At 43.0% G+C, this 60,948-nt stretch overlaps 3 protein-coding genes across 14 annotated transcripts in view; 1 reads left to right on the plus strand and 2 right to left on the minus strand.

The window, feature by feature from the left end:
- The window catches only part of garre1 (granule associated Rac and RHOG effector 1), a 45,846-nt gene extending 39,577 nt beyond the window's left edge, over nucleotides 1–6,269 (minus strand). The window contains exon 1 of one of the 3 annotated variants that reach the window (XM_076286690.1): nucleotides 6,222–6,269. The gene's annotated coding sequence lies outside the window, so the exon portion shown is untranslated. Of the gene's footprint in view, nucleotides 1–4,051; nucleotides 5,860–5,892; nucleotides 6,118–6,221 lie in introns of those variants that run through there. The other 2 variants (XM_076286689.1, XM_076286687.1) reach the window with 2 other exon arrangements.
- Nucleotides 6,270–10,887: 4,618 nt separating this feature from the next.
- celf1 (cugbp, Elav-like family member 1) lies at nucleotides 10,888–52,799 on the minus strand. 10 transcript variants are annotated; one of them, XM_076286693.1, is made up of 16 exons: nucleotides 52,609–52,799; nucleotides 49,837–49,881; nucleotides 40,662–40,784; nucleotides 33,024–33,211; nucleotides 32,540–32,622; nucleotides 29,991–30,039; nucleotides 29,348–29,482; nucleotides 29,142–29,221; nucleotides 26,690–26,851; nucleotides 24,780–24,849; nucleotides 22,210–22,332; nucleotides 21,270–21,386; nucleotides 19,134–19,337; nucleotides 18,109–18,252; nucleotides 17,435–17,604; nucleotides 10,888–13,374 (listed from the first exon to the last, which is right to left on the minus strand). In XM_076286693.1, exons 3-15 carry the CDS (start codon nucleotides 40,763–40,765, stop codon nucleotides 17,477–17,479), a joined length of 1,587 nt encoding a protein of 528 aa, XP_076142808.1. In that variant the 5' UTR covers nucleotides 40,766–40,784; nucleotides 49,837–49,881; nucleotides 52,609–52,799; the 3' UTR covers nucleotides 10,888–13,374; nucleotides 17,435–17,476. The 10 variants fall into 10 exon arrangements, with proteins under 10 accessions (XP_076142808.1, XP_076142810.1, XP_076142806.1 ...); XM_076286695.1 differs by having other exon boundaries at nucleotides 24,780–24,837; nucleotides 52,609–52,798; XM_076286691.1 differs by having other exon boundaries at nucleotides 19,134–19,340; nucleotides 52,609–52,798.
- A 1,156-nt stretch (nucleotides 52,800–53,955) lies between these two features.
- On the plus strand, nucleotides 53,956–59,271 carry ptpmt1 (protein tyrosine phosphatase mitochondrial 1). The gene is made up of 4 exons (XM_076286702.1): nucleotides 53,956–54,212; nucleotides 54,314–54,394; nucleotides 55,797–55,988; nucleotides 58,835–59,271. The coding sequence occupies exons 1-4, from the start codon at nucleotides 54,066–54,068 to the stop codon at nucleotides 58,964–58,966; spliced, it is 552 nt and encodes a 183-aa protein (XP_076142817.1). The 5' UTR covers nucleotides 53,956–54,065; the 3' UTR covers nucleotides 58,967–59,271.
- The last annotated feature ends 1,677 nt before the right edge of the window (nucleotides 59,272–60,948 follow it).

Here is a 60,948-nt window from a genome sequence, read left to right on the forward strand (position 1 = left end):
CCTCAGGGAGACGGTGTGGTGAAATCCAAGCAACAGTGCAGGGCCACAGAGCCCTAGCATGAGAACACCCCTGTCACAGGAACACCCCTGCCTTCTGTGAAGTGAAAAGATAACTTAAGACAAAAGGGGCATACATTCTCCTAAATCCCCCCCTGTGACATCAATCAAGACCTTTCCTCAGGAATTACCGCTCCCTTCAGATCTAATATTTCAAATGTGATGTGTGCTTGCTTGTGGGTCATTCCACGTCAATTCAACCAGGGCCCACGCACTTAGGTCTCAAAAAATTCTGAAAAAATTACCAGGTGTACCTATGTTACCCAGGAGACACACTGTAAAATTACTCTTATGTAAGATCAATACTTTCCAAGATACAGCCAGTTTTACAGGGGGAGGGGGGTGTCGATTTTGATTTTTTTTTCTTTTTTTTGTCAAAGTTCACAAGCCCACAGCGCAAGAACTAAACCATGTAGGAGGCTCAACTTTTGCATGGTGGTACATAAATAGGAATAGTATGTAGCAAAATCGTCACGTTTGGTCTGGATAATCCTGCATGATCATAGCTGTCCCTCAAAGTTGAAACAAATTTTATTGGAGTTTTTGGCTGTTTAAACCTTCAGAAGACATATTTGTACTCAACATAGTAAGGAAAATAAATCAAAAGCCTGAGATAAGTAGAAACACGCTCACAAAAAACAATGAACAGAAAATAAATTCCTTCAGGGTCTGAACAGCAGACCTTAGAAGTCTAAAAAATCATTTTGGTTCTCATTTTCAGAGCACCTAAACACCTTGTGGGAATATACAAAGATTTTTTTAATATTTTTTTCTTTATTCTCCATGATCTTTTCTTTTTAAAAACACCAATTTGATTTGTCTTATGCAAATCTTTCTTTTTCACTTTCCACCCTGAACATGGGCAAAATGCACCATTGACATCAATATGTTTTGTATAGAGCTACCACAGGTTACTCTATACAGCCACAGGTGGCAGTGTGGTGACTCTATATAAAACATATTGATGTCAATGGGGCATTTTGCCCATGTTCAGGGTGGAAAATAAAAAAGAAAGATTTGCATAAGACAAGTCAAATTGGTGTTTTCAAAAAAAAGGGATCATGGAGAATAAGGAAAACATATTTAAAAAATCTTTGTATATTCCCACAAGGTGTTTGGGTGCTCTGAAAATGATAACCAAAATGATTTTTCAGACTTGTGAGGTCTGCTGTTCAGACCCTGAAGGGATTTATTTTCTGTTCATTGCTTTTTGTGAGAGTGTTTCTACTTATCTCAGTAAGGAAAATAAATCAAGAGCCTATGTTGAGAACAAATATGTCTTCTGAAGGCTTAAACAGAGCCCAGCCAAAAAATCCAATAAAATTTGTATCAACTTTGAGGGACAGCTATGACCATGCAGGATTATCCAGACCAAACGTGACGATTCTGCTACATACTATTCCTATTTATGTACCACCATGCAAAATTTGAGCCTCCTACATGGTTTAGTTCTTGCGCTGTGGGCTTGTGAACTTTGACAAAAAAAAGAGCCCGAACAAAATCGACACCCCCCTCCCCCTGTAAAACTGGCTGTATCTTGGAAAGTATTGATCTTACATAAGAGTAATTTTACAGTGTGTCTCCTGGGTAACATAGGTACACCTGGTAATTTCAGAATTTTTTGAGACCTAAGTGCGTGGGCCCTGGTTGAACTGACGTGGAATGACCCTTGTGCGTACTGTTATTCAGAATTAACAACACCCTTCCAAACACCTCTTTCCCGTGGTCTGTCAAAGTTAAAGTCTCGTCTGCAGAATTCAGAATAAGAAGAGGAATAACCTTAAAGCAGTGGGTGGCTCACACCGTCTCCCACAATGCATCACGCTGCAGCTGCACGCTACACGACTACAGCGCGAGGGCAGTTCCATTTCAGATTCCAGATGAGAAACCCCCATATGCCTCCTCTCAGTCAACCACGCAGTGCTGAACTGGGCTGAAGAAATCAAAGCTGAGAGTGAGATAGGATCTGAGAGGCATGACGGCATGGGCCAGTGAGGTCAGCTATCTCCTGGGGTGGGGGGGGGGGGCTTTACCTGACAAACAGCTATAGGCTGAATGCATGAAACGTGAAAAAAAATGAGGTAACATGTGGCAGACAGAGACACCTCATGAGAGGGGAATGTGGAGACTGTGCAACGTTGCTCAAGTATAACATATATTTTGCTGAGAGCCAAGGCCCCATTTCCTATGCTTGCAAAACAATGTGCTCCAGCCTGCATTCTCTGTACATAGAAGACTCTATGAAACACCTGTTTTTCCTATGACATTATACCATGGTGAGTGACAAATTTGGAACCTGAGGGGTCTATAACAGACAGACCCCCCCTACCCCCAATCCACCTATCAGGTACCCAACTGACCCACAACAGGACAAAGAGAGCACCCCCCACTCGACCCCAAATCCACTCCAGACAGTGTGCAGAAGGAGAACACACACCCATGAAACACTAGAGTTAGAACTCCTAATCTGGCCTTTGTTACGGCACCCCCCCATCCACATCATGAAAGATTCCATTGTGACATTCTAAACTGTGCTGGGAGGCAGAGAGAGTGGCGCATACTCACAACAACACACCATCAGCAACACTGGAGGGCTTTGTTAGAGCGTACAGCCAACCCCCAACACACACACACACACACACACACACACACACACACACACACACACACACACACACACACACACACACACACACACACACACACACACACACACACACACACACACACACACACACACACACACACACACACACACACACACACACACACACACACACACACACACACACACACACACACACACACACACACACACACCACCCTCCCGCCTCCCCATCCAGTCCAGTAGCCCAGGATCCAGCAGTGTAGCGCTTACCAACACAACTGGCACAAAAACCAAACACATGACCAGTGACAAATGGGCAGGAAATAGGAAAGGCAGAGAGATATTGGAAACCAGCTGAGCTTCAGAGATGCCACACAGAGAGAGTGCATAAAACACACTCTCACTTGTGCTGGTTCATGAGTGAATGAAGATATAACTGCACGCCTAACAAATGGAACAAGACGAGATCCCAACTGCTGCTACAGACACTGTCTGGGACATGAGTATTCAAAATCTCATTATGTAACCTTCAGGCAAACAATCGGACCACACAAACACACAAAACAGAGCGATTTCATTCTAGTAGCCTATTTTTGCGCCTCGTCTCAGATCACCTCAGGTGAAACCCGTCCCACGCTGTAGCAGTGTAGCCAACGTCACGGATGCCTTCAGCTAGGCCAGGGAGAGCGCACTGCACGCCACGGCAGATTTTTGCAGAGCGACGCATTTATTTCCATAGCAACAGTGCTGAGTAGCGAAATCAGTGACTCATCAGTCAGTGAAAGGACTCTTCTGGAGAGGCTGATGTGCAAAGAAAATATAATAAAATAAAAACAGGCTGAGCTGCTGGAGGAGCAGTCCCAAGCACTGCTGCAGCTCACACAAAGTAGCCTGCATTAAGGCCTTCCCAGACATGAGGGAAGTTGATGATCCATCTAAAGACCAATTCAAATGAAACCATCTTAGTTCAGTTGTGCTTAATGCACTTAATTGTGTCAGAAAATATATTTATATTTAAATCAAATATTTATATTATTAATGTGCTACATTGAAAATTCAGATATCAGCCTATAATTGTGAGCCATAGAGGAAAATAAAATAGCTATCCCACCATTTGATTTCTTTCACTAATACAAAAATAATTGAAAAATCTGCCATTCAGAACTTGACTGCAAAGGATACACATGTACAGTTACATGCTGACTGTCCACTAACAAGATGAAAACACAAGTGGATTATGAACCCACTGGCCCATCTCTCTGCATGCACTTCTGACAGCCACAATCAATGCGACCAGAATGGGTTATACCAACGAGACCGCCTCTCCCTGATGTTTTTGCCACAGCAATGTTCAGGGTCAACCATTTGAAACAATACGCTACATACCACACAAAGACCGAGTCCGCCTCACTGCCCCAGAATCAAAATACTGCAGTGAGCATCTTCAGGGGAGAAAGAAAACGTCCCAACTTCACACAGACAAATGAGTGCGCGAGAGAAGTGCTGTGAGACCCAGTCCTGTTTTTCTGTCGTTCCCAAACGTGACCAGACCCAAACAGGAAATACATTCCACATGACCTCTGAGAGGCAGGTCCTAGCTGCAGAAAAGTCTTCACACACACAGTTCTGGTGCTCCAGAAACTTTTGCTTGGCAGAGGGATAGTTATATATAAATATCTGTTTTTTGTGATGTAGTCATTAGTCATTAGGCAAACGTCCATGTACTAGCAACTGCAGTAACAAACCAGAATAAAAGTTAGGTTGTACCTAATGAATGAGACCATTTGAGAGATCTCATTATTGATGTTTCTATATCAATGGGACTCCATTTACTACACGCCTGAACAGCAGAGGAGAACCCTTTCACGCAGCCTCATACTAACCCAGAGCAGTGCCATGGCTATGTTTATAAACTCAGGCCAATAAAGGAAATAACTGATGAGAGACACGTTATCACGCAGTGGCAAACAAAGACTTTATAAACGCTTAGGTGTTCAACATGAAAAACAGCCATCAAGTGAATGTCCGGAAGGTGTAGGCTGACGCTACTATGCAAATAAACAATAGAGGTTACATTAAAGCATTGTTTGTTAAGTTAACACATATCTGGCAAACAAAAAACAAACATTACTGTGTCGAAACGGAGCCAAAAATCCCGACATAGCCAGGAGTCTGGAATTTCAAGATGGTTTTGTCAGCTAGCTGGGTAGCTGTAACTGTCAAAATCACAATTTGTTCTTAGAAAGACTAAATACTTAAATACTTAAGAAGACTAAAGAAAGAGAAACACTGACCGTTAAATACTTTCGTTGTATATACGTTATGTTTAATTAGATTTAGCATGCAAATTCGTGCAGAGAAATCGCAAAACCTCTGACAGTCGTAACAAGGTGTATGAAACTGCTACTGTTACCCTTGTGGATGCGAGGCAACATAAGCCACGTACCGCTTTTCTCTATCCTATCCATTCCATCAGGCTTGCCGACGGTATAGTTAAAGGACATGAAACAACCAACGGGTGTATAAAATCAACGTTACAAATCCACAGAAACTAGGAATTTGTAAATAGGCTAAATAGCGCTGGAAGGTGCATCGGAATTCTCGCAAGCGCAGTCAGCCAGTTTCATCGAAACTCACGCGCAGGCGACACCAAGGGACACTTTGTTGCAAGCTATTAATACGGCCTTTTAACGCCCTAAGTACAAATCTGCTTCCAGCTAAAGCTCAACTTGAGCGACGCAACAGTTCTGATATGTCCCTGGAGACTGATCCTCCTTCTACTGTAACATTAATATAAAATCGGCTAAATACACAACAGGTTGACAGATCCTTCGCATAATGTCAACCACATAACGTTATCTAATGAGAAAATTAATTGCCAGCTACAAACCACACTGTGCTGCAGCAAGCTTGCCGTCAGGGCTAGCTTGGTGGTTATCGTGGTTAACCTCCGATGTTCGCCAGTTTGCGAGCTAATATTACAAATTCCTAGAAATTTCCTAAAGGCGTCGAATTTCAGTCACAGCCAGACAGTTGGATTACAACCTAGCTTTAGATAGCTAGATTTGCTAGCTTGCTCGTCCTACCGCTAGCTCCCTCACATAACGTTAAAAGTGTGACATTGTAAAAATGCAACAGAGCATATATCAAATAAACCACTCGAGGGAAAGTGTCAATGATGTGTCTCATCACGACCTGAAAGACAGAAATCTGATGGATGTACTCACGCTGTCGAGCTGTGTTCAGAGCGTTATCCACTAACGTTAGCAAGCAAGCGAATGCAATGGAATGAACTGCACCAGTTGAAAAACTAGCCAATCGATAGGTGCAGAGCTAGCTAGCTAGTTTGCTAAAATAACCAATATTAGCTTGCTAGCATTTAGCTAGTTTTCTTGCGACACGGTTTTAAATAATGCACCGTTCACTCACAGGGTTAAGCAATCACAATATCGTTCTGAAATACATTGCTTTGTACAAAATGTAAGATGTAAACATGTTAAGCGATATTTGTATGCACAATGCACCTTTAAATGCAGTTGATAATCGCATATCTTACCAGCTATGTATCCACCCCTCTGGCACAAGCAACAATAACAAAGTTTCTCCGGGTCATAATATTCTCAAAGGACGTCAAAATAAAAGTCTCAATTAGGTTTACAAGGCTTGCATACAAAGACACTGACAATAATTATCCCTGTGTATGTGTGAAAAAACTAATAATGTTTTCTCAAAATATGAACAGTTGCCTTCATATATGGAATATTCAATAGAAGCATTCATACAATCACCGTTAATTCTTTAGTTCAGAGTTTATAAATTGTTGCTGCTGCAAAACTCTACTGGTGCATGTAGGATAGTGAATTTGCACTATGGTTTAATCGGACAATTTTGCAGAGAGGCTAGTGATCATATAGAGTTGCCAAGTTAAAATAACAGTGCAAGGTCTGGTAATAGATAGATGTTAAATTCAAATAAATAAAAAAAAAATCAGTCTTTGTAGGGAAAAACACTTCACCAACAGAGCAGCATTTCACTGACACATTATTTATTACATGGAAAGCAAACTCTGCCATGCTAAGGTCAGGTTCACAGGTCATCACCAAGACAACAAGGCTTTGGGGGTACTCTCCATTAGGAAAGGTGTGGCAGTAGTGGTCTAAATATAGGGAGAAACAATAATCTTGTTCTGGGGACTCAAGGCACATATTGTATGTATGTATAAAGGTGCTGAGAATTTTAATGATGGTCATGGTGTGGGATGGTGGTGACTAGCTCACATGCACAACAAACCAATTCCATTCAGGGTTGTGCTGCATGAAATATCAGTGTCATTATCCCCTGCAAATGGCTCAGCACAGCATACCCACAATGCAGCTGTGCTTTGATCCTGCTGTAGAAACCAGTAAAACATATTCCACTAAGCATCAGGAATCTTCACTACACTTGAGTATGTGTAGATTCTATGTTATGAAGGATAAGGTCTGAGCAGCAGCATTCTGAGAAAGGCATACTTTTCTTGTATGTGCATTATCCATGAACATAATAAATTGAGTATAAGTATAAGTATATATAATCTTTCGATCCTGTGAGGGAAATTTGGTCTCTGCATTTATCCCAATCTGTGAATTAGTGAAACACATTCAGCACACAGTGAGGTGAAGCACACACTAATCCCGGCACAGTGAGCTGCCTGCAACAGCAGCGGTGCTCGGGAGCAGTGAGGGGTTAGGTGCCTTGCTCAAGGGCACTTTAGCCGTTCCTACTGGTTGGGGTTCGAACCGGCAACCCTCCGGTTACAAGTTCAAGTGCTAACCAGTAGGCCACAGCTGCCCCAGAGACCAAATTGATATGATTCTGACCATAAGTGATTGTGGAAGGTGTGGAAGGTCGGAAGGTGGGCCTTTACCGGTTGATACGGTAAGTCTGTGCCTACTCCGATAAACATACAACCTGTCACCCAATAATTGATCATCATAATTTTGTAACATTCCCTCAGGCACGTTCTTGAGGATATTATCAGGTCAGGTAAGTCCCACTCAAGATAAGGTGGGTGATTGGTTTCCAAATGTGAGAAAGTGTTCCTCAGGAGTACAACCTTAAACAGGGAAAGCAGTTAGGGATCTTGGTTACTTGTGTAGATACTGAGTTTATATTTGGGATTCATATGTGTTTTAGCCTACATTACATTTATTTGATATTTTTATTTGTAATAAGAGAAATTTCCTCAACACTTGTTTAGTAGCATGCATGCAGGGATAATCTGCCGGATTTAATCAAAGTCTGGTTCTGTTATTGGGTTGGATCTGGTATCTTTGACTAATGCTGTAGATCCATGAATAACCGTGGAAGACAGGGCAGAAGGTCAATGGGAGTTTGACAAAAGGAGGCCTACAGGAGAGAAACTGACCAGTCTACCTTTGTAAATCAATCTTGAAATCTTAGTGGGGCAGCCGTGGCCTACTGGTTAGCGCTTCGGACTTGTAACTGAGAGGGTTGCCGGTTCGAACCCCGACCAGTAGGCACGGCTGAAGTGCCCTTGAGCAAGGCACCTAACCCCTCACTGCTCCTCTTGAGCAAGGCACCTAACCCCTCACTGCTCCTCTTGAGCAAGGCACCTAACCCCTCACTGCTCCCTGAGCAAGGCACCTAACCCCTCACTGCTCCCCGAGCAAGGCACCTAACCCCTCACTGCTCCCTGAGCGCTGCTGTTGATGCAGGCAGCTCACTGCGCTGTGGAGTGTGATTCACTAATTCACAGATAGGGATAAATGCAGAGACCAAATTTCCCTCACGAGATCAAAAGAGTATATATACTTATACTTGAAACCATTTGCATGGGAGAGATCACTGTGTTAAGACATAACTAGATGTACCGCAGAGCGGTACAAAATATGACCGCCGCCCAGTCCAGCACATTTTTTCCACAAAAAGAAATCACGCTGAAAGGCCTATATGATTCTAACTGTCTCACTAAATTGCATTATCCACACTCAATTCTCACTGGTATCTGCTAGACAACAAGTACCAAAACATGATTAGTTCATAGAATTCATATGTAAAATTAATTTTATACAACCCCACCTCCATCTTGCCTGTACATAATTCTGAGAAATTATTGATTGTTTGTGTTATGTTTATGTTATGTGTGTGGGTGTGTGTGTGTGCCTGCGTATGTGCCTGTGCATGCAAGCGTACATATGTCTACTGTGTGAGTATGTGTCATACGTATGATTACTGTGAATGTATGTGTGTGTGTGTGTGTATCTGTTTGTGCACATGTGTGCAAATGAAATGGGTTAACATGACCCCCGGAGGCAAACATACGGAAAAAAATGGTCATCCTAGGCCCTACAGTTCTCAAGATATTCACAGAGAACTGTGTCTGCCCTACCCTCCTTTCGGGGGGTCCAGTCCAGCGGGGGGGCTACAGATCAAAACGAAAAATGACGGTTCCATGCTATCCATGTGGGGGTATGCCCACCAAGTTTTGTGTACCCCGGTCTTTCAGTGTCCCGGGAATCCTTGTTGGTGTACGTCACTAAATGTACACATAAATTATTTTATTGTAAGGCCCCCCATGAACGAAAGTACACAAAACTTGGCATGCATTCGGAGGGTGTCATAATGATCCTACACTTTTAATTTCGCAGTTTTGACCTTGTCAGCCAGAGATATTGTGATGAAAACAGCTCATTTTTTGCTTTTTAATTTTTAACTAGGTGGCGCTATACATGAAATAAGTGGTAATGGGATGGGTTGACATGCCCCCTTAAGACCAACATACATAAAAAAGGTGGACCTCCTAGGCCCTACGGTTCTCGAGATATTCACAGAAAACTGTCTCCGGCCACCTACAGGCCAGTTGGTGTATAGTAACATAAATTAATTTATTGTGTGGCCCCCAATGAACGGAATTCCACAAAACTTGGCGTGCATACAGAGGGTGTCATAATGATCCTACACTTCCAATTTCGTGCAGTTTTGACTATGTTAGGTCACAGATACCTTCAATTACAACACCTCATTTTTACTTTTTTGTGTTTAACTAGGTGGCGCTATACATGAAATGAGTGGTTATGGAATGGGTTGACATGGCCCCTTGAGATCAACATAAAAAAAAAATGGTCCTCCTAAACCCTACGGTTTTCGAGATATTCACAGAAAACTGTGTCTGCCCTACCCTCCTTTCGGGGGGTCCAGTCCAGCGGGGGGGCTACAGATCAAAACGAAAAACAATGGTTCCATGCTATCCATGTGGGGTTACATGCCCACCAAGTTTCGTGTACCCTGGTCTTTCAGTGTCCCGGGAATCATTGACGGAAATTTGGGCATGCGAAAAAGAAAAAAAAAAAAAAAATCTGACTAAACCTATATGACCGCCGCTTCGCTGCGCGGCGGTCAGAATAATAATAATGACTACAGTACATACTGGTCCTCTGTGTACTCAACTTTATATTATAGAACATAGTTATCTCTGTATTTTGGAATTATGTTAACAGACTATTTATAGTATACATTAGTGTATGGCCACCTTACAAAAAGAGAAACAAAACACTAGGTGGCAGCCTTGCTGCAAGACCTTTCAGAGAATTCAGAGATTACAGAACCCATATTAGTGCAGTCTTGCACCAACTTGCATATGAAGCTGTTAAAAAGTTAATGTTAACATTTGAACCTAATGATCACCAAATAATCCAACTCTGATATCAGAAAAACGACTGACTCCACTACTTGTTGAGGATCTCTTTTAGCAAACACCTAACCTAAGGTGAGGACATCCCCCCCCCCCCCAGAAAACCAGATGGAGGGAGTTTCAGCATACTTTGCCCGGGTCCTCTCTGAACCGAGTTTCTCTGCCTAAGGCCCTAGTGTGTCATTTATTCACCATGTCTTTCTTTTTCTTTTTTTCCTTCCTTCATAGACTTTCCCAGTTCCTTTTCAAAATCCCAGTAATGACTCATAAAAGGGTCAAATGTTTTTGCTTTTTGGTCTAAAATTACACACAGCAGAGGGCGCTATGCTAAATCTCTGCAAGCAAAGGCATTATGCCAGCTGGCATGATGTAATGGCCTCTATCATACTTCCACATTGTGTAACACCTCTAAAATCACATTTGGCCCCACGGTTTCAAATAAACTAAATATGGGCTAGATTTTGCATCACGGAATTGATCACAGAATGATTTTGTGTGAATCAGGAGGAAAAATTCTGAGTGACAGCCATTGTGGATTTTCTCAAACAGTTTAATAGTACATAAACAAACTGACCAAAAAGGAATCACACACTTGGTTTACAAAAGTACTGCTTTGTTGGGTGTGCACTCAGCTGTATTCCTGTGGAGACATCCATGTGAAATCTTGATAACTGTCTCATCCCATTCAAAATAAAAAAGTCTCAACAGAAAACATTAAAAAGCAAATGGTTTTGTTGGCCAACTAATGAATTCATTCTTCTCTATTCGTCACATCAAAATCACACAACTTAAAAACAACAAAGACACTAGATTGTAATTGAATTTAACAGAATTTGATATTTCTTTTTAAGTAAAGCTTTTTGCTCATCTATGGTACAGACGTAAGTTTGGTCATGGTGGCAAGATCTACATGGCTTCACTAAACTGAATTTAAATTTCACATTTTGAAACATTGTCCTAGTAGAAAAGGCAAAAACTGTACAAATTCTAGCGTTAAATACAATCACTTTGTACCAGTAATAGTAATGATAAAAAAATCCCACAGGTTATTTATAGTCAGAAAAAGTATCAGGAAAACCTGAAAATAAACTGAAAAGATCTAAAATCCAATTATCAGTACAACAAATGCTTGCCATCACTGTTACACACGTGCAACTCTAGTCTTACACATCTATCCCAAATGAGAAGGTTTGTTGAGCTGTGGGATGTCCAAAAGAAAAAGGAGAAAGAGAAAGAAACAAAATATGCCAGTTTCAGAACACAACAGTCATGAAATGACATGGATAGAAGCAAACAAAAAATAATAATAAAAAAGAGTGGCTGTGGAATTGTCAATGAGCGGTGATGTGATGCTGTGAATGCTCGTGTTGAGATGACAACTGCATCAGTGTCAACTCTGGATACAGACACTAGACCACTGACTACTAACAGGGACATGGGAATGTGTTTATGCTACTGGGAGGTTGGAGACTTGCGTGATTGGCTGATTTTTGCAAATAGCATGACTTTAAAAAAAGGTGGCAGTTAAACCAGTTATGACATGATTTTAGTCTCAATTGAAAAGAAACTGATACATACATCTGATCTGAACTGAAATCTCATATCGGTAATATAGAAGGCAATCAAGTGAATCCTGGGAAAGTAAATTGTAAACTGGTTGCAGACGTGATATAAGGACGTGCGTTGGTGAAATGGTTCTATTATTAGTAGTGTGTTTTGGTCGAGAGACTCCACAGGCACATCTTTTAGAGAAAAGAAAAAAAAATATGAACACACCTTAATAAGGATACAAATACTTCACTTCAATAGTCACAGCACAAAACAAAACTAAAAACACACTCCTCTCTATGGGGTTGGTGGTGGTTTTGGGTGAGAGTTGGACAAGAGTCTAAACACACACTCACACACACCCAGGCACACGTGCGCACGCAGGGTGGAATTGCCTGCCTGTTTAGATCGGTCACATCACATCAGTAAAACTCACTGTAATCTCTTGCCCAGTGGAACTTCTCAGGTGACGACAGAGGAAAAATGTGACCAACAGGAACATGCAAAACTTTTGGCACTAGTTTATTTGTTTTTCGATTTTGGAAAGAAATAAAAAGATAATAAACTAAAATCACATTATACTGAGGTTTTCAGTGCAGTTACAGAAAAAAAAAACATGCAGGCTAGATATACCGTATATACTCCGCTAACAGTGACGAAGAACTCAAAACTCTGCTGTGTTCTGTGCTTTCAACCTAATGCTGAGCCTCACACGGCAGGAAATGAAGAACATTATGTGCCTGTGATGGCTCGACACACGAAAGGAAAGAAGAAGAAAGGCAAATTCATGTGTGTAGTGTAGATCCCACTCTTGTTAATAGGAAACTCCCAAAGTACACCATGCCAACTAACCTAGCACAAAATTACAACATCACCCTCAGAATCAGCAAAATGTGACCAAAAGACATCCTAAAAACTTTTTTTCTTTGAGAACAAACGAGAGATAGAGGAAAAAACACCCATACAAAACTCACGCACACAAAGGTGATTCTATAAATTGATTGGCTGCTTTTAGACACCACAGAAACTAAAAAAACAGGGCACTGGAAAGACTGCTTGGAAATGAGGACTAAAAGGAAAGAAAATGGAAGCAAAAAAGGCAATTCAAAGTGACAAAATGAAAATAAAACGCTTTTGCAAAATTTAGTGGTTATGTTCGGAAGTTCTAGAAAAATAGATTCTTTTTTTTTTTGCTCGTAACAATACTCATGTAACTTTATACATTTTTTAATAGAGTTAGCAGTCTTTCTAATGCACCTTGGCAGCACAAACAACAACATAGATGAACACACAAAATCCACAAACAAAAAACTATTATAATTAATAAGCGTCAAAAGTTAAACAAAAAAGGGGTCAAAGGTGAAATTTCAAGCGTCAGAGAAGCGCAGAGGACAACGGACTGGACGATGAACTTTTGACGTCACATCGACATGCTAGGCAAGCGATGAACAGACGGGCACGGAGAGATCTAGAATAAAAACAAAAAGAAACACAGGGAGAACAAACTGAGGTTAAGGCCACAACAGAAAAGAGGAAAGAGGGAGACAGAGGAAAAAAGAAAATCAGAAACGATTATCTTTGCAGAATGGGGGTAAGGAGGGGAAGGGGAGAAACACATACACACATCACCTAAAACACTTAACATTGAATGCAACATGGGGCAAAGGAGAAGAGAGGGGGTGGGGGTAGGGGTGGGGAAGAAGAGAGGGGGTGGGGGTAGGGGTGGGGGGAGTTCACAGGGGTGGGGGGTGGGGGTGGGGATGACGACACGAACGACATGCCGACGAACAGTTAAGATGAGAATGTACAGCACACGACACCACGGAGACAAAACACAAGACTGTGCCCACAGTGAACACCACACAGAGCTGTACACCACACAGAACAAGGCTGCGCTAAAAACATACCCGATTTGGGCCACAGGTACAACTACAGCTAGTAAAACAAAATCCCCGAAAAACAAATTACTAATAATAATCATCAAAATAATAATCACAATAATTCATACTTCTCAACTTCACTGATTGCTAAAAATATCAAACTGAGGATTCAGGATATCAGCCAGCAGGACAGTGACCCACAGACCAGCAGCAGCAGCAGCAGCAGCAGCAGCAGCAGCAAGAGGAACATGTTGTGCTTCGATAGTCTGCCAGAAGGCTGTCGTCATAACGACAACCGTTTTCAGTTGCAGCTGAAATATCCTTAGCTTTGGGGTTTTTTTGTGCTTGAAATTTTGAATTGTATGGGACTTCTCCATGAGGATATATCAATACACAAACACATACACGCCACAAAGATTACAATTGTAGGAAACTGGGGTAGTCTTATTTCCTCCCCAATACTACCCTTACAGGTAGCGTCACAAAAAACACTGGGGCACTGTTTCTTCTTAGCAAAGCACGTTGCCTTTCAATCTCGGAACCACAAAACAGACGAGAAAGAGAAAAACAAAACACACACTCCAGTGTAATAAATAAATAAATAAATAAGCTCTAAACCTGACGTAAATCTCAAATGTTCACAAGTACATCTCAAGTTACACGACTTTTAATTAAGACTATATATTTATATATGTATAAGTCTATATGAATAGCCCCTATCATGTGGTAAACAGAAGAGCGTTTTTGACCGAGTTTGGCACTGTGCCCTCGACTGTTTTTGGCTGTAGGACCGCTCTTTATAAATTCCAGCTCTGCGTATTCGACATGACTCTGTACTTTGTTGAAAAAAAGGTTTAACTTTAGAATCAGGATAAAAACAAAGGGTGGCGGATATTATTACTAGTAGTCATTCCTTGAAGAAAAGACAGAAACATGTCCATCAGTTCTCCCACAAAATTCAAATCTTTGAATTGTGCCACAATTCAGGCCATTACCCTGAACTGGGACATGTTTGGTTTTCCTGATTCTCCTTCTGTCTCTCGCAGTGGACCTTATTAAGGTGCTTTCACACAGGCACAGGTGGGCTTGGGAGGCAGCTTGGGCTCTTGACCTCCCAAGCACTGACAGCTTGGAGGAGGTAGTGTTGGGGTGGGGGAGGGGTGGGAGGTGAAGGGATGTAGGGGGCAAGGGTACGAAGAGAGCTCAGGTCTGAACTGGGGAGGGGTGGGAGGGGTAGTTCTGTTCACTCACTGAACCAAAATAAAAATGAATACAGTATACGCACCACTCTGCGAAATGAAAAGGCTCAAACAAGTCTGAACATAATCTGTGAATGTCATCACAAAATGTCACATTAGAATTCTACAAAATACTGTTGAAGTTTTAATGACTTTTCAAACAACTGCGTTCTGAATGCAGATAAATAATTTAGGCAATAAATAACCCTGGTAATCAGGAGAAGTATAAAACCTCTATAAAAATAGAAAAGGCATAATAGTTTAATATACATCATCTGGACAACTGTTTCTAGACCAGTTTTATAAAAAAGACTCCTCTCCTGACTGTGACAGTCTAAGAGCTCTGGTGATTACTGCTGTTTATGAGAACATTTAATTGACAGAATTGACCAATGAAAATATACTTCAGACCATTCTGAACCAATCAGAAATGCCAAACTGAGATTAGCAATATATGAGTGGACGTGTTGGCAGATGTGATTTTTCTGGTGATGCCAGGCAGATGCAGAGCCAACTGCTCTTGCTGTGAATGACCTATTACTGAAGCACCAAAGGCCTCAAAACAAACAAATAAACAAACAAAACCCTCAAAATGGGAGGAGCACAAAGAGGGGTCAATGAGCTAACTAAGGGGTCGATTTTGCAGCAAGGCGATTTGTTCATTCTGTATGTCCTGTCCTATTCTCCACCCTTTCAGGGGCAGACTCGTAAGCATCCTTTCCTAGGTGTCTTTATTGCTAGGAGCGCGGACAGCAACATGGCTAGGAACGCTTGATCTGGTGCTACTGGTGAAGGTTAACACAAATGGACAGCAAGAGGACCATAGTCTTAAAAGAGGGTGGGTGAAGGTTTTTTTTGTTGGTGTTTTTTTTTTTTTACAGGGTGAGGAATGTTCGAGCGAGTGTTTTGAATGTAAAAGTAAAAATGTTAGAGTTCAGTCTATACAGCCAACACCAGAGATCTGCCTGGCTTCTTTCTAGAATCTTCTTTTTTGTCCAAAGCAGCATCAGACATGGGCAACGGTACACAGCAGCAATGAAAGAGCTCGCTACTGCCAGTGCATAAGGACAGGGTAGTACTTTAAAAGAGTCAATAACAATAACCAATAATGATCATAATTAGAATAGTAATAGTTTATATACATTATCTGTTCTCTCCGTCCCAATGGGGTCCCAATGTTTTGAACAGTAAGTGATGATGTGTGTGTGTGTGTGTGTGTGAGTTGGTACCTATGTACATTTTGAAATACTCATTTACTTTAAAATTAGCCATGATTGCAGTTGTGGTGTTAAGACCAGCTAGGTTTACGCTATGCTGCATACTGCATCTTGACCGCAAGCAATACTGTCAGTGTTCACATAAAAAGGTTTCATAACAAGTGATAACCAAAACTTGGATCTGAATTTGTAAATGACTTCAAGTTTTCTTGTTATAAAAAAGGCAGAAAAAAAAACCAAATAAATAAATAAATAAATAAATAAACATATTTTCTTAAATGTCTTAAAAACAATACTAACAGACCTTGCATTATTCTACCCCGCCCCCCCCCCCAAAAAAAAACAACAAAAACAAAATGAAAAGTGAAAGAAAAGGCTTCAGTGAGACTGGATACTGAACAGTGATCAACATGTGACATAACCTCAGTGATGACGCAGGACTCCCTGGTCTCACTACAAGAGCAGCTTTGGCTGGCAGACAGAGAGGGCTTGGGGGGGGGGGGGGGGGTTGCGTATAATAGTTCAGAGACTGGGGTGGGGAAGATATTAGGATTCACATCGGGTTTGGATGGGTGAAGGGGGGGAGGGCAATTTCAGCAGGGAAAATTTGTTTTGGCCACTGGCATTTCATCGTGCAACATCCTTTTCTTCGGACTCCAAACGGTTACACAGCAAACTTGTAATATGGCACCAAAGCTTAGATAGAAAAAAAAAAAAAAAAACACAAAATAAAATACAGCCATGTTAAAAATACAATACAGAAAACTGAAAGGCGCAATAAAGAATGTAAGGAAGAAGCCATTTCTCAGAATTCTTTTAGTTTGTTGGTTTGTTATTTGTGTGTCGGAGTGTGCTGTGCTCCGTCTGCTTGGGTTAAAGAATGGGGGGGGAGGTGGGAGAGAAGAGTTCCCCACGAGCTGGAGATCCAGTGCCGTGCGTAACAAGGGAGTGGGGAGGAGGAGGGGGTGGGGAGGAGGAGGAGAAGGAGGTGAGGAGGAGGAGGAGGAGGAGGGGAGGAGGAGGAGGAGGGGGTGGGGAGGAGGAGGGGGGTGGGGAGGAGGAGGAGGGGGTGGGGAGGAGGAGGAGGAGGAGGAGGGGGTGGGGAGGAGGAGGAGAAGCAGGGAGTGGTTGGGTTGGGTGAGGGAGAATAGGAAGGGGGGGGGGGGGGTCTTTTTTTTCCACACTCCACTTACCAGAAAACAACATTCCTAACCAAGTCCATTAGAGGGCAAAGCTCAGTATGGCTTGCTGTCGTTTTTGGATCGCTTGAGCTGGACCTTAAGCCGCTTCATGCCAATCTGAAAGCCGTTCATGGACTGGATGGCCGCCTGTGACGACACAGGATTGTCATAACTCACGAAGCCTGCAGTGGAAACGAGCGGAAGCACGTTAATAACTGGCGTAGGTGCTCACACAAGGGGACACACAGATACACACACACACACACACACCTGTCAAACATAAATCATACAACCCACATACTACCATCACACTGGAGAACCTCACCACATAATATGCACACATCCAGTACTACGAACACACACACACAACCATCACACTGGAGAACCTCACCACATAATATGCACACATCCAGTACTACGAACACACACACACAACCATCACACTGGAGTACCTCACCACATAACATGGGAGGGAACATGCACACATCCAGTACTACACACACACACACACACACGCGCCTACTTAATCAAAGCACTACAGGAGACTGGCAGTGCAGTGCTCTGCAGAGTGCTCTCTGGATCCACACAGCAGGATTGTGGGTAATCTCAGATACAGCTGAAGGACCATCTGGGCAGAGCAGAGCCAAGCTGAAAGGCATTTCTGTACCTGTGCTGGCTCGACTCACCGAAACACTTGCTGAGGTTGGTCTGTTTGTCGATGAAGACCTTGGCCGAGATGACGTTTCCAAAGGGCATGAACATCTGCAGGAGATCCTGGTCGCCAAATTCCTGGGGCAGGTGGTATATGAACAGGTTGGCTCCTTCAGGACCTTCAGCAAGATGAAGGAAGAGGAGGGAGAGAAAAGTTTATGCATCTGGATGCACTGTCACTGGTGTTAGCTTATACCCACATAATTGGTACTAAACGCTAAGAAAACATCTAGAACATCTAGAACGCTAACAATGCAATCTAGAACACTTAAGAGTTCCACCTAGACCCCCGTAAGGAAGGGTTGGTTCTGAAGTGTTATGGGCAGGAAAAACAAGAACCTTCTTAACGGATCTCCTTTTTGGAAAACAGTGCTATAGAAATGAACATTTCAGGAAGCCAGGATGGGTCTCTTACCGGTGCTCTGACTGCCGCTTGCTGTTGCAGCAGATTTAAAACAAGACAGAATCCTTAACAAACAGTCATAATGCATTGGCTAATATGCTATCCTAGTCCTATCCTACAGTTCACATTTCACAAAATGCCTGAATCTGTTGACATTCTTTACCTTTAATATTTCACTATTATCCTTCATTTGACAGTATAACCAATTGCTGTGTAACAAACAACCCTAAGAGGGGTGTTAAGAGGAGCATGCACAACTGCTAACTTGACATGCTGCACAAGATCTAACTACTACCACTCCTCTGACAAACACCACTTCCTAACACAATGAAGTCAAAAACATTTTACATTCTTTTTCGTTCCCCTCCAAATTACCATACAAACTGAAATGCTAACAGTATGTTAACTTTCCTACAAAACATGACTCACACTTGACCCTCCCCTCCTGCCCACCTCCAGGTAGGCCCTGACCCTTACAACCACCACCATAGACACACAGATGCACACAGACACACACATACACTTGACCCATGCAAGTCTCCTACCCGCCCTCCCCCCTCCATCCCACCCCCCTAGTGAGCCCCAGGTGGGACTTGCCTTCCTTCTGGCTGCCTGCAGCACCCATGCTCTGCTGGGAGAGCAGGCTCTGGTTGTAGAGGCTGGGCAGGGCGGCAGCCGCGTACTGCTGGATGCCCGAGTACGCTGCCTGGGTCAGGGCCTCCATGGTGCTGGCTGAGCCGTTGGACAGACCTCCGCTGCCCAGACCTCCACTGCCCAGACCTCCGTTCAGCGCTGCCATGCCTGCTGAGGGGGGGGGGGGGGTGTATGTCAGTCATGTGGGGGTGTCTATATCCCATTCAAGCACCTCATACACAGGGGTATATGTATTCCCTCCCTAACCATTTCTACTCTTTGAAATGCTAAATATTGATACATATAGAGAATATGCGTTCACTTTTCCTAAACACATCCAGATACACATGCACAAACACCCAATTTCTCCCAAATTAAGTATTAGCAGAGCAAAACTGCATTAGTTGACAATGCTGAATATACAAGATCCGATTCCAACCCAAGACCAAAATGACGTTAAAGGCCGTTCACACCAAGAGCGATAACTATACCGATAACAAGTATCGCTCTAGCGATAATATGAATAATTGACGACTTCCACACATATACTATCATAACAACTACAGAGAGAACAATATCACGGCATCACTTTCAGATCTATTTTGAGAACGATAGAAAGCTGATAGCCAATTAGAATCCATCAAATTTTAGACATCACATTCATCCACACAAGGAGAGAACATCCTTATCGTTGGTCAGTGTGGACACTCACAGTTACGGTTATCTTTATAGTTATCGTTCCTGATGTGAACAGGCCTCACAGTTACGGTTATCTTTATAGTTATCGTTCCTGATGTGAACAGGCCTCACAGTTACGGTTATCTTTATAGTTATCGTTCCTGATGTGAACAGGCCTCACAGTTACGGTTATCTTTATAGTTATCGTTCCTGATGTGAACAGGCCTCACAGTTACGGTTATCTTTATAGTTATCGTTCCTGATGTGAACAGGCCTCACAGTTACGGTTATCTTTATAGTTATCGTTCCTGATGTGAACAGGCCTCACAGTTACGGTTATCTTTATAGTTATCGTTCCTGATGTGAACAGGCCTCACAGTTACGGTTATCTTTATAGTTATCGTTCCTGATGTGAACAGGCCTCACAGTTACGGTTATCTTTATAGTTATCGTTCCTGATGTGAACAGGCCTCACAGTTACGGTTATCTTTATAGTTATCGTTCCTGATGTGAACAGGCCTCACAGTTACGGTTATCTTTATAGTTATCGTTCCTGATGTGAACAGGCCTCACAGTTACGGTTATCTTTATAGTTATCGTTCCTGATGTGAACAGGTCTTGAGAGAGAAGAGGAGGATAAAAAAAAAAGATAGACCATTCCCATATTGAGCAATCCTCAGCGAAATTAAACAGCAACACCACAGCTCCTAATCCAGCTCCTTATCCCCCTCCTCCCACTCGCCCCTCTACATCAACTATGCTCACTACAGACCACACACAACAAGACATCAGCACCCTCTACATCAACTATGCTCACTACAGACCACACACAACAAGCCATCAGCACCTTCTACCAAGACACCACGCCCTTCACCCCCCCTACACAGACACCACGCCCTTCTACCCACTACCCAGACACCACGCCCTTCTACCCACTACCCAGACACCACGCCCTTCTACCCAGACACTACCCAGACACCACGCCCTTCTGCCCAGACACCACGCCCTTCTGCCCAGACACCACGCCCTTCTGCCGTTTTCAAATAAAACTCGCACCTGTTTGGCTGCGTCTACACCTGTTTGGCTGCGTCTACCCGCCCCGACCCAACTCTCTCGTGCATACTGTTGAAAATCATATGCACTGATGTTACAGATGTCACTGTTTATGTCAGCATGTCTGCGTGCGTGCGTGTGTGTGTGTGTGCATGTGTATCTATGTATGTATGTATGTGTGTGTGTGTGGTGTGTGTGTGTGTGTGTGCGTGTATGTGTGTGTATGTGTGTGTATGTGTGTGTGTGCGTGTGTGCGTGTGTGTGTGTGTGTGCGCATGTGTGTGTGTGCGTGTGTGTGTGTGTGTGCGCGTGTGTGCGTGTGTATGTGTGTGTGTGTGTATGTGTGCGTGTGTGTGTGTGTGCGCTCACCTGCAAGAGAGCCCATGTTAAGGCCAGCGCCAGCACCTGCGGCCAGAGACTGCAGGGCTCCAAGAGAAGCCATGGGATTCATAGAGGAGTTAGTGCTGGAGGTGGGGGAGGAACCCGCTGGGGGGATAGAGAGGGGGGAGGGGAGAGAGAGAGAGATGGGAGAGAGAGAAAGAGAGATGGGGAGAGAGAAAGAGAGAGATGGGAGAGAGAGAGAAAGAGAGATGGGAGAGAGAGAGAAAGAGAGAGATTGGGAGAGAGAAAGAGAGAGATGGGGAGAGAGAGATGGGGGAGAGAGAGAGAGAGATGGTGGGTCATAGTCTTGTGCATCTCATCATGTTGCATGCCTCAGAAATATTCAGTCCACAGTGACATCCATGCCAGAGGAGGAGGGGTGGTAGCATGCAGACATAAGCAGGTGAAACAGTTGCAGGGGTAACAGATAGTGAGGTGAACTCACTTAAGAATTGGTATCAAGAATACCAGAGCAGGTGAGCAAAATGAAGCTATTCTGTCCTACAGCAGTATTCTGTCCTCAGCAGTTGATACACTAAAGCATTGCTATGCAGCACACCTGGCCTGGAGGAGGGTTGGCACCTAGCACACCTAAGCAGCTACAGACAGTGGGAGCTGGACTAAGGTAGGAGGGGATTACCTGAACAGGTGAGGATGAAGGCAGGTGGATAACTAACACACCTGTGTAGGTACGGGCAGTGAGAGCAGGGCTAGAGTAGGATGGCGTGACTGAAGGAGATGTAGCAGGTACCAGTGGGGAGTGAGGCTGCTAGGGTTGCCAGAGCAGATAGAGCGGTATGAGGAATTTGGGGGGGGTGGGGTTGGGGGGGGGAGTGAGGCTGCTAGGGTTGCCAGAGCAGATAGAGCGGTATGAGGAATTTGGGGGGGTGGGGTTGGGGGTGGGGGGGTGAGGCTGCTAGGGTTGTACCTGAGCTGGTGAGCACACTGAGGGGACTGCTGGACGTGGTCAGCGCACTGCTTCCTGTGGGCGTGGCCTGTGTGCCACTCGCTGCTGCTGCCAGCGCTGCCAGATTCTGCATGGCACTCAGACCTGAGCAGAGACATGTGGCGGGGGAGGGGGAGGGGGAGGGGGGGGCGCAGGGAAGGAGGGAATGACCGAGACGGAACACAAGGGGAAAACAGGGTGAGAGAGAGAGAGGACAGGCAAAGAGGCAGAGGAAGGGAGAGTGCTCAAACAGGGTGAGAGAGAGAGGACACAAATGGGCACAGACAGTGGGGTGAGGGACACGGTGAGGGAGAGACAAAAAAATAAAATAAAATGTGAGCGGGGTTAAATACAGGACGACTGAAGGACTGGGGCATCGGAAAGCGTACATAATTTAACAATAAGTGCCTCAGACTAGACTGGAATTTCAATCTGGTGATTTTTACCTCCAAATGCTTGTTCCCTGATTAAAATTCCGACCAAACCACCAAGTCTGCCGTGTCCCAATCTGAATCCCTTGTACAGTGCTTTAGAGTTTTATCAGACTGAAACTCAAAAGAATATGCATCCTAGGATATAACTTGCATCCATCACCAGCTGAATGGCATGCCATTGTGGAAAGAACATGACAATTCAGTTCTGCAGTTGGACAAATAAGACATCTCCTGCCAACAGGCCATGAGTATGTTCTTGTTTTGGTACTAGTGTAGTAGCACTCATTAATGATATACCAAAGAACCCTGGACTTTAAGGTGGACAAACTGGGTGCCAAACAGAACACTCTCAGTCAAGGAAAAGGGATGCTGGACACTGGACTGACAGAGGCTATAAATTGCAAAGAGGGATGTCGAGCCACAAACTCCTGGACGGACAAAACCAACGAAATCCTTCAGGGCCTTCAGGGCAAGTAATCACGAATGTTCCACCCCAAGGCATATTATGGTGTCATTTGCCGTTAAATTGTAGCGTACTGAATTTACATTTTATCGACCGTATAAAGGGGGGTGATTCATCGCATCAGCCAAGATCAATATTCCTCACTTAATTTACTTCATTTGGAGCGTGACTGGGGTGGGTATGGAAGAAAAATGAAGATTTTAAAAGAACAATCCAGCCCCACTAGTTAAAAGGTTGAGCTATGGACCTTCAATATTTCAATGGTGCATTCTGCACTTTCTCTTGTCAAAGAAAATTAAAATACACCCCGAAGCTTCATTAACTAAGGATATCAAGGCCCAGTTTACAACTGCTCTTTAACACCTGAATGAATGATACCATTTCACATTATTATTGGGAGAATATTACATGTTAACAAGTTTATGATAAAGATACACTATGCAGGTTTAGGTATTTTTGGCTACTGTAAAGCTCCATCTAGAGTCGCGATAATATATATATATATATATATTTATTATTATGTTTTGTATATATATATATATATATATATATATATATATATATATATATATATATATATATATATTTTTTTTTTTTTTTTTTTTTTTTTTTTTTTACTGCTATTGTAAATTGCAAACTTCTTGTGACTTGTCCCCTCTGTACAGAATGAAAATGATTTTGTTGTGGAGGTGAAGGATTAACAACAGGCAAAAACTATCTGCAAAAAGCTATGTCTACTGACAAGGTAATGTTTCACGATTTTTGCAAGATTAGTCAGGCCACCGCCGTTCTTGAAGTTGCATGGCTGGTTTTCTCGGTAGCGACTTGATACGTCTATGCTGTATAGCTGTGCTAGGTGAACCATTTGCCTATTACAAGTTCATTTACCATCAAATTGGCTTATAAAGGTTATACTGAGGTGAAAATCTTACTGGGCATTTGTAAAATGCACACCTGAAACGGTGCAAGCCTAACTCCCTGACAAAAAGCAGTTACTTTGAGGAGGGGTTCACAGGGGGCAGGGAGGATATATGGTGAACACTTGACCAAGACAACTGAGCAGCAACACAGCCAGTACAGCTGAGCGAACAGCTGACATAGCTCACTAAGAGCAGACAAGCACATGCGTGAGAGTCACCACACACACACACACACACACACACACACACACACACACACACACACACACACGCCAAATGAATGAGTTCAACATTGGCATGGGTCTCTCAGAGGCAACCCTGAATTAATCAGACATTCCATTGTTTGACTAACTGGCTGGCTAAAGCCAGGAAGAGAGACAGACACTCAGAGAGGCAAAAACAGAGAGGGGAGTGTGGGGAGGGGTGTAGATAAAAAGATCTAAAAGAAAAACAGATCTGGAAAGAGATAGATAGAGAGATCAAGACAGCAGCAGAGAGAAAAAAAGAATAGAACAGGGAACAAAACAGAAAGAAAAGAGCAAAAGATAAAGCGAACAAAAGCAATATAAAGAAATGAGAGACTGGCAGAGCAAAAGAGAGCATGGGGGGGGGTGGCATGGTCTACGCTCCGACACACTGAAGGTTAGGGGGGGGGGGGGGTGGGGGGGGGTGGTGTACGCTCCGACACACTGAAGGTTAACTAGCGGTGTTGGGGGGGGCAGGAGCAGGCCTTACCTGACATGGGGTGCAGGTTGTTGAGTGCATTCCCAGAGGAGGCAGACTGTTGCAGGAGCTGCAAATAAAGCTAGACATTACACCAACACAGAGAACACAGAGGTCAGAACTGCTGCCAGGACTGTGATAACTGGAAAGAAACAAAGAAAGAAACAAAGAAAGAAACAGAGAGAAAGAAAAAAAAAAAAAAAGAGAGAAAGAAAGAAAGAAAGAAAGAAAGAAAGACAGAGCAGGAGGAAAGAAAGAAAGAAAGAAAGAAAGAAAAAATGAATGAAAGACAGAGCAGGAGAGAGGGAGACAAAGTTGGAACAGAGGTACAGTAGAATCACACACAGAACTAAGAGGGTGGGGGGGGAAAAAGACACACTCAGTGGGAATTATGTAAGGAAAACAAGATGGTGGAGTAAGTGGAGCCTCGTTGCGGTGAGATTTTATTGGTGTTGGAGAGCACTCGGGGGGCGAGTATGAGGGCTACTCAAGACGAGAGGTGGACTGAGGGAAAGCGAAAGACTCAAAGAAAAGAACAGTTTCCACAGCACACCCATGGAGCAGCACTAACACTTTAAACCGGGCCCAGCATCAAGGCTGCACGTTGACAGCTTCTCACTGGCTGCAGAGAGTCGTCACTCACATCAGCACCAGAACGAGCCAATCAGAATTGCATCTCAGGAGGTAGATTTTGCTTATTTTGTTGTGAGAGCTGGGATGGGGCAGCAGAGATATGAAGGCCCTCATGCAGAAAACACTTCAAAAACACAGCAAAGTGAGTAATGCAGCACCACACACACACACACACACAGGCCAGATGGGAAGGGGGGCAACGGGTATCAGGCATATGGGCTTCAATAGTTCTGACTTTGTGTAGCATCAAATGATAGATGTCAAGACAAACTGTGCCTTCTGTTGCAAACATGCTTAGATCCTGATGCCATCACTGAGCGTTTGAACTGGCCACAAACACATGCAAGCTCTATCAGATGTCAAACAACAATTGTAACCCTGGCAACTGTCTTCGACCACTTGTCCAGAAGCAAACAATCACAGTTTGTATTACGTTACACATGCTGGGACCAAATGTCATAAGCACACTATTTTCTCATTGTGGCATTTCAGTGGTCTGAGTTCAAACCCTCTGTGCCAAGCTAACACATCCTGACCGTGCATATCAGGCAAGCGCTCACAAACTATCCTCACATGCTTATGTTAGCAACCAGGGGCCAATTGGCAAAAAAAAAAAAAACTGAAGTTGGTTACTGGCCATGTGTTTTTTGTGTGCCTTTTTATGAAGCATAAAACACTGCATCTGAGCCTCCATGATCCAGTTTTGCACAACTGATGTCTCTCACTAGAGGGACACCCTGTAAAAGCACTAAAGTAACCGATTTCAGATGCCATGCTGTGCAAATCGTGATGCACAAGCGAGGAGGAAACATTCTAATGCCTGGCAGAGATTCCTGTTTAGGGCCTAATTCCATTTCAAATAGGTCACTTTAACAGGTAAACATCAGCAAAGAAAACAATAAGATGCTTTCATGTATTTATTTATTTATTGATAGATCCATAGATAGATGGATAGATAGATAAATAGACATCAGTCACTAAGCAAAATATGATTTACGCATCAGGAAGCTGTCAACTACCTTTTCATGGAGTGTAGTTAGATAATTGCTAAGAATGATGTCTTTACAACTGAAGCATTATACTCACTGAAGAAGGAACCCTTGAATACAGTAAGTGGGAGTGGAGGGTCTACTTCCAGGCAATCAGTCCTTAGACTCAAGAATGGTGTACACGAGTAAAGTGTAATGTGTGTGATTTGGGGGGTGGGGGTCAGGGATTACTCACGGTGAGGTGCATCTGGCCTGGTGTACGGGTGAGCGATTGAGCCGAGCGGGCTGAGGGGGACTTACTGCGAGGTACTGGGGGCCCAGCGAGTTGAGTCCAGCCAGGTTGCCCCACATGGAGGCGGCGTTGAGCTGCTGCATCTGTTGCTGGAGCTGCTGCGCCATGCGCTTCTGCTCCTTATCCTTCTGTGTGTCGGCAAACTTCACCACTATCGGGGAGGAGCAGCCCTGCGCATGCACAAAGCTTGTGTAAACACACTGACCATCTGACCAGCTCTAGACACACACACACACACAAAGCTTGTGTAAACACACTGACCATCTGACCAGCTCTAGACACACACACACACACACACACACACACACACACAAAGCTTGTGTAAACACACTGACCATCTGACCAGCTCTAGACACACACACACACACAAAGCTTGTGTAAACACACTGACCATCTGACCAGCTCTAGACACACACACACACACACACACACACACACACACAAAGCTTGTGTAAACACACTGACCATCTGACCAGCTCTAGACACACACACACACACAGCTTGTGTAAACACACTGACCATCTGACCAGCTCTAGACACACACACACACACACACACACACACACACACACACACACACACAAAGCTTGTGTAAACACACTGACCATCTGACCAGCTCTAGACACACACACACACACACACAGCTTGTGTAAACACACTGACCATCTGACCAGCTCTAGACACACACACAGACACACACACACACAAAGCTTGTGTAAACACACTGACCATCTGACCAGCTCTAGACACACACACACACACACACAAAGCTTGTGTAAACACACTGACCATCTGACCAGCTCTAGACACACACACACAAAGCTTGTGTAAACACACTGAATACCATCTGACCAGCTCTAGACACACACACACAAAGCTTGTGTAAACACACTGAATACGATCTGACCAGCTCTAGACACACACACAAAGCTTGTGTAAAAACACTGAATACCATCTGACCAGCTCTAGACACACACACACACACACAAAGCTTGTGTAAACACACTGAATACCATCTGACCAGCTCTAGACACACACACACACACACAAAGCTTGTGTAAACACACTGAATACCATCTGACCAGCTCTAGACACACACACACACACACAGACACACACACACACACAAAGCTTGTGTAAACACACTGAATACCATCTGACCAGCTCTAGACACACACACACACAAAGCTTGTGTAAACACACTGAATACCATCTGACCAGCTCTAGACACACACACACACACACACACACACACACACACACACACACACACACACACACACACACACACACACACACACACAAAGCTTGTGTAAACACACTGAATACCATCTGACCAGATCTAGACACACACACACACACAAAGCTTGTGTAAACACACTGAATACCATCTGACCAGCTCTAGACACACACACACACACACACACACAAAGCTTGTGTAAACACACTGAATACCATCTGACCAGCTCTAGACACACACACACACACTAGGGCTGTCACTTTTTTTGAAAAAATCCTGTTCGATTTTTGAGATTGTAAAATCGATTTTTTATGTCTACAGACGTTTCCATTTTCAACGCCAAATATAGGCCAATCCACAAACAACTAACAGGCATTAGGACGAACGTTAAGAGGGCGCTTGTAGACGCAAGCCAGCAATATTTCTGATGATTTATTGGCGTGAAGTTTCATGCACAATGACAAACAGAAGTGCAACATTCTCGAAAACCAGTAAGCCGAGTGGATTGCCATTACATCAGTGACATGACTGCAGGCTTCAACGTAGCTGTGTCTGTGTTTACGATTAGAAATGTCAAACAAATTTCGCCTAAGTAGAACTCGATTGCACAGTTTGCGTAGCCTACCGCTTTGTTCTTCTCCATAGTTTGATATGCCAAAAATCCCAAGTACTTCCACATCTCCTCAAGTTATTAGGGCCTATCACTCGTCTCTCTACATGTCGCACAGGTTGATTGTGTTGTCCTCCATTTTTCGGCAAAACAAGAGCAGCACAGCAGCTGATTGAAACAGCTGTTCCCGATGCATAAAATTGGTCGGAATTTTCTTTTTAGCTTTCGCAATGCTTACTGCACTTCGGAATTCTTTTATATTCTTGTTTGTGAATTTTGTTACATCTATCTTTTTTATTTGTTTATTTCGTTTAAAATTAATAGTGTAAATATTTGGTTAAAATTCCCTATTTTAGTTTTCGAAACTTGTGTTGTTTGGTCCAATCGATTGTGCAATCGATTTTCGAACGTAAAGTGACAGCCCTAACACACACACACACAAAGCTTGTGTAAACACACTGAATACCATCTGACCAGCTCTAGACACACACACACACAGTGGCCCTTTTGCAGGACTTCATAAAACATACTTGTTATGCAAGCAGACATATCAGGGGTGCAGACAGCAACAACAAGAGAGAGAGTAGAGTGACAGAGGCGAGGTCTTTACCTCCATGGTTTGGGACTGGTGCATTGATTTGATGGCTGACTGGGCCATCTGTCTTGCTGTGAAGGTGACGAAGGCACAGCCTGTGACAGGTGAGTGATGTGTCAGTGTGTGTGTGGAGAGAGCCTCTACATGTTACCCCCTTCACACCCCTCACAGTGTTATATTTACTAAACAAAAACTGGAGTGTCTATAGAGGGAAGCAGTACCGCGGCTCAAGCCATCAGGTCCTCGCAGTATCCGACACTCTTCGATCTGTCCGTAGGGCGAGAACATGAGCCGGATATCGTTTTCGTTGCACTTCTTTGAGATCATGCCGATGAATAACTTCCTGTCCTCTACGGCTGGGGAGACATGGGCACAGAGGGCAGAAGAACTCAGACCATGTGCTCGCAGCATTACAACCAGCACAAATTACACTAAATACAGCTGCAAAATGCAGGTTCATCACAAAAAGTGGTGGTTGCCCTCTGCAGAAAGCTGTGCCTTCCAGAAGCTACGAGGTGGCTGAAATCATAATAAATGGCCCTCAAAAGGTCCTGCAGAGACCATATGATTAAATGTCCAAATTACCCACCTAATGGAGCATTTGTGAACCATGCCTCGTGCAAATGGAAACCACTTTGTATAGAAAAGAATCATTTTGTGTTTCAACACTACAAGTCATGACTATTATGCTAATGCTTTATAGAAAAGATATATCAATGAATTACGGTTGACTGCGTACCAGTTTTCAATGATTGAGGGTAAGAGAACTTACTGCTTCTGTCCTGACCTCCCACCTGACTTCCCCAGTGTGTGTGTGTCTGGGGTCCCCACTAAGGGGCTTTTGCAGACTTCCATTGCACTCACCGTTGTTCTTCTCGCTGTCAGCGGGCTTCATCTGGATGGGGTGATGCATCTGGGAGGAGAGGGAGAAGGAGGGAGGGTAGAAACCAAGAGAGAGTGAGTGAGTGGGGGTTTGAGGGAAAAAAAGGAGAGAGAGAGAGAGAGAGAATCAGAGTGAAAGAGAAAGGGGTAACAGAGGGTAGGAGGGAGCGAATCAGAGCGAGCGAGGCAGAGAGCAGTAATGGAGGAAAGGATGTGATCATGAGAACATGACAGGAAAGGATGTGATCATGAGAACATGACAGGAAAGGATGTGATCATGAGAACATGACAGGAAAGGATGTGATCATGGGAACATGACAGGAAAGGATGTGATCATGGGAACATGACAGGAAAGCGATAGAGAGACAGGAGGAGAAGGAGAAACGAGGGGGTGGAGAGAACAGTTAGAGGAGAAGTCAAAGGTGCTGCTCTAGGGGTCTCAAAGGACCACACGACTGCACCCTGACACCCTGATTATCAACCTGTCAGGGTGGCAGATGATTTAATCTTTCCCTCAGTGTGTGTGTGTGTGTGTGTGTGTGTGAGTGACTATGCATGTGGGAGTGCATACGTGTGCCAGCCAGTGTGTATGTGTATGAGAAAATGAGTGTGTGTGTGTGGGTGTGTGTATATATATATATATATATATATGAGAGAATGAGTGTGTGTGTGTGTATGAGAGAATGAGTGTGTGTGTGTGTATGAGAGAATGAGTGTGTGTGTGTGTATGAGAGAATGAGTGTGTGTGTGTGTATGAGAGAATGTGTGTGTGTGTGTGTGTGTGTGTGTATGAGAGAATGAGAGTGTGTGTGTGTCTCTCTCTGTGTGTGTGTGTGTGTGTGACTATGCATGTGGGAGTGCATACGTGTGCCAGCCAGTGTGTATGTGTATGAGAAAATTAGTGTGTGTGTGTGTGTGTGCGTGTGTGTGTATATATGAGAGAATGAGTGTGTGTGTGTATGAGAGAATGAGTGTGTGTGTGTGTGTGTGTGTGTATCAGGGATGGAAATTAAATATTTTTTCTACCTGCCACTGTGGCTGGTGCATTCCAAAATCTACCAGCCACTCAACTTTTTTACCAGCCACTAGAGAAACGGCATGAAAATGTGATATCATGATTATAGTAGGCTACCCAAAATGATTACGGTAATCGGCATTATTGCAATATGACTAAAATGTGCTGAGTTTTGCCCTAAACCTGTCCTCCAAAAAGGTCAACAGAACCACATTCATATGCCATAGTGTCTTGTCATAAAAGTGGTGTGGCTCCTTTAAGACTCCGTTTGTGTGAGTTCTGGAGCATCCTATAACCCAACTCTCCAACTTGATGTAACTATAGTGTACATCATCTGATTTAAATATTTACAGGTATCAAGGCTATATTTAACATTTAGCATTTATTTTCTATTTGGCCCGTAATGAAATCATGCACTGAACAATTTAAGCACAGCTCAGCTTTAAGAAACGTAATATGCATGCTTAGCATTTTGTGAAACTACATTGGAAAAACTCTGGTTGTACAGTTATCTAGGCGATATTATTAAAAAAAAAATTGTATTTGGCCTTATCATATATGACAAAAGCCCAACGTTGGAGACCGTGTAGACATTTGCTTCAATTTCAAAACCGGATTACTCGGGAACGGCTATAACTTGTATAAGGGAATGCTTTACACCTTTGCGTTCGGTAAGTTCTGCTGTTTATTCTGATACGGTTTGTATCAATAGATGTCCGTCTGTCTGCCTCATAGGTCTAAATAGCAGCGTGTCGCGGGCCGGATTAAAATGCCTACGGGCCAATTCAAAAGAGAACTATTTAGGTGAGAATATTAGCCTGTGAAGATATAACGCAGATCCACAGATCTCACTAGATTTATGTCTATGCAGTCATCCTGAAATAATCTAGCAGTGGCACATGAAAGCATAGTGACAGTTTCTTAATGGTAGTGAAGTGAAAGTGAAGCGTTGCACCAGTGCCTATAGGCTATGCTGCGGTGGCGGTTCTACGAGTTGTAGAACTTCAAATCAGCACGATTTACCCTTATAGGCTGGTAACGTTAGGCTACATGATCCCTACAGACACTTTCTTATTTTTAACCGTCAATAAGTATGAAAATTAGACCGGATCTGACTATTTGTGGTACACTAGCTCTACCCGCCACAGTGGCTGGTAAATTGACCAAATTCACCCGCCAGCGCACAAAACTACCCGCATTTGGCGGGGGGCGGGTGGTTAATTTCCATCCCTGGTGTGTATGTATATATATATATATATATATATATATATATATATATATATATATATATATATATATATATATATATATATATGAGAGAATGTGTGTGTGTGTGTGTATGAGAGAATGAGTGTGTGTGTGTGTGTCTATGAGAGAATGAGAGTGTGTGTGTGTGTATATGAGAGAATGAGTGTGTGTGTATATGAGAATGAGTGTGTGTGTATGAGAGAATGAGAGTGTGTGTGTGTGTGTGTAGAAGTGTGTATATGAAATGAAAAAATGAAATGTGCATTACCCCTGGGAGTATCTTCATGTTGTGAAGGGCGTTCTGTGCTTCTAATGCAGCTTTGCGTGTGTAATAGGTGATGAAACAACAACCTGCAAGTGGAAAGGTAGAACAGAATTACGATACAGGGTAGATCATGTTTGGAACCACTTTTAGAACCATTTAACTTTTTCCCTTTGACGTGACATCCATGATTATGAGAGGATGAAAGATTACACATAACTTAAGTTACATGCTGAAGTTATTCATAAACAAGTAGGCTAAATACTGGACAGAGATTGCTTTTGTCAGAAACTGTCCACTTAACTTGAAACCTGCATTTTAATGTTCAAAAACTGATGGGGACAAAACGTACTTCCAAAATCTCATTTTAAATTCCTCAGACCTAACGTGTCTACTACTGATATCCTAATAATCTACCTTATAATCTAATAATGACCTAACGTGTCTACTACTGATATCCTAATAATCTACCTAATAATCTAATAATGACCTTTGCTCTGCGGGGGGTTCTGGCTGCGGTCGCGGAGCACGTTGATCTCGTAGACTGCGCCGTACGGCTCGAAAAGCTCCCTCAGCTGGTCCTCTGACCAGGAGCGCGGGATCTGCCCCACAAACATCTTTATGGCGTCGATGTCCGGCTGGTCCGGATGGTCCAGGGTCCCGTTCATCTTCTTTGATCTGGACACAAAACAAAACAAAAACAAAGCCACACTCCTTCAAGCAGAGGACCCACATACATACTTCTATTCCCTTCTACACGCTGGTGTATTTGCTTGTCAAAACAAGAGCATGAACACAAACATGCTGAGGCCTGTGAGAAGAGTAAACAAATAGTGTAGGGTAGAGATTAGAGTAAACAAATAGTGTAGGGTAGAGATTAGAGTAAACAAATAGTGTAGGGTAGAGATTAGAGTAAACAAATCAACGTGATGCTTGTGTGCAGACAGAGGAGCCCAAGAGCACATTTTCAGGAGGCAATGTAGACATTAATTCAAGGGACGATGGATGGAATCATTACAGGCAGCCTATGGAAGTACTCTGCTCTTGCCAGGAAACATAATAGCCCTCAGCTCATCCTCCAGGCAGTATACTGTACATCATGACGACATACTCATTAGTCTGTAAACAAATAAACTTGAGGCCGCATATCTCCCTGCAGAGGCTTCCCGAAGCCTGTTGTTATGAAGATCCCTTTGAAAACCACAGACAGACTTCCAGGCACCCCAAAGCTCCAGCTTTACAACAACGAAAACCAACTGACAGATGAAGCGTCCCAATTGGCCTACTCAGTAACCCACCAACACATCCCGTCCAGCAGGAAGGGTTTCCCTGTGGCGGCCGCAGGGGCCTCTGCCTGGTTCAGTTCATCGCTGAGGGACCCAGCCAGCATGACACGAGCAAAGACATCTCTGGAGCTCCATCAGCTAGAGGCAGGGGATCTCTAATCTAAGAGGGCTGACTGAGCGCTTCTGTCTGTAAACTACTGCCTGTGGTCAAACTCCCTCCCCAATCCAGGAGCTCAATGAGTTAGAGAGTAAGATGTGAGAGTGCTAAATCAGGCAAGAGAAGAAATGAGAGCGATGGGGATGGGGGGGGGGTGGAGAGAGTGGAGTGGACACAGACATTTCTAAGATATGATGATGATGATGATGATGATGATGATGATGTGGAAAAGGCAAAAACCAGAGGAAAAAATCCAAAACAAAATGACCACAAAGGGACAATTTCAACAAACTCAGAAAGGGGAGCACAGAGAAAGACAACAGGCAGATGTCTTCAGCATTGAAATAAGTCGGTAAATACGGAGAAAAAGTGTGTGAAATTACCACCCCCCCCCCATCTTATTCTGAATTTCTAATCAGCAGAAACTGCAATACTATAAGGAGCCCTTATATCCACGCAGCGGGTTGATGCCATACCACACGGTCATGGAAAATGCTTGCAGCGGTTAATTCTAGTCCTCCTGCGACAGACAATGGCACCGTCATTTGATACTTTGAATGAAACTGAAACCAAATGATTTGGCCATTAAATCCCAAAGTATCAATAGTCACTTCTAAAACCTCGAGGGGTGCTCCGAATTTGAACTGAACAAAGGACCTGCTGTATTACTTTCAATTCTCTCAGAGCCAAACACAAAGAGGAACCAGCTCATGATAATGTCTCCACTGAGTTAGAGCTGCTGCCCTCTTGGTTAGAGCATATATAAGAATATACAATATCTACAAAAATAGAGTGAAAAGTCAATAGAAAGATAAAATGAGCAGGAACATAAGAATGAAATGTTTGGTAAAGCTAGGCTACATGAAGATTGCAACACTGAAGTGTGGCAATGCATTGTGGGAATATAGCCATTAGCCTCCTCACAACACAGAGAGAACACAACAACCTCTAACATTTTTATTCAACTCACACACTCCATCAGCAAAGAGAGACATCCATCTTCTCAAGACTGAAACTGAAACTAGTGGAGTGGTCAGTGTGTGGCCACACTCAGACGATTCTGCCAAAGTGCAGAAAAGCTGCCAACATGGTGCACTAGCAGTTTGTGGTAGAGAGGCATGTCGGTGGCATGTAATTCTCAACTAGCTGAATCACATGACCACAGTGGCACGAGGTTCAGACCTGGCTGTAAACACCATCTGCTGGGACACACCAGCAGCGTCCATTACTGAGGTCAGAGGAAACTCCTGTCAATAACGTGTAGTTCAACAATAGGAGAAATAAAATAAAAGCCATGATGCACAATATTGGATATAAGAACACACAACAAAACAGGTGTCACCACTGGTGTCTCTTTGCAGAGAATCAAACAAGCGTTTTCAGCTTAACAATGGCTGACTGAATTGCTTTGGTCTAGTGCAGTCTGCCATCAAGGCGGTTGACATGGAATGTTTGTTTGCCTTGAAATGACACCCGTTTGGACTCACCCGAAGTACTTTAGGGTATACATACTTTTCCAACGGCCTGTGTAACATCCCAATCTCACACCAGGCGCTACAAGTGAGGCTTGGAAAACTAGGAACCAGACAAGCAGCCTGAACCCACTGGTCAACTTTAGCTCAACAATCTCTGCTGAGAGAAGTCTGTGGATTCAAACTAAGCAGACAAAAAAAAAAACCTTCAGTTCAACTGTATTGTCTATCCAATGCTAACAGAAAGCTTCAGTTCAACTGTATTGTCTATCCAATGCTAACAAGAAGCTTCAGTTCAACTGTATTGTCTATCCAATGCTAACAGAAAGCTTCAGTTCAACTGTATTGTCTATCCAATGCTAACAGAAAGCTTCAGTTCAACTGTATTGTCTATCCAATGCTAACAGAAAGCTTCAGTTCAACTGTATTGTCTATCCAATGCTAACAAGAAGCTTCTCAGGAGGAGGTCATGGTGCTTACCACTGAGAGCAATTTTTTTCCACTGAGGCCAATTTGCTGAAAGTGTACAGGATGCATCTCTGTTTGTTTAGCAAGACAAGCTCTCTGCCCTCCACTGTGTTTTGTGACCTCTCTTGTATGGACACGCTCAAGTCTCAGATAAAACTATTTTGCAGCATCCTTGGGAACAACAATGGCCACCAGCTCCATTATGATGCAAAAAAATGTCAACTACTCAATTAAGTGACAAATCATTGCAGTCAGTGCAGGCTCCAAGGGTTAAGTCTTCCATTTTAACAAACCCTCCATCTGCCCTGAGAGACAAGTAAACCCCACACACAAAGCTTAGCTGTCTAATTTGTGATAGTTTAGGACTGTCTTTAAATTTCTGTATAGCCCCTTTAAAATCCCTGAAATGATCTCTGCCTTAAAGAGAAACTATGCAGCATTGGCAATTTTTTCGCTGTTTTTGCTTATTTTTCGCTGTCTCTGTCATGACGAATGTCTGAGAAACTTCATCGGTACCTTGTTCTAGCCGGTGCCTGGCGTGTATGTGTATTTAAATGCAGTAAAACAATTTGTTACACTCGTTATAGCCCCGCCGTTGCGACGGTGGTTTTTCCGCTCACAGGCGCTAGGGGAAAGCGAGACAGCCACCATTCAACCCAAAAAGTGTCATATAACCATTCCAATGACTCTGAAGCTGTCTAGTTAAGGTAAATTAAGCTAAAAAACCTGCATATTAAGCTAAAAAACCTGCATAGTTCGCCTTTAAATCTACGTGTGCCTTCATAAGTACTACTCTGCTGTCGTCAGGCCTGTGAGCGGCGTGAACCCGAGCTGACCTCCCGTGACCCGCGACGTCCGGCCTTTTCCCATGATCGCACCCTCCAGCGAGGGTTAATCTCTCAGGAAACGCACACGTCTGAAAACATCAGCGCTCGCCCATCAACTTCTCTCCTGCTCTCTGGCCCACAAGGGGTCCACAAGAGAAAGCCAAGCTGCATCAGTGTCATCCTTAACACACTCAAACAAAGCCCATCTATTTTAAGAGCAATAGGGCACATTTAAAACAGAACTATAGCTGCATTACATCCTCTGACTTAGTCGTCGGGCAGAGAAATAATTATCGGAAAATTGTACAAGTCAGACAGTGATTTGTCCAAGTCATCTGAGCTTGGATTGTTAAGGCTACTGCAAGATACTCAATACAAGTACACCATGCTATCCAAAATATGATTCCCCTAATTTATTTTCTACAGATCACAAAAAGTTACAGAGCTCTATATACTAATTTCACTCACAATTCTGTATGGCCTGTGAGGTGTCCAAAAACAGAGTCTGATTTTTTATCTTTACTGACACATATTAGTTCTGAAGGAAAACCACAGAAATAAATGGGAGAAAATAAAGCAACAAAAGGTACTCACACTGGACTTGAATTCAACGTACAATGATCCACCATCATCTCAGGCAGAAAGTCGAGCTTAAAAGAGGACATTTTCAGGAGCGTCCTTTCTTCACCACACACCACAGGGAAAAAAGGTCTGTTCAGACTCCACTACGATAGTCACACTTGTCCAGGAAAACACACGCGCACACACACACGCGGTTTGTGTAGTAATCACACTTTGCTCCGTAACAGCACTCTGCCACAGCAGTCAGCTCCGTCGCTTGCAGGCCACTGTCACCTTCCCTTTTGGGGTCACCACCTGTGGGGCGCTACGCAGGAGAGGCTGGGCTTGCTGGCCGTGTGGACGCCTCATCGAGGCCAGGTCAGGAGAAAAGATAAACACCCCCGGGGAAAAAACAACAAGCCAAAACAAACAAAGATGCACCTGGAAAAAAAGCTTTCGTGCTGTGGGAGAGAATTTAAAAAAACACCTAGAGGAGTTTTTATTTTTTAAAAAGACGAGAGTTTAGAGGGAGAGGAGAGAGACGATGGCGTAAAAAAGCTGGCACTGTGGTGGAACACAACACACGTACACACACATTAAAAAAAGGGCCTTCACAGTGACGGCAAAGCGGCATACACCCTGGGTGTGGATTAGGCTGGGGGCGAGTCAGGCCACTAAATGCAGTGGTCCCGGGGCACACAAAGGAAAGTGCTGATGGCCAGGGGCTTTTTTGTGTGCGTTTCTCCTAGCCCAGCAGAACGAGCTGCCGCGTCAGATAAACGCCGTGTCAGATCCATGCTGATAAGAGTCGCTGACGGGACGCGGTGAATGGAGCAGGGGCGCGGGCTGCTAATCCCTGCCTCCATACACACCCAACTGCCCCCCTCCTCTCTCCGGTCCTCTCAACAACCCTCTCAATAAAGCACCCACAACACCCCCGCCTCCTGACAAAATCAAGTTCCGGCGCAGAGCCTGTTCACACTGTTGTCATGGGGAGAGCGAAGGGGTGGGGGGTGTAGGGTGCAGTCAGTAGGGTAGGGTGGGGTGGGAGTGGCCAGCGGAAGTCATGTGCCCCATGTGGGTTTTTTTTGCCAGAGAGAAAATAAAAGCACCACAAGATAAACACAAACAGCTTTGGGGCCGACCTTTGCAACGAACCTGTCCCCCTGGAGTTACATCAGCATGTCACGGCTCACAACAAGCATGTGTCTGTGTCAACTGGCATCACAACTAGTACAGATCAAAATAGCATCAATATTCACATGTCTGGCATTTACAAAGTCACTCTCATACATGCCAAAGCTCTTCTGGGCAGAAAGGAACACAGATGCAAGCCTGTAGTAGACAGTAGTCTGTAAACTGCAAAATGTGTAAGTTAACTGATGGCAGGTTTGAGCCATGTTCTTTTCAAAGCAGTACTCTACAAGACCCCCTCATCTTTATGGTGGTGATGTCAATCATTTACACACATGATGGTGTCCAGCATCATGTGTGTACATGATTGGACATCAAACTTCATATGTAAATTGTTAAAACAATGTCTATAATATTTAAATGTTAAAGCACTGTCTATAATATTTATTTAAGATTTACAGCTTTGGACAATGTCCACCAATCTGCAAAAAGTAACAACTACTGTATGAAACTATGGTTACGGTGGTATGATGAGAACACCACAGAAGATTCTTCACATGACCACACAAAAAGCTAGTTTCACTCAAAAAATTATCATCTTCATCCATGTTTGTGATAGAGGCTAGTTTTGACTCTCTTTCTAACCTAAGCTGAGGTTTCACAAAACACAAAAAAAAAAAAAAAAAGTACCAAAAAAAAAAAAAAAACTTCTCAAAAGTTACACATGGCATTTCAGCTGACACTGAATTGGATTTGAACACTTTGGAAAAAGTAATACCACCTCACTTTAACAGAAGATCCCAACACGTGCTGTCAAAGCTGTTACATGACTAAGCAAGACGACCCCCCCCCCCCCCCCCCCCAACGATCAGGTGCTAAATTTCAAGATTTCACACACACATAATGCAAGACTTTTCCACAGGCGTCATAAGGAGGGCTTTCCTACATGCTGGAACATGACATAGTCCTTCTGATCTCCCTGACAGTGTAACAGCAGCAGGAAGTCAGGACAGAAAAAGGACAATCAATGTGAACTGCTATGATTCAGATCACGTATTAACATACAACTTGGGGATGCCAATATTCACAGCTGCTTCATTTCATACAAATGTCACTAGAAAAAATGCTCATATTAACATGGCAGTATTAATGCCATGACAAAATAATGAAAACAATAAGAAATTTGTTGGGAGGCAGAAGGAAATTTTATTGAGGCGGCCACCTCGCAAATCTCTATGCAGGAAAAACCCAGCACAAAAAGGTGCATGTGATGCATCTTAATACCGTAGTTGTGTTCAGTTAAAAACAAAACAAAAACAAATTGCAGTGTGCATTTTCTGCTGAGTGCAATTTGTTTTTGTTTTGTTTTTGACTGAACACAACTACGGTATTAAGATGTATGACAGTATGAGGTGTTAACTTTGTGTAACTGTATTTTACTTCGTAAGATTTCACTACATCAAATCATATCGTATATCACCATTTCTGCACAACATATAGAGATCAGCGCTTTCTAGTCGTCCAGCTTATAATTCTTATAATTACACTTATAATTCTTAAAAAAAAAAAAAAATTATATATATATATATATATATATATATATTTATATATATATATATATAATAGCCTGTGTGTGTCTGTGTCTGTGAAATTAGATGACATTGTATCATGCTAAGCAGGCTAAGTGATGATTATGAGCTAGTTCTATCTAATCTGGGAAATGGTCTAAGCAGAGTTCTGTCAAACATCCATTACATTTGACTAAGCTTATAGACACCATCATTATTTATAGGTCTCATATTAAATCTGACTAATACCAGATTTCTACAGGAGTTATTAAATAATCAGTCCCAGTCTTAATATAAGAAGGTAATCAATGTTGGTCAAGACTGATAACCAATGTTGGTAAAGAACCTCAGTAATTGAAATGGGCAAGCGGAAGCTTTAGTTAAGTCCGCTGGTATCGTCTGACCCACACAAAACGCAACAGGTTCCTCGCAGGCACGCATACGAGTGTGTAACTCTCTTAGAATAGACTGACTGTGTGTGTATGTTGGCACAGACAAGTGTATTCGCTGACAGAGGGCCAAAGAGAGGAAGATGATGAGATTGCGAGTTCGCCTTGGCAGAGACGGTGTAACTCCCATGGGAGGAGTGGAGTCGAGCGGAGAATAGAGGAGCTAGGTGGAACTAAGGGGGTGGGGGGGGGGGGTGCGTTCTTACCCGCCCGAGGCGGCAGCCTCCAGGGCAGAGAGGGGTAGCTCGCACTCATGCTGCCCATGCTGCTCCGCAGACAGGTACAGGGTTTCAGCCTCCACGCTATCCATCCAGTGCCCTTGACAATCACTACAGGGAAAACACACACAGAACAGGTACAGGACGCACACATCAGACGATGGACAAAACACACAACACAACATCACATAACATAACACAAAACACACACACACACACACACGTGAACACACACACACACACACACACACACACACACACACACACGGGAGACGGAGTGAGAGATTGAGAGATGGAGAGATGGAGGATGAAGGGAAGAGGAAGCACAAGAGAAAAGAGGAGATGATGGGGCGATGGCACAGGGTATAAACTCATGCAGGCAACAGCACAGGAGGGCAGACGAGGGACGATGACTAAGAGCGGGCTGATTACTGACAAAGGAACAAGAACAATTGAAATACAGGCTTGACCAATGCCCCTGGGGAGAGACAGAAAGAAAGAAACACACACACACACACACACACACACACACGTACACACACAGTTCAAACAGATGGGCAACGACACACTGGCTCAGTTTTCAGGGGGATTAGGATGCAGCCTGAAACCTCCACATTGAGAGTCCTGCGCAGTCCAACAGATTTACAGGCATCAAAAACACTGACCGATAAGGAGTGTCTGCACCGTGTCTATTGATCCCTGCCACTATCATTTTTAACCAACGTGCCCGGACGCCCCCTAGCCCAAATTAATGTCCAGTCCACAATGACAGCAGTGAAATATGAGGTCTGGAGACGCGGCCCATTCACCCCCTAATCAGACAAGGGATCTTCAGATAAACCGCATCCTATTTAGAATGCTCACTGTGCATTCTCAGCTTCCCGCAAGGGCTTCTTTATTCTACATTCATACAGTTTGACCATCTGTGGTCATGTATGTGTTCTTGATGTAACCTTAATAAAGGCTGAAACATCAGTCTTTAATAAATATAAAAAGACAGCTCTGTCTTGATTACTTCCTGCCAGCACCTCAACTTGGTTGTGCAGTCCTCCTCCTCGCTTTTTCAAGACACAAACCTCTCCCCATCAAACCTGCAGGGACTTATTTACATAACATACAACAGCATGTTCATGTTGCAATGTGTTTTACAGTCAACACAAACTCTTCTGGCAAGTCTCGCATGGTATAGCAAACAGTGTACAATGCAGAGCAAAGTTCACTTCTTCAACCTTCTACTGCAGCACACGCAATGTGCATCCCATCCCACGCATAAACACCCACCAATTTCCACCACACACACACGCTCACACACACACACACTTCACTTCACTCGTCCCATCCTATCTGACTAGGTACAGCTGTGAGTGCAAATGGGCATGCTGTATAGATCTGCAGAAACACTAGGATTCAGGGATAACGTCGCCATCACAGGGAACTGCATTATGTTCTCTCTCTACAGACCCACAAATCATAGGGCAGAAAAATTACATACAGAGCCTACGGAACAATTTCAGTTATAAAAAAGAGAGGCATGAATAGATGTTTTAAATGGACAGCCATAAAGCTCTACCTGAGGAAAAGGTATATGAAGCTGAAATATCTCTGCAATTAATGTGCGCATCACAAAACACTATTAGACCTGAATGAAATGTGATGTGCCGTTCTGTACTGCAGCAGCAGCAGCCCTGAGAAATTCACTGCAGTAGTAAAGTGGATGGGGGGAAAGATCTGGTCCAAAGTAGCCCAGTTAACAGTGCAGTAGTAAAGTGGATGGGGGGAAAGATCTGGTCCAAAGTAGCCCAGTTAACAGTGCAGTAGTAAAGTGGATGGGGGGAAAGATCTGGTCCAAAGTAGCCCAGTTAACAGTGCGCCAGGGAGTGCAAATAAGCACAAACAATTGTGCTGAGGCAAAAACACAACACTGCCTTTCTGAGTGGGGCAGACACACACACACACACACACACCTCCAACAAGCAGGTCAGGCAGTTTGCAGTATTAAAGTTGAATGAGGCACAGCTTTTCCAGGCCTTCCTACTAGGGTTACAGTGCTCTACTGGTCTGGGAACCAGGAGGGAGCGTTGGTATGTCGAAAGCCAAGTGGTCAGGTGACTCAACTCAACAATGTAAATAGTGTACACATCTTCTGCACATACACACACTAGGGATGCACCGATCCGACGTTCTCAGTCTCCATACCAATACCGATGCCTAGGCTTTGTCTATCGGTCTCCATACCAATACCGATGCCTAGGCTTTGTCCATCGGTTGATACCAATAACGATGCCTAGGCTTTGTCTATCGGTTGATACCAATACCGATGCCTAGGCTTTGTCTATCGGTTGATACCAATACCGATGCCTAGGCTTTGTCTATCGGTCTCCATACCAATACCGATGCCTAGGCTTTGTCTATCGGTCTCCATACCAATACCGATGCCTAGGCTTTGTCCATCGGTTGATACCAATAACGATGCCTAGGCTTTGTCTATCGGTTGATACCAATACCGATGCCTAGGCTTTGTCTATCGGTCTCCATACCAATACCGATGCCTAGGCTTTGTCCATCGGTCTCCATACCAATACCGATGCCTAGGCTTTGTCCATCGGTCTCCATACCAATACCGATGCCTAGGCTTTGTCTATCGGTTGATACCAATACCGATGCCTAGGCTTTGTCTATCGGTTGATACCAATACCGATGCCTAGGCTTTGTCTATCGGTTGACACCAATACCGATGCCTAGGCTTTGTCTATCGGTTGATACCCGTTATCGATCCCACACCATTGTTGAATTAATAAGCTGCATACCTCAGGCAAAGTTTATACAGATAAGAAATTAAAATGACATTGTATTTGGTTAGAGTGTTTTGCGTTGAATCTCACGCATAAACGTGTAAATTGGCGCATTATGGCTCAGTCCTTGAAATTGAAGTAAACGGATCGACCCATGGATCTGCCCAATTTTTGGGGCCTAGCCTATATCCGATCTTAATATCAGATTGGCACCCCTAATATACACATACAAGAGCACACACACACACACACTTTTTGGCCATGTTTCAGGGTGTGAGTTTACAAGAGCAGTTCAACAGCTGAGCCCACGGAGTATGCAGCCGTACTCCTGTCCCGATTTACAGCATCAGTTTACTGATCACACGACCCTTCAGCCCGTCTTCATGGCCCACAAACACACACACACGTACACACACACATACACACAGACGAGAAAAGAAAAATGCCCTATTTATAGCTCAACCCAGAGGGAGAAAAGGGTTGGGATGGTTTGCGAGAACTCTCCACCTTTCAGAATGCCAAAGGTCAGTCTCCTCCGACCTATTGCCTCCTCGTCACCTAGAAACTGCAGCACAAACACCCTTAATGACAGAGATCCATAGGTCCTTCCCACAACATGACAAACCAGAGGCTTTAACCACAGCACAGCAGGGCTAAGGCATCTGTACACAGACATACCAGAACTGATACCAGAACCTCTCCACCCTTTCCATGTCCATGTTTTTTGACTGACTGCCCACTACTGCTTACTACTGTTTTACTACTGTTTTACTATTGTACACAGCCTAATGTTTTCACTACTGTTTTACTGCTACACTGTTTTTCATGCTATATTAGTTTTTTATTTTACCTTCTCTACATTACACTTTACTCTGTATTAGTCTATATTATTTATGCTGGTCTCTAGACCTTACTCTTGCACTGTTGCACTAATGTTGGACTACTTTTTGCACCTTCATCATGACACTCACTCTCTTGAGCACCTTGCCAGGCACACATAACTAAGGACTATGGTTGGACTACTGTTTGCACCTTCACCATGACACTCCCTTTAGCACCTCACCAGTCCCGGCCCAGTCACTACAAGCGTCTTATGCTTGATCACCCTCAAGCCAGAGTTTCCGCTAGAAAAAAATGGTGCCGGTCAAAGTGACCGGCAGAGGTTTCGTTTTCCGGACATTTTGATGATATGCCGGTCAAATATCCTATTAACGCTTCTTAATTAGTCAAATTGAGGAAAACTGAAGACAGGCTATGTAGCTTAAAGAATGACATAATCAGTCTGTATAGAATGCAACATGTTCATTAGCCTAACTTAAACATGCCTAACAAGGACAGCAAGAGTCCGCTTCGTTTGTTGTTTTAAAAAGGCGACGTTGTTTGTTGCTGCTACCCACGTTATCTCCAGTGGTGACTGTTTAACTTACACAGATGCGCACACACAAGAATGAGTGCTCACACCACTACCCCCTAATGCTATGCCTCTATATTTGATAACAATAAATTAAGAAATGTTTCCTATTCTGGCCTGGGAAATGTTTAGTTTCTTTTTCTTTCGGCCGCGATTCAATGATACCGTTTAATTGTGCCAGAAATGATCCGCGGACCAGTAATCGCCTCGTCAAGGAGGCCCTAACCCTGCAGATCATAGACAGAGAACGCATAGGCCTACTGTATGCTTTGGGTAAAGAACACTTTGCATGTCCAGTATACACGGAGAATGACAGTGTCTTGGAGCGGCTGCACCCCCCGCAACTCCACTTCCAATTCCAATGTCACTGATTCCAACAGATACGCCCGACACTTCTGCTTTTAATCTGGTGGTGGTGGAGTTGACCAGATCATCCATCGCGTCTGGCCACGTTTGAACCGCCTCACTCATTTGTTCGTTGTTTAACATGGTCGCATAAACTGCGCGTGTTGTTTACTTTTCAAACGGTAGAGCCTGTTCATTTAAAAACATAGCCAGAGGACGTATAATATAGGCTTACATATTAAGGCTTATTCTCAAATTCAGATTGCGTTAGGGGACGGGATTATTAGCCAATTTCAATCGGACAATTTGACCGGAGAGATTTAATTTTGTCGGACATTTCATTTTTTTTTCGGCCAATGTCCGGTAATTACCGGACAACGGAAACCCTGCCTCAAGCACATTGGACTTTCTTAATTTAACTTATATAGTGTATTTAGTTTTGTTAGTTTTCTTATCTGTCTTATCTTCTACTGTCTTTATTGTACAGTGGAGTTTAGTTATAAAGTTTATACTTATACTTATGTTTACCATTTCTGCTGTAAGTGCATGTTGTGTTTTATGTCTGTATGCTACTGAGACCCTTGAATTTCCCCTTGAGGATCAATAAAGTATCTATCTATCTATCTATCTATACTGTTCACACTGATGTCTAAATCGAAAATATCTATTCAACAACCTGTGCAGACTCAATTGTGCTTGAGCAAACAATGCAGGCTGCAAATTAAATCAAGTGCTGGAGAAAGGTGGGGTGTGTGAAGGAAGGGTTCTCAATCACAAGTGTTGGAGCTTTGCTCTCTTGTCTAGAAGGAGTTCAGCGTGACTGACAGGGTTCCGAATCACAAGTGTTGGAGCTTTGCTCTCTTGTCTAGAAGGAGTTCAGCGTGATTGACAGGGTTCCCAATCACAAGTGTTGGGAGCTTTGCTCTCTTGTCTAGAAGGAGTTCAGTGTGACTGACAGGGATCCCAATCACAAGTGTTGGAGCTTTGCTCTCTTGTCTAGAAGGAGTTCAGCGTGACTGACAGGGTTCCCAATCACAAGTGTTGGAGCTTTGCTCTCTTGTCTAGAAGGAGTTCAGCGTGACTGACAGGCAAACGAGGCCCTAAAGGACACGGAAGCTAACGAGTCATGCAGAGGCGTGTGTGTGTGTGTAGTGTGTGTGTGTGCGTGTCTGTGTGTGTGGTGGCAGGACTGAACAGCCAGAGGAGGCTAAAGAGCTCACCCCCTGCACATCTGTGCGGCTATCGCTCCAGACAAACAAACGCCACCCCACCCCTCTCCACACTGGCTCAGATTAGCCAAGACCGCCAGCAAGCCTGCCCAGGAGCTGAACGTCACACAAGCACTTCTGCCCTCTGTCAATATCATCCTCACTCTAGGACTGATTTGGGTTCCGGTTTCTACGCAGCAGGCTGCAGGACTGTGGTATAAAAATAAGCATTTCAGGTGGGCAGGCAGCTTTCGGCGCGGAGTCTCTCTGCTGAGGCATCTCTGACAGTCAGGAGCTTGGGGAGCTATCAGCAGCTGTGTGAGAGACGAAACCAAATGCCTGAGCACAGAGCGCATCAAACAACAATGCAAAAACGTTCAGCGTTTTAAAAAAAATGAACCGCTTGTAAGCGCCATTGTGGGGTTTCTTTGTGCTCTCGGAGCCATAATTAGATCTCATTTCCCGGCCAGAGCAGGGAGGCGGGTGCCAGGAGAGGGAAACAGCGGGCCACGGAGCTTAATTATGAAGGGATCTCTAATCACCCTACGCCTGTGGTCTCCTGATCTGTTCAGGCCAAGAGCGAACAGTTCGGACTCCAGCATAGCAAGTTTAGTGATCTCATTCAATGCCAACAGAGGCTCTGGTCTCCCCCAAAGACCTTGGTTTTAATGCCGTCACTTTGTAGTCATTCAAATTAACAAATACAATCAAACATGCAAATCCAGATCAAAAATAATTTCTGGAATGGACTTTAATGGGCCAGTCATGAACTGTGCATATCGCAGCCCATTTTGCAGACCATGAACTGTGCATATCGCAGACCATGTTAAAATCTTCTCCTTAGGGTTGACTGAATTCCATTAATGTTGGATGTCTGGGACAGCACAACTGAGATGCACCCCTACTCACAGCAAGGTCTAATTTAATTTAGTGCAACATGCTGTAATATTAGCTAACTAGAGTTAACAACAATTATATTGAATCCCATTAGATTCCCAGCATTAGATTCACAAACTTCTTATATGATGTATCTAGACTAGAAAATTAAACTGGCAAATACAGACTTGCTAATGAGTTGAAAGTTCACAAGAGCACAATGGGTCACTGAGGAAACTGTCAGAAACTGTGCAAGCACCATGAGGGCTTAGATCTTTCCCTATTAAAATTAATTGGTCAAATTGAGGAGAGTAAGGTCAGCCAGATAACTAGCTATCATTTCATGCAAATGGACATTTAGTAGTTAGCTTAGCTAGCAAAACTACTAGGCAATGGCATTTGCTGAACAGCCTGAAGCAACCAGTAAATTCTTAAAATCAGATCACAATTAAAAACCACTCGGAACCACTTATGGCTTATGTTAAATAGCCTCACAAAGACATTTAACAATCCTGAGAGAAATTCTGGGACACCAACAGGACAAGGGCTTACTCTGATATTAAAGTCATAAATGAGAGGAGGGAAGTTCCCACTCTCATTTCTCAAACACAGTAATCTTGTGCTTTGTCTTCACACTGAAGCTGTGGAATACATTTGTTACTAGGTCACCAGGGAGTAGATTAACAGTTCAACTTTACCGTTTTACTCCAAATCCCACATGTCACCATTACGGTTCAACAGTGATAAACAGCTCAGAGGTAATGAGGTAGAAGAGCCAAAAGTCAGTCTGAAGGTGCAGGTTTGACAAACCTGTGTTAGATACAAGGACAGGCGCTGGGCCAATGATGAGATACGCGGATATTGATAAAGGCAATGCTGGCATTTCACTTATGAAGTAAATACCAACTGCCTATCAACTCTCCATGGCAATGGTTAGGCTTACAATCCCTGTGACCAAAGAGTCAGCCTTCTAATATCTCTCTGACTAGGCCTACGCTCTGCGCTGATCTCTCCATGACAGTGTTCCAGTATGTCCGAAACAATGGCTCTGTTCACCCCATGCCACCGGACCATCTACGTGACTGACACGTATGCATTCTGCAGCCACAGGTCAGACAGGGGATATGGAAGATTACTGACACATCTTCTACCAGTGCACCTCCAAGGAGGAACCAGTGACTGAGTCTTGTCTGGCTTATGCAAGCCTGCCACAACACAAACTCCTCTAACCTGAGGTGTGACCTAAGCTGGAGGTGCAGGCATGCTTGTGATGAATCCTGACTTTATGGAACAGAAGCAAAGAAAAGTGCAAAAACAAAGTGGCACATGCAGGAGTGAAGGTGTACAGTGGAGTTATGGCAGAAGGGGCTACAATAAGGAGAGCTTACCATCCAGGTCAAACCATCTGCTTCTGAAACTATTAGCACATGTCTAGAATACCTGATGACATCTAGATTAGGTAGCATTTAAAAAAAAAAAACGGGAATATGATCTCTTTTAACACGTTTCTTTGCTGTGAGTAGGGAAGGATGGCATGTCTTTTTTAGACAACTGCAGAGAGTCATTAAGATGGGTGATTAGACAACAAGATACAGGCTAATAGCGAGAGATTCAGTCTTACATCCTGTACTCTACTGTATATCCTTTTCAGTGAGCTCTACAGCTGACATTTCATTAACAATCACTCACCCCTTTTTCTCTAAATGCCAGAGCAGATAATACACTGTCCCAACAAATCTCACTGAACATAAATAAATGTAAGTAATTTACATAGCAGAAAATAGGCCTATATTGGAATGTCACCAAGTAAAGAAATGCTATTCTTTTCTTGTAGAGAGGCTCAACAGAAGTTCAGAGGTCACAGACTCAAAGATTACATCATAAGGCCTCCAGGTCCTCAGTGAAGAGGAGATAACGGAAGTGTTGCCATGCAGGAATAAAGTCCCCCCGCACAGAATGATACAATTATGGAAGCATCAGGCCGTCACATGATGGGGGGCGTGGGTGTAATACCACTGTAGTCATGGAAACAACTTGTCATTTAATTCAAGAGTGTCTCTCGAGTAGAGGCATTCAATGAAGGCACTGTTGTTTCAGGGAATGCTCCTATAAAAGGAGCTCTCCTAAAATATATATATCCCACATACACCGATCCAGGTAACCAGTGTAAACAACGGCACGATGAAATCAGCAGAACATTTCCTGAGAATATGATGTTAAGAATAAGATGTTAATCTTAAATACAACTGGGGGGGGGGGGGGGGGGTTTCAGGCGTACTTCTTGGATCAGGTCCTTTTACCAGCTCTTTTACAACCACACTACATGAGCCATCACACAGTAAGATTGATGTATGGATCAGGGAGCATTCTTGTCGAGGTCTTTGCCAAAGCTACCGATGTCATAGTCACATAATATGTCTGACAGGTGCTGGGCTATGAGATAGCCTAAATGACATGCATGATGTGAGGACTTAGACAGGAGTCGAATTCATGCTGCTGTAGTCGATTGAGCTCAACAAACTTAAGCTTACCCTGTGCTTCTCTTGTTGCCTCTGGAATAGGACCTTCTCTCAGCTCTGTGGAAGGAGAGAAAAGAGAGAAAATTCACTTGAGGGTCCTCAAAGAGAAGAAAAATTATATGTTCTATGCGTAGTAAGGTCACGCATAAAACAATAAACCAACTTGCCCACTCCACTGTTCTTTTTTTTCCCTCAGTTGAATGAGTCATGTCTCCTAAGTGCACTTTATGCAATTTAGCGTAAAATGAAGTAATGAAGATATCTAGCTGGGTCTAGCATTAGTGGGAAACATGACATTGTAATCCTTTTCTTAACCAATGCTGGGAGGCAATTTGCTCCCACATAAAATCTCAACATGCCTAAGAACTACTGGAACTGGTTGCTCAGCCCTTGTCAGTGAATGTATATTGTTAAATTGCAAAGTTGACCATGTAGGCTACGCATTTTGCACACTTCTAATGCGAACACTTAAGCAACAATAAGCTAAACACAAAGGATCAATTAGTCGTGGAAAGCTTTGGTTAGTTTCCACTGTTGGGCGTTGGAAAGAGTCTTTCAGAGCCAGTCTTGTATTCAATAGCTTTGCATTCACTTCAGACGTCTCTCTCTCTCTGTCTACTGTTTGTCATATTCCACAAGGGACCACTGTAGACCAAATAATCCAAGCAGACGTCAGAGAGATAGCAAGTTAAGAGAAATTTCAAACAAGCCGTCTGTCAGAATAACATTTTCACAAACAGTTCATTTCCACACAGCAACTGTGACCACAGAGGCTAGTTTCACTACCATCAGCACACAAGCTGTCCTCGGGAATGCATTCCTCTGGTCTCACAGGAGCATGGGGACACTTACTTAGCTCTTAAGAAAAGCTCACGCCTATAGGGAGCTTTCTGTATGGTAAGAATAACCTGGCTTGCATGGTTATTGGTTGATGGTTGCAAAAGTCAGTGAAGAGTAATGGGAGAGGAAAACTTCCATTTTCAGGGAGCAGCTGGACATTATGAAAGAAGAATCCCCCAGTTGTTGCACAGTTGACTGCACTGGGACTTCCAAGCATATGAGCATGCCTCTGTAAGACCTCTTTGGTTCTGATTATCAGACTTCAGACTTACATTCCATACATTGAAGTAAGGAGCATTTCTGCAACACGCCTGACACATTCTCTCAAGTGACTGGGAAAAAAATAAGCTTATGGCTGTCAAAGAGCCTGTTGAAAGGATTCATGCATGCATACATAGAATTCTGTAACAATACGTCTGAAATGACATCAATATTTACTGACAATTTAGAGATAATTCTGTAACAGTGATGAGATGTCTCTGAGCTTGCTATTGTATCTAGATAGAGAGTGATCATATCTCACATGGTTCCAAGGAAAGAACATAATGCTACAGGCTCTTGTCTAAAGGGTTGGCAAGAACATTGTTAGACCGTGTGCAAATGCACGTTCAGGGCAATCGCACAAAGACAACTATGCCTAGGAAAGATGCGTTGTAGTGCAAAAAAATGCATGGAGAGGGAGAGTTAAATACATGGACAGAGAGAGGTGTGACTGGGCAACACAGACCAACATCTTATGTGATTTGAAGCAGGCCTGAACTGACAGTGGCGTGAGTAGTGCTGGTGACAAGGCCCCTCTCCATCTTAGTGTTTCTGAAGACGCCGACATGCTACTACCAGCTAGCTGGCAAGAGCCACACCAAAGTACGCACTTTTATTATCCGCAAACAATCGAAGTGGTTACTGTAAAATAATATATATATATATTATCTAAACACTTGATTTTCTGTCCGCATTTTAACACACCCTATGTAATTATCACCGATTCATATGATCAAGTAGAATCTGAACTTGTATGCTAACGTTATGGAGCAAGCTAACGTCAGATAGTTGACAGACAAGCTTGGACTTCTAACGTTATGTCTTACAAGATAAATGCAAGAACACTGGCAATACAATCGGTTAAAGTCAACAGTTACAAACTCAATATATCAAAGCAGTTTTGAAAATAAGATTGGCTGCAATGAACAACAATGATGTTCAGCAACCAAATACATCGCATAGAAGTATGCCTGCCAAATGATTTAGACATATGGCAAGCTAGCAGCTGATTAACCACAAGACCGTTGTGTAACATTCGCCAGGTAAAGCCACACATTGCTTTGTTAGTTAACGTTAACCGATTAAGAAATGGAAACATTGCCTTTATTTTAGACATTTGACACCCACCCAGAACACTAATAGGCAACTTTTTGTAGCCTTGATTTTAGCCAAGTCGAAGAAGTTGACGGGAGTACAGACTGACCACCACGACATAAGATACTGTTAGCCTACAACTGGTCACACAGGAATGACAAATGAAGCCAGTTAACGTTAGCCAGCCACGTCTGCTAGCTATCCTGAGAGCAGATACCCAGTATGAACTGTATGTATGCATGTTCACGTCAAACTTAATAACATAATCACAGAAACAATTAAAATAAGGGCTTCGCAGCTGGTTAGTTCAACTTAAAATTTACCCGGCAGAATATCTGACTCTAGAGACACTTAGCGGTTAGTTACCAACAACCAAGTAACGTTAATTAGCAACGCAGCTTTAACACCTTTCTGGTGCTGGCTAGCTTGCTAACAAACACCTTCTTGGCATAAACAACACGCTGGATACTCGATTAATAGTCCACTTAGCTAACATTAGCTAGTTAAGGTAAGCTAGGTTCTGACTTTAGGCAGCAGGGAAACAAGTACTGAAATATTGTAATTGATAACGTAACATGGTAAACTTACCCTTTGCACTGAAACTTGCAAATGGCTGTCAGGAGTTACCCAAATGCACTGCCACGATGAAACGTTGCGTAGATTTGAATATATCAGCTATTTGTTTCGCCTAATAATCTTCATACGGCAACTGTCTATCAGCCTTACCCAGTCTTGCAAGGGAACAGTGCAAAATGGCTGTCTTTCCTGCATTTACCATCAAATTCTCAAAAAGGGGAGTGGGGGTGGAGCTTTTATTAAAAAATTAATAAGGTATGCATCACTTTAGTGTTGAATGACTTCATAACATATAGTTCTTGAGGCAATATAGCCGCTGTGTATCTGAAACTGGAATTCGCATTTTCCAATCTGCCAAAAGTGAATCCTCTGTAGAGCCATGTTCCCTATTGACATAAATGGTAAATTCGATTACACTTTTTTTTCACGTGGGGTGTACCTACAATCTTTTAGTGTACTCTGAGTTATGATAAACGGCATTTGTCCATTCGCAATTGGTGCCCTAGTTCTTTGTATAACCATGACTAATGTATTCAGTTCTTTGAAATCCCTGATTATCGTCGAAAATGGATGTAGTAGATGATGACATTTGGATGAGCCATTCGCAGCGCAAGTGAATTGACATAAATGTTTTTTAGGTTCATTCCACCTCACGCGGCGCTGCGCAGATCTGGCTGAATGTGATGCATGCTGGACTTTTGTACAAAACCTACAAACATGTATTGTGTTAACTTTAGCATGCACTTGTAAATGTGTGCATGCATCATGATCAGCCAGATCTGCGCAGCACTGCATGAAGTCAAATGAGCCTTTTGGCTCCTGTAGGGACACTTGTGACTCGACCTAAATGTCACATACACTTTCAAATTTCAAATTTTGTTTGTCTTATTATATGGCCATCACTTAGCAGGGGCAGAGCAAAAGTCATGTAAACCTATCATACAGTCTAAATTCAGATTATTGACATCTCTTGAATAGTTGCATTGAAACTATAAGATAAGAGATGCATGTTTTGCACATTTCAATTGAAATTTATATTGGCAAGGGAAAATAATGATGCAAGGAATGTGATGTATCTGGTAAAAGTCTAGTCTTGGTACATTTTTAGTGGACAATCGGGCATGTAAGATAGCCTATTCCAAGGGCTTTAGTACCACCAAATTCCTTTGATAGTGATGTATCTTTTACTGTCTATGGATGTAGGTCGTGTGTGTCAATGAGATTGACACATCAAAAATATGAATGGATTCCAGCATTATTTCAAATAGGCTATATTACTCCAGTACAGGAGGTGGCGATAGAAGATTTCGGCCAAATCCTCAGTGAAGCCAAAGAAAAGAAGAAATCAGCTCCATGCATTGGTCTATGTCTGGCTTTTACTTTTAGGATACGGCTAGCTGTTCCTGTCACTGGGGAAATTATAGGCGTCTTTTTGTTACTAACCATAGGTATCGAAGAAAGGCTACAGTATGTCAGGGGCATTGGCAAGGCTTTTATTTTATCCAACTTTAGCTTACAATGTTATAATGGAGAAAATAACCTCTAGGCAATGGTATAACCGTGTGGATCAGACTGTTATTTTGGGGGCTCTTCCTTTCAAATCAATGACAGAGGAGGTAGGCTACACTGTCACTGCCAAGGACAGTCTTCTTTTCGGTTAGTGGATAAATGTATGTTACACCTGTAACGCTCTTTCTCTCCTTATGTCGTTGTTCAGTTGGTCCAGAAAGAAAATGTCAGAGGAGTGATAACCATGAATGAAGAGTACGAGACCAAGTACTTTTGCAATTCATCAGAGGTGAGACCAGCTGTGTTCCCTTTCCTTTCAGATCAGGGATCAGTGAATTGTTGCACTCTCATCTGTTATAATACTTGACTTCGTTGTTGTCACTTTTTGTTAACCCATAACAACTATATTCAATGGATTTTCTTGACCAGCATCTTGTCTTTCCAGTTTTTACTTCAGTCTCCTTTTGCACATCGACGTAGTAAAATCAGGATGTTTGACGTTTGACACTGTCAGTGAAATGTGGGAGTCGCTACAAGTCAAATTTGAATCACCGCATGCCACTGAATTTTCCTGCTTGATTGGTATCACAAGAAATTGGGTTAATTTTTTAAAATATTTATGAGTTATGGTTCTTGGCATACACTATTGTCCAAAGCAATGTACAATAAACATGATCATTATAACAGTTTAAAGGAACGGTATGTAAGAAATGTAATTCAATTAATCATAAAATGGCTCTGATTTGTCACTAGACATTAGGAAATCATGCTAATTTCAAATACTTATATCACTGACAACAGTAGTCCGGCCAGGATATCGTCATTTAAAAAAGTGAAGTTGCAGCCCTCAACTGATGTTGATGTTTACATATTTGTGTTTTAGCCTGATCCGCCACCCTCCACCTATCTAGTAATCACAAAGTCAGTAGTGTTTTAGCATTTGGGTTGCCAGCTCTGCTCTAGTCACCACATCTGCGGTGTACACCGCTCTACAGTATTTTGAAAGTGATTGTAGTACTAGTTTTGGCCAAAATCCTACATATGGTTCCTTTAATGTTGTCAGCAATACACAAATAATAGTAGACTAGATAATTTTAAAATAATAACAAAACAGACTGTGACTCTGTAAGGATAATTAGTTCAGGAGATCCAAGGCAAACAGACGAAATTCTTTTTGAACATCACAAACCGAATACTAGAACGAAGGGCATCAGGTCAATCAGACGTGCCGCTGCATTTTGAATCATCTGTAATGATGTCACTACAAGTAGGTAGGCCAGATAACAATGCTTTGTAATAGTACAGTTTGGAAAGAACCATGGCCTGCACATGATGTTGTGTGGCATAATGTGTAAGATAAGGTCTGATCTTCCAAATATAGTACAGTATAAACCAACATGACTGTGTGACTAAGGCTACATGTTCATCAATTATGACGGCCAAGTTAAATGGCGTTTTAGCTGGGGTCAGTGAAGATGAGCCAAGATGGATGCTGGGGTGTTAGAGAATATCTGGAATATCAGAAGCTCAGTATTAGAGAGATTAAGCTGAAGTGTTGATCTTTCGTCTAACTGTGTGCATGAAAAAACAAATAAAGTCAAAGCGTGTGTGCGTGTGTGTGTGTGTGTGTGTGTGTGTGTGTGTGTGTGTGTGTGTGTGTGTGTGTGTGTGTGTGTGTGTGTGTGAGACAGGAGTGGAGAGCAGCCGGGGTGGAGCAACTCCGCCTGAGCACAGTTGACCTCACGGGTGTGCCCAGCATGGAGCACCTGCGGAGAGGGGTGGAGTTTGCCCTGCAGCATCGGCAGGAAGGCACCAGTGTGTACATTCACTGCAAAGCCGGCCGGTCCCGCAGTGCCACCGTCGCCGCTGCCTACCTCATCAAGGTGAGACAGCTGTAGAATGACACTTCATGGTGGTTACAACATGTTCTGCTCGGTCTTTTACAAGCCCAAATCCAAAGGAGTTGGGACGTGTAAAATGCAAATAAAAACAGAATGTGATAATATACAGTACAAGTCTTGTAAACCCATATTTAGCAGCAAAAAGGACATAGACAACATATCAAATGTTGACTATTTCATGGAAAATATATGATCATTTTGAATTTCATGCCAGCAACATGTTTCAAAAAACGTTGGGACAGGGAATGTTTACCACTGTGCTGCTTCACCTCTTCATTTAACAAAATTCTGTAAATGATTAGGAACTGAGAAGACCAGTTGCTACAATGTATTCCTATTCCTGCCGATATAGGATTTTACATTTTTGGCTGTTGCATGGTAATGTTTACACTAGCATTTCTGAAATGAGTATCAAACTGTGCTCATAGACAATAGTTATAAGAGGTTTTCCTGAGTCCATACAATGATTTTCTTTACAGAAACAGGTCTGGTTTTAATGCAGTACCATCTGAGGACCAAAAGACTACGGCCATCCAATATTATTTTCCAGCTCTATCCCTAGTTTGCAAATGTAAGGAGTCCTAATGTTTCTATACTGATCAAACTCCTGATCATGTGAACTGTTGATTAATTACTCTACCACATGATGGTATGACCTTATGGTGGGCCCATTGTCACATATGGCTGCTACAACAACTTTTGATTATATCTATAACCTTTGCCTTTTTCACAGGAGAAACTAACTAGGAAGCTGACAATGTAATTAATGTGAACATTGTCATGTCTTGATTAATTTACTCTCACTACAACAATGGTCTCAAGTCACATCAAAGTACTCTCAAATCAGCTGACCTCCAACCATGTGATCCCAAATCAGGTGACCTCCAATCATGTGATCCATATCAATGTAACCAACCACAAACTAGGTAAACTATTTAAAGGAACCGTATGTAAGAAATGTTTTTCAATTAATCATAAAATGGCCCTGATATGTCACTAGACATTAAGAAATCATGTTCATTTCAAATACTTATATCACTGACAATAGTAGACCGGCCAGGATATTGCCATTTAAAAAGTGAAGTTGCAGCCCTCAACTGATGTTTATGTTGTGTTTTGTCATGTCATGTTGTGTTTTGGCCTGATGCGCCACCCTCCTCCTATCTACTGATCACGTGTTTTGGCATGTGGGTTGGCAACCTCGAGTCAGGGGGGAGGGGGAGGGGATACACCGCTCTACAGTAATTTGAAAGTGATTGCAGTACCAGTTTTGGCCACAATCTTACATATGGTTCCTTTAAGTGAGGTTCACAGAGCATTCTAGGAGCCATTCTGTAGTCAGAATCTCCCGCACCACTAAGGTGTGTAGTCATCATCCTCTGAGCTGGTATGTTCATTCTCTGATTGCTTCATATGGCTTCCTAAATGATCCTTTAACCTGTTTTCGTAACTTTCACATTATTCATTTAGATGTACCTTCTATAATGTATTGGATGAATAGCTTGTATCTGACAAATAAATTGTTATGCTTTGACCCGCATAGTTTTCTAGAATTTCTTTAGATATCCCTCAAAGTTTAAGATGTGCCAGGAGGAACGGCTGGGATTAGTCCCTAGGGCCGTGGGGCCTAAATCAGTGAAAGTAGGCATGCTACCAGGAGAACTGGCCATCGTATTGTACTGTGGTGGGTCACTGATTTTATTAGTAGTCTGAAATTAGACAGTTAGCCTTAGCACACCCTGAACCCTCTGTAGCTTCGGTAAGATGCTCTGTCCAGATGAGTATAGTGGTCCAGGCCAGCACTATAGCCTCTGACCAACTTTCACACTAGGATCATTACTCAGTAAATGGTGCCTCCCGAATTAATCGGCCGAGGAGGGCCTTGCACACTATTCTTGGGGAAGTTGAGTCTAATTAAATAGCTAGAAGGCATTCTTGTAACAGTATTGTGGGTAGGCCTAAATCGGCCTACTATGGATAGTAATATTACTTTGACTGAAACTTCTCCATATCTAGCGGGGTCAGATTCATTAGGTTAACAGGGGTTCTATAATCAATTGTTATTTCCAACAGCGCGCGGAAGCTTCATGATTTCCTTCAACCACTCCCAGTTCCCTCATTGGTCCTGACGAGTGACGTCTTATACAAAGATTACTCTGGATTCTCTGAATACTTTAATGATATTATGTACTGTAGATGATGAACTCCCCAAATACCTTTTTACACAATTTCATGTTAAGAAGCATTAAAATGACAATGTTTCATAATTTGTCCACACAGGTTTACACAGAGTGATGAATACCCCTACATCTTTACTTCTAAGAGACTCTGTCTCTCTGGAATGCTCTTTTTCATACCCAATCATGTTGCCAGTTACCCTAATTTGAATTGGAGATTCAGGTTGCTGGAGCCTATTGTGTGGGTACCAGATAACCATGAGGGGGCACTAGATATCTGCTAAAAATAGCCATGTTATTATCCAGCCTAATTCTAAGGTTCTACATGGGGTTGTACAAAATAGCATTTGAGCATGTTTTTAACAGACCAAAGTTGCATATCTTCTGTATTAACATCATAAAACAACTCCTTCATCTACTCTATGTCATCTTTAATGGAATTTGCTGAATTTTACAAAAAGTATATGGGATCAGAAATGCGAACTGTTCCTTTAAATTCCTTAGACTTTACTATGTGTCTGTCTGTTCTGCACTGTGTGTCTATAATTCAATTGGTTGACGGATCCCATGATTCCACATGAGTGCAATTTTGTCTGATCCACATGTTTTTTTCTCTCTCTCTCTTCTTCCTGCTTATCCCTTTCCCTACAGCTTCACTGCTGGAGTCCCGAAGAGGCGTGTCGGATGTTGGCCGCTGTGCGGCCACATGTACTGGTGCGCTCCGCACAGCGGGAGCTGCTCCTGCAGTACTACCAGCAGGTCTGTGCTTCAGGCTCCAGCTAGAGGAGGGACGGAGATGCCAAAACCACCACAGCAGAATCAAACAGACTGGTAATGAGTGCATTGGGTCCATCGGAAGGCGTCTTGCACTATAAATAGCTTGGATGTAGGTGAACAGAATGCAAAGTTTTGGGTGCATTTTTTTTTAATGATCCAATAGTTGTTTTTTATATGGGTGCAGACATTTTTATATACCATTTGTACACACACACTGAGCCATCAGGCTTCAAGAATCAGTCAAGTATGTGAAAAAACTGACTTGGTTACTGTATTTATTGACTGTATTAAAGTTACAGATTGTGAAAATACATTGAAATCATGTTTTCTTTCCTGAAATGAAGAGATAATCAATTGGGAGAGTATGTAACAGGTTAGCAACTATGGTTTTGGGAAACGCAACCCAGATAAACTGAAGAAAGCCTGGAAGAGGGCTGTCTCACTCAGAATTAGAATTCCTTTATTGTCATTGTGCAAAGTACAACACAAATGCATTATAGTGCTTGACAGTAATATCTGTAGATACCTGGAACACCATGATTAGGCCTATTAACCATAAACCATTCAGATTAGCCATTAAAGGAATTATCCGGAGTAAAATGCACTTTAGATCGATTTCCGGATGATTGGGGGTACATACGTTGAGTTGACATCAAAATTATGTCATTCGGATGTGTTTTGAGAAAGTTCGATTGTGCCGTTTTCAGTCACAACTCGTAGCCTGGAAGTGAGCGGGGCATTTCAATTGCGCCGCTACAAAGCGCTATTTTTATACCTCTTCTACAGTTCCAAACAACATAACACTTACGTGGTAGTGAGTAGAGGGTCCCTAAAGCCAAACCGAAGTATCCCGAGGTCTTTATGTGGTCGAATAGAGAGTCCAGAATGAATTTCATCAAGCCAGTACCTTTCCGGGAATGTTGCCATCTTTGCCGCCACCTTGAGGGGAAAGTCCGTAGGAGTCTTATTGCTGTGTAACAAGCTCTGGAAATTCACAATTTCGTCGCCGTTTAAAAACAAACAAACATAGTCCAGTCCATACAACTTCATTTCAATTTCGAAAGAAATACTGGATATGGTTTTTTAAAAAAAATAAAAAAAAACGGCGACGAAATTGTGAATTTCCAGAGCGTGTTACAACACACTCAGCAATAAGACTTCTACGGACTTTCCCCTCAAGGTGGCGGCAAAGATGGCAAAATTCTGTAAACCGGAAGTAGACCGGAAGTAGAAGGGGCGGGACTTCACCACTATTGTGGACCTGGAAATGTTGAGTACACTAAAGTTTTATGATGGAAATATATAGTATGGGTTCCCAGCCTGCAGAAACTGCTGGATGCTAATTTGCATATCTTGGGCAATTTTTGTAATTGAGCTAATTAGCATACATTAGCACAATAGCCTATATTGTTCATATTATAAGAGCTGCTTGGCCAAAATGGACAATGTTAGTATGTTTTTAGGGGTTACTGGAGATGCTGAGTCCATTTCTGACATTTTCAAGATTCAAAATCACTATTTAAACTTGGTTTGGTCACATTTTACTCTCATTAAGCTGAGTTTTTTTGTACAATTTAGACAGAGTTTTGGAGGATAGGGCTGTAGCGATATACAGTAGGGCTGTAACGATACACCAACCAAACAATTCGATACATATCACGATTTTTGACCCACGGTTTGATACAAACCTCAATTTTTCTTTTTTTGGATGGGGCGGGCTAGACATTTCAATAGCCTACCTTAGCATACCAGAGGATTACAATGTAATATATCTGTATTATTTTATATCTTGATATGAAAAGAGAGAATACTGAATGTCTGATATTTATGACAGCACACTTTATGCAGATTAGCCTATAGCTTAGGCCTACTATTTCTATTACAACTCTACCAGATTCAGCTGTCTGGTTGAAGCCTGGAAATATTGTAAACAAAGTAGCATAGTTGGCTATCTTATCCTAGTCTACTGTTGGACTGTTCAGTTTCCT

The sequence above is a fragment of the Alosa pseudoharengus genome, unplaced genomic scaffold (assembly GCF_046254945.1).
Source record: "Alosa pseudoharengus isolate Yale_2024_CS ecotype anadromous, Long Island Sound unplaced genomic scaffold, YU_APseudo_1.1 YU_APseudo_1.1_scf_16, whole genome shotgun sequence".
NCBI classification, from domain to species: Eukaryota; Metazoa; Chordata; class Actinopteri; order Clupeiformes; family Clupeidae; genus Alosa; species Alosa pseudoharengus.

Bases quoted from the DNA above. Each gene is read 5' to 3' on its own strand.
- celf1 (XM_076286691.1), bottom strand. From the start codon at position 40,765: ATGGATAGCGTGGAGGCTGAAACCCTGTACCTGTCTGCGGAGCAGCAT. The intron at 33,212-40,661 runs GTAAGAACGCAC...TTTTGTGTCCAG, and splicing joins GAGGCTGCCGCCTCGGGCGG to ATCAAAGAAGATGAACGGGA. The intron at 29,483-29,990 runs GTGAGTGCAATG...ATGTCTCCCCAG, and splicing joins TGACAGCGAGAAGAACAACG to CCGTAGAGGACAGGAAGTTA.
- ptpmt1 (XM_076286702.1), top strand. From the start codon at position 54,066: ATGTCAGGGGCATTGGCAAGGCTTTTATTTTATCCAACTTTAGCTTAC. The intron at 54,213-54,313 runs GTAGGCTACACT...GTCGTTGTTCAG, and splicing joins TCAAATCAATGACAGAGGAG to TTGGTCCAGAAAGAAAATGT. The intron at 54,395-55,796 runs GTGAGACCAGCT...TGTGTGAGACAG, and splicing joins ACTTTTGCAATTCATCAGAG to GAGTGGAGAGCAGCCGGGGT.